This window comes from Pelmatolapia mariae, linkage group LG2 (assembly GCF_036321145.2).
Source record: "Pelmatolapia mariae isolate MD_Pm_ZW linkage group LG2, Pm_UMD_F_2, whole genome shotgun sequence".
Taxonomy (NCBI): domain Eukaryota; kingdom Metazoa; phylum Chordata; class Actinopteri; order Cichliformes; family Cichlidae; genus Pelmatolapia; species Pelmatolapia mariae.
The window spans coordinates 8,461,354-8,533,442 of NC_086228.1; positions in this window are offsets into that span (position 1 = coordinate 8,461,354).

The window sequence follows — 72,089 nt, forward strand, 5'->3', positions numbered from 1 at the left end:
GCTCCACGCTTCCATAATTTGGTAATCAAAATATGTAACTTAATTAATTATATTGTGACTTTTGCCTTTTCTTATTATTCTACCTTCTCAGAAAGGGAAAAAATTACAAATAAAACTGTTTACACTTGTTACATACAATAACTATCAAAACCTATTCACATTTAATTTGGCTTTCACAGAAATCCCACCTCTCCTTCTGGCTACAGAGTACTTACCAAGGTTAGAAACAAAGCACAGTTATGCTTTATGTTCGCTAATTTATGTTCGCTAATTACAATGTTCCACATTTCCTTGCTTTTTAAGTCATTTTTAGGCTTTTTAGAGTTTTTGTTTTTTGTTTTTTGTTTAGCAGTAATGTTTCTGCCTATTTATTTCAGCCCATGAAATCGAATGCAGATCTTCCTGATGTGAGATTTACATAAATGTAAGTAATTTTGTTTGTCATTGTCATTAATGTTGTTGCTGTTGTTGTTTTTGTGCAGTTTGCAATCATATAAACCTAGCAAGCATCAGTCAGCACAGTGACTAATCTAAACAGATTCTTGCTTTATTCACATATATTATATGTAATTATATATACTTGTACATTGTACCTGGGGTTGCAGCCACTTGGCCCCACCCCATTGTTGTGACAGCCCTGATTGTACTTATACACTGCATCTGCCACATTAATGTATTTTTAAGTGACTTGTTTGTAATACATGAATTTGTTTCTTACAGATGTCAAAGTCTCAACCTCATGCTGCCCTCCCCCATCCTCCTAAAGTAAGTATTTGTTGTTGTAGTTTTTATTCAGTAAGCTACAGAGTACTTACCAAGGTTAGAAACAAAGCACATGCCGTGTTACATGCTAATCATAATTATTGAAATAACTGTTTTCTAACAGATTTTCCAAAACACTAGTTATGTTTGTTGTCATTCAGAACAATACTACTGCTTAGACATTGCTTAGTGGTCATGCATGTTTGACAAGCTTGTTATGATACCAAAACAGTAGGCCTATCACAATAATCGATATATCGACTTAACACACAATACATGTACATGACCTCAATAATTGTTGATGATGCAATTTATCTGCCATTATATTTACAAAAATAAAATATAATAATAACAACACAATAACATTAAATAACATTGTTCTCTATTTGTTAGAAAAAATACTATTTATTCAAGTTTTTATGGTATCTAATATTTTGATACCTAATTTCCAGATCTAAATATTTTAAGAATTAGATGTTGGTTTGTCAATTGAAAGTGTGTAGATCTTGCATTATTATGGTGTTATATTATGATTATACATTCAAAGACATAAAATGGTCTTAAAATGACAATGACATAACTTGTCGCAATTGTTTATGGGGCAATATACCGACCAACAAAAAGTTGTTATTGTAACAGCCCTTCAAAACAGACGGTTTTATGATTGATAAATTCAAAAAATAAATACATTTAATTTCTCTGAGATTCTCTAATATTCAGTTACAGTTCACAACACAGCTACCTGTACATGCAGTATTATACTGTAAATATAAATCTCTGCATTTAGCATCCGACTAGAAGAGTCACAGTAACTGCCTCTTTTTTTCTTTCTTTTTTACAAATACCTGTACTATTACTAACACATTTACTGTTTTACTTTTAGCCTGTGGATACAAATGCAGATTTCCTTAATGTAAGTTGTGCATTTTAATTACATCATGTTATTTTTATTATTATTTATTTATTTATTTTATTTTACATTCAAATATGATTGCTAGTAGGTAAAGAATAGTTCACCTATAATTGATATTCCCAATTAATTTCTCACCTCTGATTGACTGCCTTTGTTTGTTTGCCTTTTTTGACTATAACAAAACATTTTTGCAGGATATATATGGTGAATTTATATGCATAGATACAGTCGTAGTGCTTGACACATGCACAGAGCAGTAGATGTACTAAAAAGGAAATAATTACAATCATGATGTTGATTGCTGATGTCAGTATATATATTTTAGAGGAATGTTTTGTTTTTCACCCAAAATGAACTATATTGCTTCAGAAGAGATTTATTACCCTGCCTGACTCTTATATATTGTTCTGTTTTTTGTTTGTTTTTGTTATTTTCAGGTTCAATGGTACGTGTTCTTCTAATGGCCGCCTTCCCACTGGAGGTTTTGATCCATAGCAATTTAAAAGGTAAACAGCTTTGAAAGTCAGTTCAAATGGTTAGCTAATAGTATTCTAAAAAGCCTACAACTCTGTCACCAGTTTCTTTACCAAAAAGTACCCATAAAAGTATCTCTCAATAGCATATCTTTGTAGTTCAAATGTTTAGTTGTACAAATATCAGATTTTTGGAAATCTAAAACTAGTCAAACACTCAAATATTCATGCTTTTTATAGGAGGACAAAGCAAAACGGACATCGGCGCAGAGTGAAGAACTGCCCTTCATAAGGACACTATGACAGCCATATATAGTAAGTGAAGACTTTCTGTGTATCTAAAATTGCATACAGCACAAGAAACTTACTTTGCAACCATTAAAATAGGTTGCAAAGTAAGTTACCAATACAAATAGGTGATGATGCATTGTAGTGGTTGGTCTCAGACAAAGAAGGTCAACCGATTTATGAATGCTGGAGGGTAAGGAGAGACGACCAAAAGGGGTGTTAGCATTACTGTAATGTGAACTGGATAGACTTTCCATCTAGGATAAAAAAGAGGTAAAATTATGCATAAAATATATCTGTATTAATATCTGTATCTATATAAACAGAAATATATGTTTGCTAAATGAAGCTAGCTAACATAAATCATATTTTTATTTTAACTCTGATAAAAGTAATAGAACTGTGACTTTTGTTTGTTACAGTGGCGGTAAGGAAGAGGTTTCCCAATGTGTCCAGAAGGGCTTTGAGGATTGCAGTGAAAGCTGGGGGAACTGAGACTGCTGGAAAAGGAAAAGAAATTACATTTTAAGTATGTTAACTTATGTTCATACAATCACACACACATATACACACACATATATATATATATATATATATATGTATTAGGGGTGCAACGATACTCGTATCGATATTGAACCGTTCGATACAGTGCTTTCGGTTCGGTACGCATGTGTATCGAACAATACAAAATTTTTAATTTATTTTATCAACTTTTCTTCTGAAGATGCTGTCTGTGTTGAGAGCTCAGTGGATCTGCGTTCGACTACTCCGACTAGGCTGCACTGTCGAGCGCAGATCCACTGAGCGCAGCGCAAGCTAGCAAGACAGAAGCTAAGCTCGTTGCAACAAAGCAAATTGAACCTCCCCCACCCTCATTCAGATCTGGCCTTTGGAACTATTTTGGTCTTCATGTGAAGCATGACCCTGAAGGTAAGCGCGTCATGGACAAAAGTAAAACAGTATGTCGGATGTGCCACGCAATGCTCAATTACATGGGTGGGAACTACTGCGTTAGCGCAGTTTGCTCGTTAACGTGTTGACGCTGTCCAGCCCCACGCACGGGGCGATCCGCGGTAGCTCGTTAACGGAGATTTGCCGTGTTGTGGCGTTAACGTCATTTTAACGAGATTAATGCTGACAGCAGTAGTGGGAACACAATGAATATGACTGCACATTTACTCCAACGTCATCCTAGTGCAAAGACAAGTGGAAGCAGACAAAAGCAACAAGCACGCATGCTACAGACTTTACCCGAGTCATTTAGACAGCTGTTAGCACATGATTCTCCTTATGGGGACCTGATATGTTTAATATGCTGCTGAGAGTATACCCCAGAAGAAGCGTATAGTATAGCTTTTATTTTGGAAAGAGTCATTTCTCTGTAATAAACTCTCTTTTCCAAAGATGAGGGATTTCTCCATGAGATATTTATTTTTTTTATTACTTTGTCGTTTCAGCAACATTAAATTTAAAAACTGTACTTTTGAGTTAAAATATATATTTATAATTTTAATAAATGACAAATTAAAAAAGCATGAACATTTTTTTGTATCGAAAAAATATCGAACCGTGACACCAAAGTATCGAACCGAACCGTGAATTTTGTGTATCGTTGCACCCCTAATATATATATATATATATATATATATATATATATACACACACACACATATATGTGTATGTGTGTTTCTTTTAGAATGTTTAAGTATGTAATGAGAATAAAATTATAAAATGAATATTCCTTGCTTGATTTATATGCTATATGTATGTTTTAAACATCAAATAAAGATTTATTTCAGCTGTTACATGTGAATGTGGTTTCTTAGAAATATATGAAGGGTTAAATTTATATGTTTTTGAATGATTTTAAATAAGTTTAAATTGTATTTTGAAATATATTTTATAAATATATTTCAAAATATAAAAAAACAGTCAAAAAATATATGTGTTAAAACACATTTCAAAATATATTATAAATATATTTTTAAAATATATTTTAAAATACATTTTGAAATATATTTCAAAATATACAAAAAATGGCCAAAAAATATATGTGCTAAAATATATTTCAAAATATATAAATATATTTTAAAATATATTTTAGCACATATATTTTTTGGCCATTTTTTGTATATTTTGAAATATATTTCAAAATGTATTTTAAAATGTATTTTTTTACCGTATGGGAAAGCCGATCAGCTGATCATTAAGCAGTTTCACGATTGAAGTAGCAGCAAGAGAGGGAGAGAGAGAGAAGAGGCTCCATATATCGGTTGTTAAGCTTAACGTAGGTATGCTTTACAAACATTCAGAGATGAACTTACACACTTGCTTTACTTCTCTCTGGGATAACTTCCTCGGAGATGAAATGCTGGATTGCTAGCGAGGCTACAAATAAACACAGCCGCTCTATCACGTGAGCACACTGCTTCGAAGTGCTACGGTTACAAGCCGAGTTACGTCGTGTCGCAAGTTTTGTGAGATGCTTTTTTGATATTTAATGGATCGGATTACATTTTTTAATTTCTCGCCGATATCCGATCCAGTAATTTAGGTCAGTATCGGACCGATACCGATACTTAATATCGGATCGGTCCATCTCTAATATTAAGTAATCCAAAGTATTCAGAATACGTTACCCTCATTGAGTAACGTAACGGAATACGTTACAGAATACATTTTGGGGCATGTATTCGGTATTCTGTAATGGAATACATTTTAAAAGTAACCTTCCCAACACTGGATATTTAGAATCCCCATATATCAGTATCAGTTCCTGAATGTTGCCAATACAGAGAAAGGCAGGGAAATTTTAATAGTTAAATATAAAATAGACTTTATGAAAGTTTAACCTTATATAACATCTACTCCTATGTATATATATATATATATATATATATATATATATATACATATATATATATATATATATATATAGTCAAACCAAACAGTTAGAAACATATTTTTAAATGGCTCTATATAGCATTATTATCACTATGACCTTAAGATCGGTCTATTTGTTTTGAAGGACAGATCAGAGTTCAAATGTGACATGATGTTTTGAATCACTATATGGTACTAGCTATATGTGGACAATATACATCACACTTGTAAGAATCATAGTTTCTAAGTTATAAGGCTTTTTGTCACTTGTCAACCAATTAGGCTGACCATGAAGACTTGGTGGATATAAGCCAAATTTCTACACCTATAGAATTCATTCAACACTTTTTGAGCTGTCATGTTTACAGACAAAGTGATGACATGCAATCAAAAACATACCCTCCTTGAGAAAGGTAACTATTGAGAGTCACCTTTGGCTTTCCCCAAAAGTTTTAAAGTTAATGATTTTGGCCTACAATAAAAGTCATGATTGGCTACCTACTGTATTCTGAGTCTTTGAGTGCATTAAACTCTTACAACTATCAATGATTAATATCATTTGCTTGAGTATGTAATAAAACAGCTGCTAATTTTATTGGAGAATTATAATTGTTATGTTTACTGAAAAATAGAGAAGGAAAAGATTTAAATAATGTCTGTTTTCAGTTGATTGCCAGGAAAAATTAATTAGTTTATTATTGATAAAGGGGGGAAATTAATGTCTAGACGTGTAGTTCACTGGCTATGATAAATACGTGCACACTGTTCCACATAGATGAAGATGAACCATTTAATCCACAATGTACTTTTCTGTAGGGTTCTATTAAATGAACATATCACCACTATGGCATGTCAGTTTACTTGATCAAGGAGCAGTTAAATACATACAGTGCCAGGAAGTGTCCCAAAAAATAAGCCATTGATGACCTTCTTGCCCCTATTAGCCCTGCCTTAAAATCAATATGTGAAGTTGAGGGAATAAGGGGATTACTGCCATTGTTATAGGGCCTGTGAGGAGCTGCAACCAGAGAAAAGTTGAGCTAAAGTTTCTACAAATTGCTTTGGGATTATTAAAAGGATCTGGTGGGGGGCCTTCTGAGAACAATATTTCTGAGAAGGGGAAACAAGAGAGGAAAGTGAGAGGGAAAAGAAGAGTGAGAATGAAAGAAAGACTGTGATAACATATCTTTGGATCTGCTGATAAGAGCACCCATGCCTTGCTCCCTTTATTCTGCTTAGACACTTAATTAAAGGACCTCAAAATAGAGGTGACCACACCTGGCCTGATTAGAAAGTAAGGTTATTAATCTAGGTTTCACATCAGTTAAAGAGCAGGGGAGTTGCGGAAAGTCTCCAGCATGCTATCTTCTGTCCTTTTTTTTAATAGTATTTTTAAATGACTGGTTTAATACAGCACCACGCTGATTCTGTAATTACAAATTCAGAAAAACAAGGCTCGCCAGCCTGTATAAAATATCACAATGTTTAATGGCTGACACATCCATTATATGGTGATTAGTATTCGAAAAGTGCATTCCCCCCCCCCACACACACACAAGTAACCTGTGGTGTTACTTTCCCCTTGTTCAGTGCCATCCATCACAGAAAACAACGCTCCATCTCCTGCATTTACAATCTTGCAACCGCAGCAATCCAAGCATGTTTTGCAGAAAGGGCTGAACAAGCAAATTATACATCTACATTAAAGTGTGATCACTGCCAGCAATATTGGGGTCAATTCTCTTAAGTTCAGCAGGCATGTGCAGGGTAATTAATGTGTCTCAGAGATAAAACTGTAAATGAAGCACCTGACTAACAGAAGCTGACAGCTGTTACCAGTGGCGGTCCTAGCCTGTTTGGCGCCCTGGGCGAACACTCCCTCTGCCCCCCCCCCCCCCCCCCACACACACACACACACATAAAACATATTATGGATTGTACATTAACATAAAACTTGTTGGAACCATACTGAATTTCACCAGAGAAACACACACATACATGAAGAGAGAGAGAGTATGCATACTATGCAAACGGCTACCAAACAGCCATCATAATTCGCCATACAATGAGAACAGGACAAATCAAGAATTGACAATGACTAATTAATATTGTGCTGAACACATTCTCTTTTCTACTCTGGAATATTCTCATCAATTTTCTTGATATTTATTTATAATCACCTTTGTTAATCCTTGATATTTATAACTGAGTGATCTGTATATATTAGTGCTATTTCTTAAATGTGTAAAATCTGTAACATAAGGTATTGTTTGGAGTTTAGTCTGTTACTGTTACTATTTTTACTATTTTTACTATTTTTACCATTTCTTTTTACCATTTCTTCTTGGACCACCTGTAACCCACATGATTTCCTTAGGGATTAATAAAGTATTCTGAATATGATCCTGATTGTTTCAGGATGACCTGCCATTATCCAATGACACATCTTTCTTTCAGAAAGAAAGATGGCGCCAGCAGTATGCACGGCGACACGTCAGTCAACTCTGCTAGCTTTGCTTTGGCTTTCGCTAGCCTTATCCTTTTCTATTTTATCCCAAAATGCCCTCGCTCTGCGTGTGTACAATCGCCAGTTACTCTTAGAAATCAAAGCATCGTATGACCTGGCTCTTAAACAAACGGAGACAGGAGATGATTATGGGCCTCCTCCACCACTTTTTGAGCCCTATATTCCGGTTTATCTGTGCCAACACTCCTACACCACTTCCTGGAAGAAGCGCCCAAGGAAACGAGGAAAGCGGGCAGGTACACTCATCAAAGTCCGAGCTCTTCTCTGTGCTTCTCGTGGAACTACTGGACCAGCAGAGTGCATCTTTAGATGGATCCTGCCTGTTGTCCCTGGAGCTCCCACGACACTTGATCCCCCGCTCTCAGCTTTCTATTTCCCTAAGCGGCCTCGGACCCGTGGATGCGGTGTGGACCACAGAAATCTTCGCACACTTAACCGAGCTGGAACATCTGATGTTAGGATCTACGCTCTCCAAATGGCTTTACTAAATGTAAGATCATTAGCAAACAAGACGTTTGTATTAAATGACTTCCTAAAGTCACAACAGTTGGACTTTCTGTTTCTGACAGAAACATGGCTTCAACCCGGTGAGTCTGTAGCTTTTTCGGAACTGGTTCCTCCTAATTTCTCATTCTTCAGTCTCCCTCGGCCCTCTGGTAGGGGGGGAGGCTTAGCCACCGTGTTCAACGCTCGATTTCATTGCCATCAAACATTACAGCACGACTCATTTTCTAGTTTTGAACTCCAGCTGTTTGAGCTACACCTAAACTCTGCTGCGCCTTTGCTGTGTGCCCTCATATACCGTCCTCCCAAGTTTAATAAGGATTTTATCAAAGAGTTTTCAGGTTTTATGGCTGGAATTGTTCTTAATTTCGACAGTTTTTTAATCCTTGGCGATTTTAACATCCATGTCTGCTGTGACTCTAAACCTTTGGTCAAGGACTTTTTAAATATTATTGACTCTTTTAACTTGACCCAGTGGGTTACCGGTCCCACGCATGAAAGAGGTCACACACTGGACTTGGTGCTCTCCCACGGGCTGGATGTGTGCATCACGGAAATATCCGAGTTGCGCATCTCCGATCATCTTCCTGTGTTGTTCACTCTAACGCTGCGCTGCTCGGTAGATAAGCCGTACGCTCCAGCGCGCAAAAAGCGAGCACTTAACGCTCTAACAGCGCCCGCTTTTTCTGCTGCCTTTATGGATTCTGGAATAATTAACTCCAACTGTAAAAGTGTTTCGGACATTCTTCATTCTACCTGCACTGATATCTTGGACTCTATTGCTCCGCTCAGGACTGTGCGCGCTAAACATTTATCAGAGCCATGGTTGAACGAACATACGCGCTCCCTCAGACGTGACTACAGACGCGCCGAAAGGAGATGGAAAAAGGACAGATTGCACGTTTCCCTACAGATTTTAAGGACTCGTCTTTCTGCTTACCAAGAAGCTGTAAAAACTGCGAAGACAAAGTTTGTCTCAAATTTAGTGTCAGTAAACAGTCACAGGCCTCAGGTACTTTTTAATGTCCTTAACCGCTTTCTTAGTTCACGTGATAATGCTGGAGTCATTTCTTCACCAAGTATGTGCGATGATTTTTTAGCATTTTTTAATGACAAGATTCTATCGATTAGGGCTCTTGTCTTGTCGTCTGCTGCTTCAGATCCGAGTCTTTTTCCTGTGTGCTCAGCTGTCTTAGAGCAGTTTGATCCCGTCTCCCTTAATGACTTGACTGCGGTAGTTAGTAACCTTAGATCATCACACTGCCCTTCTGATTGTCTCCCTCCAAGCTTGCTTAAAAGCACTTTTAATACTGTTGGGCCTTTTATCCGGAGATTAATTAATATGTCCCTTGCTACAGGCTGCGTCCCATCATGCTTTAAACAAGCTATAGTTCAGCCTCTTCTTAAAAAACAAAACCTGGACCCAACTGTTCTGTCCAACTACAGGCCAATCTCAAAGCTTCCATTTCTATCTAAAGTCTTGGAGAAAGTGGTCTACCTACAGTTGCAGGCCCACCTTGATTTTAATATGATTTCTGAAAAATTTCAATCTGGTTTTAAATCACTACATAGCACTGAGACGGCACTTTTAAGGATTTTTAATTATATTCTTTTAACTCTGAACTCTGGCAGCCCTGCTGCCCTTTTATTGTTGGACTTGTCAGCAGCTTTTGACACGGTCGACCATGACATCCTGTTATCACGGCTAGAATTTCATGCTGGCCTAAAAGGATCTGCCCTACAGTGGTTTCGGTCCTATTTGTCAGAAAGGTCTTTTCATGTCAATATGGGCCCCCACAACTCCAAAACAGCCCCTCTTAAATACGGTGTACCTCAAGGCTCTATTTTGGGTCCTGCCCTGTTCGCACTCTATTTGTTGCCATTGGGCTCCATCTTCTCGCGGTACAGCATTTCATTTCACTGTTTTGCTGATGATTTGCAGATTTATCTACCTTTAAAAGCAGGGTAAGACCATCCCCAGCTCTTATTACGCTGCCTTGACGATGTCAAACAATGGTTGTCATTAAATTTTTTAAAGCTAAATGAAAATAAAACTGAGGTTGTCATTTTTGGCAACTTTAATCATATCGACAGCACTCTGGGCGCCCTTTCCTCGTATTGTAAAACACATGTAAAAAACCTCGGTGTCTACATTGATGGTTCTTTTAAATTGAATAAGCAGGTGAGTGCAGTAGTTCAGTCCTGCTTTTTTCAGCTAAGACAGCTAGCCAAGGTAAAGCCATACCTCCCGGCTAACGTCTTTGAGCGTGTTATTCACCTTTTCCTTACTTGCAGATTAGACTACTGCAATTCATTGTATTATGGTCTAGATCAGGCCACCATCCATCGTCTTCAGACGGTTCAAAATGCAGCTGCTCGCCTGCTAACTGGTACCAAACGGAGAGAGCATATAACCCCAGTTTTAGCTTCTTTACACTGGCTTCCTGTCTCCTACAGGATCCAATTTAAAGTTTTACTTTTTGTTTTTAAGTCACTTAATGCCCGAGCCCCTCCTTACCTGTCTGAGCTCCTCTCTGCCTATGCTCCAGGAAAGACCATGAGGTCTAGCTCAAAATTAATGCTGTCCATCCCACGGACTTATCTCAAATCCCGTGGTGATACTTCCTTCTCTGTGGCAGGTCCCAGACTCTGGAATAGTCTCCCCTTAAATATTAGATCTGCACAAACACTTGAGCAATTTAAATCTTTACTAAAGACACATTTTTATGCCCTGGCTTTTAACACACTATGATCCAAGCATTTTGGTCTTATTTGAATCAGTTTTAGTTATTGTTTTAATTCTTTTATTGTCCTATTATTGTTTTTTATTGTTATTATTGTATTACATTGTTGCTTTTTAATGCCATTTTTATATTGTTAAGCACTTTGTGCAGCATTGGCTGTTTGAAATGTGCTATATAAATAAATTTGACCTTGACCTTGACATCTGCTTACCTGTATCTTTTGCTCGTTTCTCCTCCTCTTCTTTTCTCTTTTTTCTAAACTGAGCACCTGATGGCTTTGAACTTTTCTTGTCCATCTTGGTTTTCATTTTGCACTCCAGTATGAACACAAATCCCCCAACTCGAGGATCGCCGCAACATAACCGAATAGACCTTCACCTTAGTTCACAGATTAGCTTTGTCTAGGGTTTATTTCTGGGATATCGCACAACCCAGGATTCAAATCATGAATACATAATGGGCTTAGATTTACAACATTATGAATGAAATGTGCTCTATTTGGAAGAAGCCGGCCCCCTTTCGACGGGTTGTGTGTGAGACTTTAAATCATCAAACTGTAAATTATAAATTTTAAATTGTTATTGATCCCTTTACCCCTGGTCCTAAAGCGTATATTTATTTTCTTACTCTTCTGATATTTATTGTTCGTTTACTTGCACTGCTGTAACTGGAGCCTCGTCGTCTCGTCTCTCTATATACTGGACTGTATGTAGCGGAGATGACAATAAAGTTTACTTTGACTTCAGCAGCAAGCAGGCGCACCGAGGGCTCTCGCACTCACTTTTCGCGTATAGAATTTCGAAAAAACATCGGTGCAAATTATAAGTCTGTATCATAAAGTCTGGTGTTTTCGTGTTTGTTGGTTTGTTTTTATTTTGATTATTAGATGCTGCTCCAGCCAGCCAGAGAATCCCCCGCCGCCCCGCCCTCTCCTCCCTGTGCCGCAAGCAGCAAGTGCACCTCGCAAACGGAGGGCGCCCTTACTCCCAGCAAATGGGCGATAGAAAACCAGTCGGTGCCTACGACATTCCCGATATGGGCTGGCATGATGTCGGGGCAGCATGAGTACGAGCAATTTTTTTTTTTTTTTCTTTTTGCCGATGCCCGTGATGCCACCCCCCACCATGATGCCGCCCCGGGCAACCGCCCGTGTCGCCCGTATCTAAAACCGCTACTGGCTGTTACTGCTGAGCGAAGGCTCCGATGTAAAATGAAAAATTTCACAAAAAAGGATTATGATTGGCTCAGATAAGACTTTTTTTCTTTTTGTTTCACACATGATGACAACTAAGAAGGACGTGGTAGCACTTTAATGACATCATATTGGGTAATAGATGTACCTCTTTAAGATCTAGGTGATTTTGTTATTACCTCTGCCAAAGAGGTTATGTGTTTGGTAATGTTTCCAGGCGTGCGTGTGTGTCATTCTGTATGTAAACATGATTGCTCAAAATTTTGAATGAGACTTTGTGGGGTCATGTTAACAACACATTAAAATTTGGCTTACATTCACCGAGGTCTTCAAGGTCAACTAAGTTATTTACTGGTCAAAAATTTATGCATTTTCAATATAATGAATCAAAATATCATCTCACATTTGACCTCTTCAAGGTGAATACATTGATCTGAAGGTCAAAGTGATAATAATGCTGTATAATGCTACTTAAAACTATAGGTTTTTTTTGCCAATGTCTGTATTGACAACATGTAAGGACACAGGGAATGATATACGCAGATTCTAAATATTATTATTATTAATAAAATATTACTATAATATTATAATCTATTATTTTATTCTGGCTTTGTTATGTGGATTACAGTCATTGTTTAAAAACATAACAATCTGAATATGTGTACAATGTTCCCGAATAAGTATACATTTTTTTGAAAAACAAAATAAACTTGTGACCAAAAACTTTTTTACTATTGATTATTTATTCAGATAAATCATTATGTCAAGTATATTAACATGGGTTTCAACTAGGCAAATGACAAAAGCCTGCACTTTGTTCTTTTTAAAAGTACTTTAAGAAGTTTGTAATGGAGCAAAAATCCAAAATGAATACATAGAAAAGACAATGCTATTCCCTTAAAAGTAAATACTCCTCTGGAGGAGGTTCTGAATGCTTCTTGTTTATTTCTTTGCAACCCAGGTGTCACAAAGGACTCTCTGTCAGATGTATCATTATGAACAAGATGTAATATGGCAGCACCGCCTGTGTGTTGTGATATATGCCATTTTAGAGTCCTGTCCATGTTGATTAGAGAGGTGGAAATCAGGTGTTTGTAAATACTGACCACTTATTAGCAGTCAAAAGAGTGCTTTAGGTGCTTGGCTGGGGGCATTTCATTTGTTTGCCTTTTGCTTTATTGTTGGGGAAAAGTATGTTTTATTAATATGCTTTTGTTTGTTGATCTGGGTGTCTCTCAGCTCTGAAGATATTAAAGTGCTGCTGAACCTTGATTACTGTTGTGCAACTGGATGTTCTTGGGAGTAAGAAAAGCCGAGGAGTCACACAAAGCAATAAAATCAACTGCTTTGGCAGTGCTTCCCCCACTTGTCCCATGATCGAATGCACTCCAACATTAAGACAAGTGAGGGAGTCACACAGTAAGTCCTGTATAGTTTCCCCAGACTGGGGAATTAAGATCTTTGTTTATCTCCTGTAAAAAGACAACGAAGGTTCACTTAGGTTTAGGTTTTTAAAACTACTTCTTTCCAAAAGGGTTTGTGTTCAAACACTCCACAACAGCAACCAAGAACAATAAAAAATGGTGAGATGAGAGTGATCGAGTCATCTCACTAGTGCAACAGCTCAAAGAAAAAATATGCAGAAATTACAACATAACATCAGTAAAGTTGCTTTATTTTTATAAAATTGGTGTGAACAGCAATATTAATTTGAATTTAAATTTAAAGATAAAAGCTGGACTGCTTAACATAAAACATCACATCACACATTTGATGGTAGCTGATGGTATGAGTGGGAAGGATAGAGCAGCATATAGACAGATATTTTGTAAGGTCCTGAATGAGAACATAACATATATCCCACCTCTATTTTTCTCAACAGTAAAAAAAAAAAGAGATGGAAGTTTTCTGTGCTTTATAACCTTTTATTACTTGCCACCTGCTTTCAAAGGTCATTCAAGGAGGTTCTCTGGAATTAGTGCCACTCTAAACCAGGTGCCATTAATTTGAATTAAAAAGTACTTTATTGTTCTTCTAAATCCTGTAAAGGAAAAAAAAAAGCATATCATAGCTGCTCCATTCACAGAGTTGAAAATCCTCCACTTCTTGGCATAAAAAACAGAGAATACTGTCCTAAGGCTATAGTGTCTCACATTGTTCTGTCCTGATGTGACAACAGTGAGCAGGGAATAACAATATCTGCTTGGGGATGGAGACGTCCCGATGTCACTGTGGAAAGTTGCATGTCCTATTTTTCCTGTATTTTCAGCTTGAAAACAAACACACTGAAGCCTTCAGTAGGGTCTTCCTTTGCTCTTGAGCACTCTCAGTCCTTGGTGGAGTGGGTTACTTTGACATTTTGCTCCATTTAGACATCTTTGCATCATATTCTGTCTGCAGATTTCTCAGCTGCCAATCCTACCTTCTGCCATATCCAAAAGATGTATTTACTGAATTTGGATCTTATGACTGAAGAGGCCACTGAAGTCTGATAGGTTCGTAGCTTGAACCCATTCGCTGGAACGTTGAAGGCAATGTAATTACACAGCAAGCAAGACACGAGTAGGCAAGTTCTTTATGTTTCACGTGCACGGGAGAGAACTGGACATGCGCCGTTCCTTCGCTTGACCCCAGTTGCTCTCGTCCGCTCCCCCGTAACACTGCTCTTTTATTGTGGTTCCATGAATATACATAGGGTCATTAACATATGACATCTTATATAGGTATACATGTGAACAAAGAATACCCTGTGTGTGTGTGTGTGTGTGTGTGTGTGTGTGTGTGTGTGTGTGTGTGTGTGTGTGTGTGTGTGTGTGTGTAATGTGACTCCCCAAAGCTGGTGCCAGGAGTCTAGCTGTCCATCTAAACAAAAGGCTCTTATACTTAACCAGATATACGTGTGTTTGCTATACCATATATCAGCAAGAGAAGATACCCCTCTCCTAGGAGGAGTGTGATCTATACCAGAACACTCTAAAGAGGAGTGGACGCACTCCCCTCTTCATGCTACACAGAGTTGTTACAGACCTCCTAGGATGAGACATTCTTTCACTCTACAAATGATTATATACTTCTAAGCATATATGAGTAAATATTTCTAAGCATAAATGGCAATAAACAATACAAATCTAACATTTCCCCCCTTTTGACAATTATGCTAGAAAAGTACCCAGTTATAAATACGTCGTGTCTGACAGTGTCAATGCAAACATTTTTATACTCAGCATATGTCAATGTACACAGTTTGGCAAATGTATTAGCAGTTATCCAATTTTTCATTGATCTCATTCAATGGTAAACTGCATCCTACAGGTGAACAAATGAATTGTTAATGCTCAAAAGAGAAATTAACATTTTCAAAAACACTCCAGCCTGGTGGTGCTCCTCTACAAGACATGTAAGTCACACGTCTCTCCACAGGGTGGTTTTGTAGCGCGTCATAAATGTCTCTTCCAATTGTTTCCAATGATCTTAAACTATAACTTTATTCCGACTGCTGCATGTGGAAAATCGATCCAGGTCTGCTTTTCATCTGAAAGTGACAAAACTAAGACATTTTCATTATTATCATCACTGCTTAACCGACACACAGAACTCTCTCTCTGTCTTTCGTGAACTCTCCTTTCTTAAAAGCAGAAAATGAGATTGTAGTTGTTCTTGGCTGATAAACACATAGCCTTTTTCCTATGATTATTTTTTTTCATCTACAATGTAAATTTTGTCTGGTCCTTACTCTACACTTTTTTTTTTTTTTTTTGCATAGTGACCTGCAGAATCACTAATTGGAGGCTTAAAAGTTACTTTTACACAGCGTGCACACACACTGCGACGTCAGACACATTCACACTCACTTTTTTCATCTGCATAAATAAAACATACGGCTGATGACATGTGCCATGGTGAGCCATAAGTATGATCACAAGTTTATTTAATTATTTTTCAACCCAACAAAGCAAATAAACAAAAACATGATGCTGATGCTATGAACACTCTACACACATGAATCAAGATCCAGGAAAACTGCTGCGCATCTGAAAGAAGAAGCTGAACTCAAGGATACGCTACATACTCGAGTTATCATAGTTCTCTTCCCCTCTAGTTGATGAGTTCTCAGCCAGCTCCTGATCTGATAATGTGTAGCTTGCTCATCAGCTCAGAAGAGACAGCAACGCAACCTCACACAGTGGTTGCGTGCTTTGCCCACAGTGGCAAAGACTTACACATATTAATTTCAGTTTCTCCATCATGTAGTTTTAGCCGTTTTATACAGGGTTCAGCATATTAGTTGTTTTCATAGGTGTGCTCTATATCTCAACAATGGCTCATATTAGAATGACAGTCTTTCACACAGGTCAAGTGCCTCTATGCACGTCATTAGTTTAAATATTTACCTGTTTTACTTCATCTCATATGGCATTGTACTGAATTTGAGCAACCTTAAACTTAATGCAGATTACTATTAACAACTGGTTAAAGTAATGGTCTGGAGCACAGGCTGTTGTTGATCAGGGCAATCTAAAGAATCATCTAAACATTTTGTGTCAGCACGGGGTGGGTGAAAGCCATTCACCAGAGCATATCTTAACTGCTGCTGATGTGGGCTGGCCTTCTCCACACGCTCTTCAAGGCTGCTGTATTTTCTGAAAACTTCCAACATTTGAGATTCTCCCGCAACCAATTTACGCTCATGACAGTTATGAGAATATAAATACCTCGCACTGTTGGGAGTAAATTCTTGCAAAAATGTGTTGTCTTCCTGTGAGGCAGTCTTACTTGCTCGGGAACCCATGATAACAACAACAACCACGCCTGCTCCGCAGCATTCATACAAACACAACAAATATCCTCTCTCACAAACAACAAAAATTAGGCCTATTTTCTCAACGCAGTCTCACACAGTGGCTGCGTGCTTTGCCGCACTCAGTGGCAAAGACTTTCAACGCAACCGCACACAGTGGATGCGTGCTTTGCCGCACTCAGTGGCAAAGACTTGAAACTTACTCGGCTTTGCTTAGGGTGTAATATCAGCCTCGGATCCCGCCGATCGTCATTCATCAAAGAGAGAAAACAGACAGCTAATCCACCGGCCCGATGACAAATTCTCACGTTTCGCTGACGTCAGGGTTCTCTCCTTGGTGAATGCCAACTCCAGGGATCCGGCTCGAAGGACCAATTAATGATAGGTTCGTAGCTTGAACCCATTCGCTGGAACGTTGAAGGCAATGTAATTACACAGCAAGCAAGACACGAGTAGGCAAGTTCTTTATGTTTCACGTGCACGGGAGAGAACTGGACATGCGCCGTTCCTTCGCTTGACCCCAGTTGCTCTCGTCCGCTCCCCCGTAACACTGCTCTTTTATTGTGGTTCCATGAATATACATAGGGTCATTAACATATGACATCTTATATAGGTATACATGTGAACAAAGAATACCCTGTGTGTGTGTGTGTGTGTGTGTGTGTGTGTGTGTGTGTGTGTAATGTGACTCCCCAAAGCTGGTGCCAGGAGTCTGCTGTAACTGGAGCCTCGTCGTCTCGTCTCTCTATATACTGGACTGTATGTAGCGGAGATGACAATAAAGTTTACTTTGACTTCAGCAGCAAGCAGGCGCACCGAGGGCTCTCGCACTCACTTTTCGCGTATAGAATTTCGAAAAAACATCGGTGCAAATTATAAGTCTGTATCATAAAGTCTGGTGTTTTCGTGTTTGTTGGTTTGTTTTTATTTTGATTATTAGATGCTGCTCCAGCCAGCCAGAGAATCCCCCGCCGCCCCGCCCTCTCCTCCCTGTGCCGCAAGCAGCAAGTGCACCTCGCAAACGGAGGGCGCCCTTACTCCCAGCAAATGGGCGATAGAAAACCAGTCGGTGCCTACGACATTCCCGATATGGGCTGGCATGATGTCGGGGCAGCATGAGTACGAGCAATTTTTTTTTTTTTTTTTCTTTTTGCCGATGCCCGTGATGCCACCCCCCACCATGATGCCGCCCCGGGCAACCGCCCGTGTCGCCCGTATCTAAAACCGCTACTGGCTGTTACTGCTGAGCGAAGGCTCCGATGTAAAATGAAAAATTTCACAAAAAAGGATTATGATTGGCTCAGATAAGACTTTTTTTCTTTTTGTTTCACACATGATGACAACTAAGAAGGACGTGGTAGCACTTTAATGACATCATATTGGGTAATAGATGTACCTCTTTAAGATCTAGGTGATTTTGTTATTACCTCTGCCAAAGAGGTTATGTGTTTGGTAATGTTTCCAGGCGTGCGTGTGTGTCATTCTGTATGTAAACATGATTGCTCAAAATTTTGAATGAGACTTTGTGGGGTCATGTTAACAACACATTAAAATTTGGCTTACATTCAGCCCAAAGTCCACTGAACTGCTGTTCATGAGCTGAGAGAACAGTTGGTTTGTGACATGGTGCAATATTCTGCTGCATTAGAAAATGGTTCACTTATGGCCATAAAGGGAAGAGATCCCCACATATTTGGATTCCACTTGCTGGAGTGGCAGTATTTATTTAAGCATGAACCTGCTGAATAGCACCATTTATAAGATGCATATCTGCAATTATTTGCTCAACACTCTGTGACAAATAACAGAGCAATACAATCAATTGCCTTTCCAATGATTCCCTTGTCCCATGATTAAATACACTCTTGGCCTGGTAGTCTTTGTTCTGCTATGTTGCCTTGGTGAGTTTGGCATAACAGCCCATGAACCAGTTCTCTAACTGATGCAGGTTTGGGGGAAACTTCTACTTATAATTGATGTTGAGTGGATTCGAAGGCTCACCACTGGAAGCTGCTGTTTAAGACAGTGGAGTGTGATTCTGTCAAGCCACAGGATGAGAAACAAACTGCTGATGACAAACTGTTAGATCACCAGCCGAAGCAGACTGGATTGTTGGCATAATGTTTGACTCCTTGGATTCATGCTAACACAAATGTTGACATAATCATATTTCATCTTTCTGTCTAATCAGATCAAACTGTTTCCTCAGACTTTAACTATCCTTTTATCTTCAGTAAAGCTGTAAATAGTATTTACCGCTCTGGCAGCTCCAATCAATCTGGTCATGTTCCTCTGACCATTCCAGGTGATGAATAGAGCTCCTGGGATTTCAGAGCTACTCATAATCAGCCAAGTGACATAGATGTTTTTTTTTGTTTTGTTTTGTTTGTTTTTTTTTTTGTTTTTTTGCAGATGTAGGTTTCCTCACCTACATCTGCAAAACTGTCTGTTCATACTTTCACATGATTGGCTGATTTAAACACAAGTAGGGAGGTATACAAGTGTTTCCATCAAAGTGCTCAATTAACATGAATTCCCCTCAAATAACGCCATTGCACTTAAAGACTAAAGTTTGATCTTTTATAAAGTTGTTCAGCTTTAATAATAGCTTTAATAATTATTTCCTATCATTTCTCTGAAGAGTAGACTTTAGCCAGCATACAGACAAAACCCAAACTTCATCCATTGCTAAGCTACACTTTAGTTTCCTCAAAGCAGACTTTTGATGATTACATAACAGAGGCTATTGCCAGTGCTTTTCATATATGTGTGTTTGCAGCTGTACACAATGAAAATAAAGTACCTTACTGTACCTTTAGAGGTACAGAATCTCACAGGTAAAAGATACCAGACACAGATAACAGACCCATTTCTGTAATATATCTATATACCTATATTATTGCTAATATATATTTTGTAATACATCTATATCATTGCTAAAGCACTTCTGGATGGATGCAAACTGCATTTCGTTGCCTTGTACTTGTGACATGTGCAATGACAATAAAGTTGAATTCTATTCTATTCTATTCTATACCAGGAGGACACAGATCCAGCCTCAGGGGGGTCACAAGCACAATGTAGTCCTCTTGCCAGTCCCAAGGCTAGATGAATGGGAGGTTTGCGTCAGGAAGGGCATCTGATATAAAATCTGTGCCAGATTAATATCCTGTGGTGACCCTTGGGGAAAAAAGACTGCAGCTGAAAGTACCCATCTCATAAACTCCTCACATCCACCAGATCACCACTGATCCCGCTAAGGTTAAGGGTAGGTTAGCTTTTGTTTCAACCACATACTAAAGTCTTATGAATTACGGTACACACAATTAACTCAAGGTACCATAATTAGCCTTAGGGGGGACATTCATGAACATTACACTTATAGGGACAAAAATTGACTTTTATTGTATCCCTACATTAAGTACACTAAGTGTACATGCATGTCAAAAGAAAGTGGGAAAACACAGAGCTTTTAAACTCTTTGACTCTAAACTGCTTTGACTTCCTTAAGGCAGGGATTGTCAGTTTATATAGGACTGTGAGTATATAGATATTCTGGCAGGCCTGGGTGGATTAAGACAGCAAAGCAGAAGATTTGATGAGAGGAGAAAGTTGAAGTGAGTACATTAGAAATGCCGAGTGATGAACAAAACACATTTGCCTTCCACCAGTACCCCTGCTGCTCATTTCTGTTAAAACTGTACTTCCTTCTTTTGGACCACTTTTCTTTTTCCCTTTTCATCAGATTTCTGTTGCTTGCTACAGTTCCGCTTACTATCCTCTACCGTTACTCTAAGGCATTAGCTTTAGAGGATGGATGAATGGATGGGAGGGCAGATTCTTTCTGTTCATGCTGAGGCCACTGTTAGACTCTTGCTCTCACTGCAGTGCTGTTTCGCAGCAGGAAAGGAATGTAATGTTCTTTGATCTCCTTTTTCCATTTCTCACCCTCTCTTATTGATACTCTCTAAGTATAGATTGGCTATGTAAAAAAATAATCCTAGGGTTTGCCCTTCAACCTCAGTCTATCTGCTTTATAAACTTTCTTCCCATGCGATCTCTTCATCCATCACAATCTCCATCTAATATGATTCCCCCTCTTTTCTTTATCTCTTCTTACAACTGCAGCACATCACCACAGACTGGGATGCACACTTTAAAAGACCCAAGGAAGACTTTTATTTCCAATATTGACCGAACACCATCATTTTCCCTCTCTTCCTCTACAACCATCCACCCCTTAATAGTCCTAACCTTTGGACTTGTAAAGGTCAGCATCCATATTGCAGGCGCTGCTGATGCTATCAGGGGGTTCCTGGTGCTGCAGCATCAGTGGTGTGTGTTTGTGTAAATTCTTAAATGATTTCTAGGATATACTTGTGATGACTTGTGCAGATGATTTATTCCAAGCTCAGTGGCTAACATTAAATTCATCATACAAAGGGGTAGGCTGCTTTAAAATGGCATACTACATAATTTGCACTAAAGCAAGATGAACTATAAATGTGTTGTATAGCATGTACATTGTCATTAACAAATTTGTCAATTTCTCCCCACCACCACATTTAGTTCATAACAATATTTTTTGAAATTATACTATTAATATAAACAACTTATTATACATGTAGTACATGTATGCCCTGGATGGATGGATGGATGGATGTAGTGTTTAAATAAACTCTAACTCTATTTTCTCACTCTAAAACATGGCATGCTGTTGTCCATGTATACCGCCTTCACCTCCCAAGCTCGTGCATTAAACAGTTTAGCTAATCAAATGATATTCTTTTCTTTTTTTTTTCAAAGTCAGAGTGCAGCTGTGATAGCTCATGTATAGTGTCAAAGGAGGTCTAGCAGTGCTGGGTTTTGTTAATGCCCTGGAACAGCATCCTTCACTCTTCTTTTCATTCATGCGCTACACTGAGGCCAGGCTGGAAGCTGATCCTGTGGAGAACATCTGCCATATGTAGTTCAGTTCACCTGGCAGAATTCAGGCCTCAAGAGGAGACTAGAGTACTAAGCTACTGACAAGACGATCTGCTTTATGGTGAAGATATTACATTTGGTTGAAACTGAAGAAATGAGCATTTGTATCATAGCAACTAATTATAATGGCATTTTGTCAATGTATTCTCGTTAATATATATATATATATATATATATATATATATATATATATATATATATATATATATATATATATATATATATAGATATATATATATAGATATATATATGTACATATATAGATATATATATATACATATATAAAACCCTTTTCTTTTTACATCCCCAGACAAAAATGGAAATATGTCTTTGGAAGACATCCTCATGTTTGCAACTCGACTGAGGGGAAAATCTTTAAAAGATAACAACTGGTGATTCTAACAAAGTCCAGCCATCTTTTTGAGTGATACCTAATTTTTGCCTGCAGTGGTCCAGTTGACTGGTTGAGAGATCTCACTCTGTCTTCCCAAGTTTGTTAAATGAACCTCAAGATTGTCATCCCCACATCAACTGTGCTGGGCTCTCAGTGTGTCATCAAACTGGTGCAGGACTTACTCAGACACTTGGAATCCACACTCTGTTCCACCATACTGTAGTCATATCTATGGCCTTCTGAGAAATATCGCTAGCTTTGTGTTAGTCTGCTGTCTGTGCAGATGCTTGCAAAGAGCCAAAGTAGTGTCCTCCCAAGACACACACTAAAATCAGCTGACTGCAGTGTGCAGAAAGAAAAAGGCATGTTTGTTTATTTGTTTTTCCATTTCATACACCTGTTTTGCATATAACTCAAGTGTTCAGCTATGACTGAATGACTGAATTCTTCAGTGATACATGTAGATATCACTGGTAAATCTAAAGGTTGTATGAAATTTGTGGTCGGGGCCACTGGATATAATCCATGAGTTTGAGTGGTCAGCCATCCATATGAAAGGTGGTTATGATAGGTAAATCTGGTTGAACTGTTAAAAAAGCCCTTCATTTCTCTCACTGTTGGACTGTTTCCATCATTTGGATTCAGAGATGACAAGAACATGGTGTTGATAGGTAGAATCATTAAATGTGAAGGTGCAAGTTCAGAGCCTATTATTACTATGAAACTTTCAGGGCTTTAAAGACCTTTGCAAGCTCCTCTGCCGCTCATGCATTGGCGTCAGGCATAAACAATATCTTTGCTCTTGAGATCTGTTGCTGTATCTGTCAGTAAAAGCAGATTTATGTTTCATTATCGTGTAACTTGAATGCCAGTCAATGACAATGCTGTGAATGAGTGAATATTTATTGAACATTCATCTGCTTGGTTTTTTTTTAGAATATATTCAGCAAACCCAGATACTTTGTGATTCTTCTGAGGATTTGGGAACCTGGCTGGCTCATCTTGTTATGCAAAGCATACTATTTTTGGACAGAGTCCAGCTCCATGGACTTTTTTGGCATTATCGGGTAACAGTAATATTGTTTTTGTTTTTTCTTTCTTTTTTGGCTTCTCTAATTTCTTTCTTGTGAGAGTTTGTGGGACACCATTAAGAAACCCTCTGTAGCCCTCGATAATTGCCCATGTGTTAAGCTGATGCAGTTGCTATTTCCGAAACAAGTGCATGTTACAGGTATTTGTACCAAAAATGCATAGCAAAAATAAAGACAGGCAGTCTGTAGCAGGCCTATAATAAATAATCATGTGTTCAGTGAAAAAAAAATCTATATAACTCATTGCAATTACAAGAAAATGTCCTGAAAGTAGCTGAAGTGACTAAACTAAATGAGTCAAATAAAACTATTGCAGCTGATTGATGATTTATTGAGGGAAACTATTCAAAAGTCGGTGCAAAACTTTGAAAACAGCCTTTTTTTAATTAAACAGTTTTTGATTAGAAATGTTTTGATTAAAAAGTCTCACAGAGAACCCCAGACCTCGGGGTTCCCCCAGGTACCTCCTCTAGCTTATCCAGGGGAACCCTGGGGTCTTCTCAGGGCAGCCAAAATATATATTCTCTCCAGTGTGTCCTGGGTCTACCCCTGGGTCACATCCTGGTGGGACATGCCCAGTCACTACAAAAAGCTTGCGACCATAGGTGAGGGTGGGGTCGTAGATCAACAGGCAAATCGACAGCTTCACTTTTCTGCTATTTTCTCTCTTCACCATGATGGACTGGCCCAGCGTCCACATCACCTGAGCCCCGATCCATCTGTCAATCTCCTGCTCCCCTCTCACCCTCATAATGGGTGTCAGAGAACAGTTGTGATAGCTCATGCAACATCTACTAACATATGAAGAAAAGCAACAGGCTAAATCCACAAAGAGCTGTAAACCTCTGAAAAATGAAAAATGTATTGGTGCTAAAAAATACACATCATAAAATATACAAATTGAATCAAGTTCTTCTGAGGCAAATACATTTTCTTCTGCTGCTCAACTGCACAAGATCTCAGTGTCGCCCCACCTGCCAAATGCCACTTTCGAACACCTTTAAAATTTAGATGTACCAGTACACAAGGAACAGTACTTTTTCTTTGGTATTTTTCCACTGCTGTGCAGACCCACAGGCACAAAAAAGTAAGTATGATGGAAGACATCCTGTATAATGTGTGTGATATGTGTTTGCGCTGAAATAACCAATCATATATCCTATTTAGCTTCTCTTTACCAGGAGTGCGCTCTGTGCAAAGGCACTCAGCCAATTAGGCAACAAATGCTGCACAGTGCAGAACTTAATCCATTTTCCAGGGAGGTTTGCAGACATAATAACATCATAAAAGCACACACAGCAAAAGCCCATTAAAACAAAAGCTTGCTGTCATTAAAAAAAAGTCCTTTATGGAAGAAAGTGGCATGCAACAATTTGGTCTTTGCTGCCATCATTCATGTCTATTTACAGTACTGTTCAGTAAGTGTAGGAAGCCTAATCATATATTCAGGAAAGAGGGAAAAGATGAATGTTACTGCTAAATGTCAAAATTCTGTTTATTTTTAACATCATATGATTTACATTTGATTGATTTTTTCATTTAGTCATATTAAGAATATATAGGTCTTCCTGTCTTCCTCTTTAGTGAGAGAGGAAGATGAAAATGAGAATAAGAAGAAAAACTGAATGGTGGCAAAAAGACATGACATCCATTAATACTGTTCAGTGAGGAAGGCAGATTTTTAAAAGAAGGGAAAGAGGCATCTTGGGATACTTGAAAATCATATAGTCTAAAAACTGATACAGTCCATTAAAAGAGAGTGGGAAAGCCCATTATTATTCTTATGGCACAGTGGAAGAGTTTCAACCCCTGCTATGGCCAATCCAGGGGAAGAGCTTTACAGAAATAAAACTCTGCAGGGAGCTGTAGAGTCACAGCTCTGTGAAATAATCTTCAGGGTAAACCATTCAACAATGCAGAGATTCTGAAAACATGTGAAATCAGCTTTTTAAATGCAAATAAGAAAGAAAAATATTCATTAAAAAGTAACAAATACTAATCCCGTAGGGACATTGATCTTTTATAGATTTGAAAGGATACATTACAGAGGTGTATTTATATCAATAAAAAAAAAACATAATATAAGACAATCTTTTCACCAAATTGTGACTTTTTCACATGACAGGTGATTCTGTTGAGCAGGACTGTTCAATGAGTTTAACTAAAAAACAAATGTGTGTAGTCTTATGTAGTGAAATACTTTATTGTATTATGTGCTCTTACACGGTGACCTTGTAACCTGTCCATGGTGTAGTCTAGCTGGGACTGGTTCAGCTGCTTGAATATGTGTTGTGTTCCTTTTTGTAATAATTTTCTAAAGCTAAACAACTGTGGTGATGCTTCAGCCTAACTAGGCCTAAAAAATGGTATTATAACATGATAAAACAGCTTGATTTTCAGTGGTATTTTTAAACACTTTTTAGAAGGCATAGCCAAATGATGTCCTACTGATGGTGGCATATGATCAAAATATATTTCATCTGGGAGAGCATGGACAGGTACCAAATTTTAATGGACTCGGAGATTTGTCTAATGCACATTGACCCATTAATTGTTGAAACACACACTTACACACTGTGTATTACCTACCTTCTTTCTATCTCTTCCTCTTGTGGCTGAGATTGGGCTTGTATGGGCTTAGCCAGTCTCTTTCAGTGGTGGGTGTGGCCTATGGAAATCCTGGGCTAGCACACATCTGCAATCACATCTGCAGTCAACATAGCATTTAAGCTGGGTTCTCAGCTTCAGTTGTTGCCAGAGTGTGCATTTTTTCTCTTGGTGATATGGAAGTGAAACGGACAGGTATAAATTCAAAGAGACAATCCCAATCCCTGCTCCGAAAACAAAAGAGACTTTGCTTGGTGACTTACCCAGGGTTCCATGTGTCAGCTAGTTTCCAGACAGTGATTTACAAAAAGACAGTTCAGAGTCTCTCTTTAAGGTAAAGCTTTGTTTAAGTGCCTCATTGCCAATTCCAGATTTCTGTTTATTAAATCTTCTGAGCCTTTCACTGTCCTCTACTTGAGTCCTCAGTGGAGAGTGTATATAGTTTTGTTTTTTGAACATGAGTTTGGAAAGGCTTCTATTGTTTCATTGTTAATGGTTCAATGCATCTTTACTTTTCCTTTTCTGCATTTAATTTAAATTAAATGTAGTTTCTTAACTGGTGCTGGAGTTAAGGGGTTATCAGTCTGACCAATACAGTGTCCAACCAATTTTCGTTTTTAAAAATGTGTCCTTATTTCCATGGTCTGACGTCATAGAATTAGCCTGTTAATAGGTGCTCTGAATCTCTTATTTTCGCTGTAAATATAGATGTCAGTGGCCTGTGTTCTTTGCATCCAAATACCTTGTTAACCGGGCTTTCAGAAAAAGCTGGCCCTTAGCTGTTGTTGTAGTTTGTGTACTTTTGTTTACTAATGCTACTGCATTTTGCTGTGTCATGCCCAGTATGCCCCAATAAAAACCACAGGAATGCCTCATCATTTGCACTTGCTGATATGCTGTAGCTGTTGTTGTAAACAGCCACAGCTACAGTGCTAATTTGAGACACTATCTTTCTCCTTATGCTCTATACATTTTACAAAGATGTTATTTGGGCAGAACAAAGAGATGCATTCTGTTCTTACATGAGTAATGAAATCTACTGCTTTGGTGTGTCTTATGGGAACTAGTTAGTGATCTTTTCTGCTTTTGTCTGCATTGTTTACAAGCTTAAGAAAACTTTAGAAGTTCAGAGCAAATCCTCAAAAGAGCAGAACAGAACAGAATTTAATGCAACTAAACAAACTAGTTGTATAATGTTAGTAGTTCGATATAAATTATATACCTATAATGCCATCAACTATAATAATTAAACAGTCTTTATAACAAAAAGTAATCTAACTCCAAGACAAATTTAGAAGCCAATATATAAACCAACTTGATCTGGTCTCATTTGTGTTCATTAAAACAGATGACTATTTTTCCTGACCAACATTAATAATTTGATCTAATTCTCAATTACCTGTGCATAATATCGATTCTGTGTAACAAATACAGCTCCCTTTAGTGCTATTATTACAGATGAGGTCGTCGTGTATCATCAGGGTATGGTTGGGCTGGCAAAATAGTGTAACTTAACAGAGCACATATGGCTGTAAAAATTATTTAAAAAGGTCCTCTATTAAATCTAAAAAATTATTAACAAAGGTCCTCAATTAAGTCCTGGGCAAGCAAAAGCAGAAGTGTCAAAGAGAAGCAAATATAATCATTTCTTAAAACTGTTAAACTAACATTCACACTGGTTGGCCAGCTGTGGTAAGCTGAGAAAGAAGGCAGGGCTTGACTGTCTCTCCATATTTCTTTAATGTGTGCGTCCAAGTTCTAGAATAACGATGTCTTGTAGGAAGGATTGTGGGGAAAGATCCACCGATATCCGCATAATCTAATATCATCCCCTCTACAGGTTAGCCAGCTTTTCTATCTGCCATCCAGTATGACTGTTGGGAGGTCTTGGTTTCTAGTAGAGTAGGTAAATTAAGTTGGGCGACTTGATTGGTTTGTTATTGGACGCTGCTCAACTTTTTCACTACAGGCAGTCTTGCCAGGCTGCTGTTAGAAAAGTTTTCAATATCAGTTAGCAGTCTCGAAGATGTTGTCCTGAAGGGACAGGGGTGGCTGTAGCTCAGGAGGTAGTGCAGGTCATCATAGTGCAGGTATTGATCGGAAGGTTGGTGGTTCGATCCCTGGCTCTCCCTAGTCTGCATCCCAAATATCCTTGGGCAAGATATTAACCCCAAGCTGCTCTCCGATGCATCCATCGGAGTATGAATGTGTGTGAATGGTAGTAGTAAACATAGAAGACATTGTGCGTGGGTGAATGTGGCATGTTGTATAAAGCGCTTTGAGTACTCCGGGAGAGTAGAAAAGCACTATATAAGAATCAGTTCAAGGTTGGCAATCATCAGTGCATTAGCTTGAACTGTGGCTGGTGATGGTAGTTCTTGTCTTGGTCCGGGGATCCTCTCCGACCCTAACCTGCACCAAGTTAGGTCGGAGAGGATCAGTGCAGCTACAATGAGCTCACCTGTTATTGATGGCAACAGGTCTAATCCTAAAACTGTAGGAACCGCCATCATCAGCTGGAATTCAACTAAGGAATTGCAGCTGATGATGTTCCATGAGGAACTTTTATTTATTAATTGATAAAAAAAAAATATAATCTGGTGTACCTTGAATGTTTCTTCTCCCTACCTCAGTATCAAAACAAATACAGTGAAATTTGGTAGGAAACACAGAGAGGTGTCAGGCATCATGCATGTTTTATTGACAAATGAAGTTACAGAAGTTGTAAAGTGTCCAGGCTTAGGTCCAAATGCAAACTTGTCAAAATTTCTGAAACTTTTTACCTGTCAAATGAGGTCTCATAGGCTTTTTTATTATTATTATTTAATGGGTGTTCCAAATAGACAAAGCATCTACAAAGAGGCGTGGACATCAACCAAACCTCAATATTGCCCCAAACCATAGTTGCTTGCAGCTGATGGTTAACATGTTAAAGGCAGCTGAACCAACAAAGTCAAGTTGTTCTTGAGAGGTCCAAACAAAAAACTTCCAAAATCCCATTCCTTACAGGTCGGATGACATCAGCACCCCACAAACAATAAATCACAGACAAAACAATAATTACCACTTCCTCACAAATCAGCACGAATAGATAACCTTAAATCTCAGCTCATTACTCCTTATCTCACCTGCCAACCTACAGGATTAGCAGCAAACACTTTGAAGTGCATTTGTGCAGGACAATCATTAGATTTACAATTAGTTTTATTGATGGTAACAAGTCTGTCTGCCCACTGGCTGCTCATGTCCACTCCCCACCTTTTCTGAGTTCACTTTGTGCTAAATTGGGTAGCAATAAGAAGATAACAGCAGTGTACACGTGTGTGTGTGTGTGTGTGTGTGTGTGTATGTGTGTGTGTGTGTGTGTGTGTGTGTGTGTGTGTGTGTGTGTGTGAAGATTCTCAGTTATATAACAGGAAAACTAGCATACATAACTAAGCTTGAGAGCAACAAAGGTGTGTGTGTGTGTGTGTTAAAGACACTCATTCATTAAATGACATTATGAAACTAGCTTTTGAGTGTGAGTGGCCCCAGGGTCACTCAACCCTGAACCTATCCTTGCAGTGCCATACGTCACCCATAAATTAGTATCAAACAAAATGCCTTCCCATCCCCATGTATGTGTGAAAACGCTGCCAACATCTGAATAAAATGTCACCCTAGTTCCAGTTGCTCATTTAAAAAAAAATGCACTGTTTTGCATTAAAATCATGCTTGGGCATTTTCACTTCGCATTCCTTTTAAATAGAACTGTCTTGTAGCATTTGTGTGATCATTCATTTATGTACCAAACGCACAGCTATTGAGTTGTCACAGTGTTTACTGGAGGATGAGGAAAATTACAGCACGCCACAAAAAAATGCAGGAGTATAATGCTGCCTAAAACAACAGAAAATAGCCTGGTTTAGAACGGTAGGACAATGAACATCATCACTGTGCTTACAGCTTCTCCGTCATACTGTTGCATCTCCACTCAGCTGTGCTATGATAACAAAATAAACCTGTCTCGGTTTTAGGCCAGCAGCTTCTTCAAAAACAGAAATGAATATAAACAAAAGAAAAAAAACGATTAATATATAATTGGAGAACTTGCCTTCCCCTAGTATCTACATTTACTACAGCCGTACTTAGTTGTAATAGAAAACAACCAAAACCGAGTCGAGTCGAGCCAACTAGCAGCTAGTGGAAAAGAGGGATGTGTGAGCTCTAGTCTCAGTTTTCTGTTCTTAGCTGACAGGATTGGTACCCCGGTATCCTCCTCTCCTCTTCACATTCTGGTTGCAATAACTGGTTATTTAGATTAGTATTGTCTCCCTTGCAGCTTGAGGCAGGTTAGCAAATCACATGTGACCTCTGGCAAAAATCACGAGGTGGACAGCTGGGGACACCAAAAATAGACATCCAAACAGCATATTCATCCACCTTTTTGTGTCATGTGCAAAGTTACTTAAAACACCCTCTTTCCCATTCTGATGCTCAGTTTGAACCTCAGCAGATCACATCAATATTTGCAGTGTTGGGGAGTAACGGAATACATGTACCGCCGTTACGTATTTAAAATACAAAATATGAGTAACTGTATTCCGTTACAGTTACCGTTTAAAAAGGTGGTATTTAGAATACAGTTACTTTGTTGAAATAAATGGATTACACGGCGGTATTTTCCTGTTTCATATTGTCGCGGGTCAGGACTGTTTGGGTTTTGTTTGACAGCTATGTTCTGTTGTTCCAGGCGGCAGCATTACGGTTGCCATGATTACAGGGTCACGCACTCTCTCTGTGACTGTGTGTTTCCTGTGTGAGAGTGCGCCTTTTTGTTGTTGTTGTTGTGCTAAGCTATGCCGAGCAGTTGGGTTAGCGGCGGTGTGTTTCTGTTGGAAAATAAACGGCTGTGCTCCCTGGCAATTTGGGGAAGCAAGACCAAACGACACCTCTGTCTCCTCCTTGTCTGAGCTCGCCATAATATGTTAGGCTATGCACTCTCTATTTTTGGTAATTCCCCGCCGGTGGAAACCCAAACAAAACACGCATTAAGAGGCCCTAATGCCTGTGCCTCAATCTCGCGTCTCATAATGACGCGAAGAAATATTTTTAAAAATGATTTAATATGAAGGCAATAGGCAGAATGCTACAGGCATAGCCCTAAAGAATGTAGCCTCATGGGCAGTGTAGTCCGTGCTGCAGGGAGAATGGACTGACATACCCGTTATGTGTCTGTGAGCGCGAGAAGGGAGAAAAAGCAGAGTGGAAAAGTACGAGCCCAGTTGTAAATACGCTATTAAGACTCGACTGTACACTGTGTTCGTGTTTTCCTCCGAAACAATAAGTTCCGTTGGAGCAGCCTTTCAACGCCTCTCTCTGTCTCTCGCAAGCAAAGTTGACCCAGACAACAAAGTAAAGCTAGTTTTCGGCTACGAGCCCGACACGGAGCCCGACGTATTAGCCAGAAGTCCCTTTACTACGGTTTGGAGCCGCAGACCTTCAGTAATAGTAATAAATAACACAGCAATAGTACATTCATGTAGTTGTAAACAGCATGATAATATATTAAGTAATCCAAAGTATTCAGAATACGTTACTGTCATTGAGTAACGTAACGGAATACGTTACAAAATACATTTTGGGGCATGTATTCGGTAATCTGTAGTGGAATACATTTTAAAAGTAACCTTCCCAACACTGAATATTTGTGTGATTTTATGTACTGTTACAACTATGGATGCTCGTATTAAAGAAGTTTAATACGAGTCTTTTGTCCCAAAAAAAAATGCCGGGCTTTAAGCTGCTCTAAATGCTCAATTGGTTGCTTAAAAAAGGAAAAAAAAACGGGGTGGGGAGGGGAAGAAGTATATATATACAAGGACCCTGTATTTGAACTATACAAGCTCATTGGTACAGTTCATACTCCAAAATAATTCACATGAAATAGTTGCTAATACTTCTCAAAATTGATGCATCATCCCTACAGCTCAGGCATTTCAAATGCTTTACCAGTGCCAGCAGGTGGTCAGGGACCAGTTACTATGCCTGCGTAACTGGGGCTTTAGGAAATGATTTCACAGCAGCTGCCAGCTACCTACAACAACCACTCACCAACCAGTCAGGGAATACTCATGTTTCCCCCACAACCAGTGATCACTACATGCTCACTGTAGTTCAGTCATTTAGTTATTTTCAACAAAAAAAAATATCTTTATTCACATTTGGATCTTTGATTTAATTTTCATATCTTTTTATAATTTTTTGATGTTTAGTTCATAAATTTAGAAATGGAGTTGGAAATAAGCATAAAAGCTCCTTGTCTCCAGTTGAAGAATGTGATTAATTAGACTGGGGAATATATACTGTACATCCCACTTTGTGGAGGCTTTTTGAAGCACAACACAGCTATAAAACAGTTTTACAAAGCTCCCGCCACCAAATTATCCAGATACACAACTGGATAAATAATATAATGCTAAAGGTCAAAGAAAAACCTGTCATATGGGGAAAACACCTTCTTATATCCCAGTTAACCTTCACTGAGAATGCATAATAGTAGCAGCTTGGGAAAAATGCACATTGTTTAGCCAAGGTTAGCACTGCTTGCGGCAGTCAGGGCAAGGCACCGCCCCTTTGCTGAAAGTAAAATACAACACAATAACAGCAACATCCCCATGTTTTGAGGATAAATAGGATCAAGTATAAAGATTGCTGAATGAATATTAAACATGTTTATTGAAATTATACAAAAGACCGGAGGCTCCCAAGAAAGGGAGCCCCTGTGGATTTTACTACTTCTAGTCACTGGCTCTGTTGGCACACCAGCTACATTTTCATTCAAAGCTTTTAAAATTCTTTCTCTTACCTAAATGCACACAAATCCACGCATACACAGCTGTGATTTACATTTCAAAGGCTCTTGTGTTGCAAAACTACCTGACTACATGCTGCACAGCTGGGGACAGCGAAACAGAGACACAAAGAGCAAAGGCTTTAAACACCAGATCAAAAAGGAAGACACGGCATCCAACAAAGCTTAAGGCCCCAGTGGCAACGGTAGCAACACTGCTGCCTGCTCAGAGTCTGACAACTGGGACAAATACCTCTGGAGATCTGAGATATCTTTTCGACCTCTTGATTGGCCATTTTTATGGTGTTATATTTTTCTTATGTCCTATCATCTTTTTTTCTTGTTGACATAACTTAATCATCCGTAGATCTATTAATTTTATAAACCTGTGAAGCGTGAAATGACTAATGTAAAGCTAAAAAACACTTCAATTCTGCCATCAATGTTGTGAATCCATTCTGTCACCTCCCAGACTGCAGATGCTTTGATGTGCCCAAATTTGTTAAAGTCTCTCACACATTATGACTTATAATCAACTTTCAAGATTACAGCATTTCACTGGGTGTAAACATTTAAAGACCTCATAACACTGACAACAAGAATGAGTTTCATCCCATTTCCTAAACCCAAATTTGAACCATGTGGTAAGATGCAGAATGTTTGGAGGAAAATATAACCTCATATTTTGTTTTCCTTGTTTCCTTGTGCTACAGTTGCCGCTCTTATGATGATGCAATAGATCCACTAGAAATTAGAGTAATGGCAGACTGGTTCGGAAGCTGGCACCCTGCTTCCATGGTAGTTAGTGAGATTTAAAGACATTGGACAGAGCAGACCATGACCATGTCTTGATCATGTTATTCCTTAGGGGACATATATTACATTGATAGCAATTATCTAACACTGAAAAACATCTACAACCTGTGGTATGCGCTGAATAATAGCTGACTCCAATTGTTCATATTGTAAGTACATAGATCCCAACTCATTTGAATGAAGAAATACAAAAGCACATAGATTGCATTGCTGAAGCTTAAAGAAGACAAAGACACAGACCCTCATATATACAATGTTTGGGTCATTACTGAAAAAAATCACTACACACTGAAGAAATAATTAGTTATACTGCTTGTTGCATTACTTTACCCAATTTAAAATCTTTTGTTACACTCTGACACAGTGATATTCAACCCTATTCTAATGAGGACACACAAGAGCTTTCTTTGACTTTTTAAGTATTAACATAAAACCAACAGCAAAGTTAAAAACAAGCCTAAAGAGCACTTCACAGAGTCACAGAGATTCTTCTGTAGAAATAGGTAGGGGTAAGAATGGAAGCTACAATTCTACAAGCCTGACTGCTCATCATTGTCTTAGACCTGTTGAAGATCAGGCCCTGGCTGCTAGGTTGAGTCAGCATATACTCGTTTTTTTTTATTGTCACTCAGTATTAGCATATTGTCTGCGCACAGGTTTGCAAAGAGGAGTGAAAGAAGTCGACTGTGAACTACCATCTTTGAACAGAGGCGGTGGCTTACAACGCCAACTGTCTGCCATCTATAATCCAGTTTTGAGATCCCTTCCCAGATGCTTAACGCCCACTCACATCCTTGGCCATTTGATCTCAGGAAATCACATGATAGGGTGGGGATAGGTTTCACAATGAGTTCACCCGAAACCTTGGCTGATTGTGGCCTACACCAGTTTTCACACCTTGGCTCATGTGATTCGGTAGCAGATCAATAGGGGGTCCATGACCTTCTTGGGGACACTTCCATAGGGCTTAAAAATTTAGGACTCTCCACCATTTGCTCTTAGAACTGAAAAACCTTCTCGGATGAGAGGTGAAACGTCTTCAAGAAAACTTAAAGAAGTCCAGACACTTTTCTTTCCGAGCTCCTTAGACTATTCTCCAAAAGTTGATTCTGTTCATCTGGATGTAGCGTTTTCAGTCCTGATGAACAGAATCAACTTTTGGAGATTTACTTACCTGGATGATTGAGAATGCATCAAGACTCCTTAGACTATGATGACGTGGATGACTGTGAACCTTCACAGACAGTGTTATTATCACGAAAGGACTAAATCTAAATTTCTTTATATTATTCTGAATCTTGAACTTTATGTTCATCTTGAAGTAATTTTTTCACTGAACTCCAAAGGAGCATTTTCACAAGTTTTTATTTTTGCATGACATTGTGAATTTTGGTGTTCTGATAGAAGCAAACAATGAAAACGTTGCGTGTGGATGAAAATTTGGATGACTGTGAAACATGGATGTTGTAAATCTCAAACTATTCAATCAAACTTTAGTATAAATGTCAACTTTTCATTTTCCTTTTTTTGTTTTCACCGTTAGCAGAAGCATTTCAAGGGCTTTTTTAAAATGGGGTCCCACAGATCAAAAAACAAGTCAAGAAAATCAAGAAAAATCCCATCAATAATAAAAAATACAAATAACTTGAAATTAGGTTTTAATGTGGATTCTGAACTGTGTACAAGCTTTTGCCTTCATAAAAACTAATTATGAGACACTACTCATATGGCACATATAAGTCATTTTGAAGCCCAAAACCCAACCAAAAAGCTATTGGGCCAACAAACTGATCCAGTTACATCAGTAAAACGGTTTTATTTTACCGAGTGCAGGAACTAAAGAACAATGTCTCATGCATCTTTTGTTTCAAGTTCACCTTTTCAAAGTTAAGGCATTTGGAAATGGTAAGCAGTGAACCAAAGCAGAGCTCAAACTTGGGCTGAAACTGAGCTATTATGATGTGTTTAATTAAAGTCTCTCCACATTGCCATCACACTTTCAGAATGGCGCACTCAATATATGTTCTCTATCTAAAACCGTTATGTATTACAGTTTTTACTGAATGCTTAAACCCTAACTGTGATTCTTATAGCACAATTTCTAAAACTATTAATACTTATAGCAAAACCACTCACTGAGTTTGCAAAAATAGAAGCACAAACACTGCTTTGCACTCAGTTTGCCATTTTGTAACACACACTTTGCAAAACTGTAGGCACAATTCACTGCACAACACTCAATTACCAAATTTCCAACACACTCCTAGCAAAATTATACACATGTATGGCTATCATTAACACTATTTTGCCAACTTTCTGGCACACTTTCACATGTGAAAACTGTCTTAGATAATCAGTCCACTTTGCAATCAGCCTAAGCACTATAAACAGGCCACAGGTAAGCTGTCTATGTGGAGTACAATGGAAGGAGCAGCAAGAGTGGGAAGAGTGAGAATCCGAGGAGGCCGAGGGAGAGGACGTGTAGGTGAAGAAGTTGGAGAAAGAGGATGTGGAGGTGAAGAAGTTGGAGGAAGAGGACGTGGACATGTTCACTCCAGAGCAAGAGACCCATATAGTGAACATGGTGATTGCCAATAATGCAATAAGACTGCACAAAATACAGCAGCGCATAATTGATAATGACACCATCTTTCAAAATGTACATAGTGCAAGCATTTCTGCACTGAGTCGTGTACTTGCGCGCCACAGAATAAGAATGAAGCAAATTTACAGAGTTCCTTTCGAGAGAAACACAGAACGTGTAAAGGAACTGCGATATGACTATGTGCAGGTAAGCTAGTGTCATTGGTTCTGAATTTGGAAGTGCATACTGTAGTGCTGTGCATGGGCCTGATGTGTTGCATTTGTTTTGTCTTGTCCAGAGAGTGATGGAACTAGAAGCAGATGCAATGGGACATGAGCTACTTTTTGTGGATGAGGCCGGTTTTAACCTCAGTAAAACCAGGAGACGTGGCAGGAACATTATTGGACACCGTGCCATCATCAATGTCCCAGGACAACGTGGTGGTAACATAACCATGTGTGCAGCTATAAGCCAAAATGGTGTTGTTCACCATCATGCAACCATAGGCCCATACAACACTGCACACATTATTGCATTCCTGGACACCTTGCATGACATGCTCACTGTTCAGAGACCAGAGCAGACCCGATATGTCATCATATGGGACAATATTAGTTTCCATAGGGCTGCTTTGGTCCGCAACTGGTTTACAGACCACCCATCCTTCATGGCACTCAACCTCCCTCCATGGCACTCAACCTCCCTCCATACTCTCCATTCTTAAATCCCATTGAGGAGTTCTTCTCTGCCTGGTGCTGGAAAGTGTACGACCGTCATCCTCATCAACAGGTAGCCCTTTTACAGGCAATGGAGGAGGCATGTGGAGATATTGACCAGGCATCATGTCAGGCCTGGATACGGCATTCAAGGCGAAATTTTCCCCGGTGCCTTGGACTGGAGGATATCGCATGCGATGTGGACGAAATTTTGTGGCTGGACCCAGAAAGACGACATGATGTAGGCTGATTGTCTTTTTTTTCTTTTACCTTTTTTTTGTGAAATTCCTATTTTGTGTACTGACTTTGTCTTAGTTTTGATGAGTGTGAATAAACACCAATACTTGAAGTTTGGATCCTTGACACTATGACAAAAGTGTGACCTCAAATTGACATCTGTACACAGAGAAAGCAAAAGCCAGATGTGTTTTGTATTCATACCATCAGTGTGCAGGTGACGCATTGTGTGCTTAGTAGATGATGGCTTGTGTGTTCTGTTTGATACGAAAACACCATTTTTACGAAGGTGTGAAGAGTTAATCTAGCTGTGTTCGCTTTTGCAAGAGAACTACAATGTTTTGATAATTGGGTGACAGGTTTTCTTATTTGTGTGTAGAGTTTTGCAAAAATAGCCAATAGTTACAAAAAATGTGCTTAAGCAATCAGAAAAAACTGTAAATGCCAACTTTCATTGTCTCTTGTCATTCAAATCAATTTACTAAACACATCCACATCGTTTGGGTTAATAACAGCTTACCCCACTGTGATGACAAACCACTGGAGGAAAGTCTGAAATGACACCAAGAGGCTGGATCCTCTAACACTGGCCATAATTTAGTTTCAATTTTCTGAGCAAAAAGATAGTGGAGAAAATCAAAGAGTGGAAGGGGAAGAGCCAATGCCTGATTGCAGTCATGAAATATGGCTTAAATGCTTTTGTTAATCTCCCAGCAGAGCGCAAGAAAGGACACTGTTCTCATTGGGTGCCAGAGTTAGAGACATAATGGGAGGGGGTGAAAGAAATAAATAGATATCACACAGAGAAAGGCCATCTTTAGTTAAATACAGGCTAAAAGAGTATGATTCTTTCAGCTGTGACTCTAATATATCAAATAAAGAGAGGATTAATTACCAGTCAAAGGGGAGAAGAGAACATGATATCTGAAGTGATTGAAAACTAGCACTCTTGTATGATGTCAGACTGAGCACACAGTGCCACATATTCAGAAACAGTACTCTGACAAAACACTGAAGCTTGAAAGTTCTTTAGCTTTCTTCCAAATCATTTAAAGATACAGTTTTACATTGTGGGCTTTCTTAATTAGATGTGAAGATTGTCCCTGGCATATACATATGTACCTGGCATTCAGTTAGCCTTGCTTAGCTTTAAGTATGGGAAACAGGGCAGCGGCCAGCAAAACTCTATCGAAATGTAACTAAATCTCTCTACCATATGACGATAACCCATTTCGGGTGCTTGTTTTCCAGGACTCCTTGTTGTCTGTCTCTGTTTTTAAATGTTTGTATTTGTTAGTTTCTTGCTTTCTTATTGTATTTTTGTATATAGTCACCAACATGTTTCATATTTGAGAAGGTAGGACTAGAAAACTTAGGGCACTTTTGCTTAAAATCACTTTGGTGGATCATGGAAACCAGTTTTGGCAACCAAGAACTGGACTGCCAAGTCCCGTTTGACCGCAACAAATCACACAAAAATACATACCGTACCTCTACAGACCCCGATGCAGGTGGTAGGAATAGATGGGCTGGGCTCCATGAGCTGGCCCCCAGACGTGGCCAAAGCTTTTTGACTCCTTTTTCTTTTATGGTTGCCCCAGTGTTGTTCTTCTGGGGCCAGAATTGAGCATCTTTAGACGAAGCAGTTGACTATCAATCTGTCAGCTTGCTAAGCTATCAGCTTAGCAATCAGTATGTTTGAATTCTAAAAGTTATTCTAAATGTTTAAACTTTTGTATTCTGTAGTTTGTACACCACCATTTTTGTGACAGTTTACAAAGCATTTATCCTAACACTTGGCAAAAAGTAAACGGAGAGTGTGCACTGTGATGAACCACCTATCTAAAGAAAGTTAGAAGTCCTAGTAACTTTTTCTGCATAAACTGAAAGACTGCCTGGAGTGTACATCTACAACCTGTGGTATGCGCTGAATAATAGCTGACTCCAATGCATTCATAATTTCCTGTAAATGGGTTTAAGCATTCAAACTCACCACTAGTGTCTGTTAATGGCCCTGAGCAAATGCACATAAAAGTGACATTACTAAGCTGATGGATATGCTGACTGCAGTGCTCTTGTTGACTTTGAGTGACAAGGCTTTAACATGACACTTGAAGAGCTGGAAAATCTGTTCTCACTGAAGATTAACAGAACATGACAATGACCTCATTAATGTTAAGTGGCTCTACAGAAAGAAAAAGCTTCTCAGTCTCGATTTATGAGTCATCATCTGTGTTAGTGGTAAATGTGAAAGAGTTTGTGTGCTTTCATCAGTGTTTTGAACAAACCATCATTTCTGTCACCTGTCTGTAAGTAAATGAAGTACTTTATCATTTACCTTCTGCTATTCCACATCTGCTTATCTACAACTAGGTCGATCTTATAAACTTTGTTCTTGGTGTCCTTTACTTTACTTACATTGCATTTTCTGCTTCAAAGCACCCTATATGCATTTCCTGGTCTGAATCTGTTGCAGTTATTTACATTTTGCACAATGTCCCAACTTTTTTAGAGTAGGGCTTGTATGTGTCCTGGTGGCAATCCTGTGTTCTGTGCTCTTTGATCCTGTGGGTCATGATTTCTGGTGACTCAGTGCTGACAGTGTATGTGGAAGGATTGTCGGAGGCATGATGAATTAGCACAAAGATATGCAATGCCATCACATGAGAGAGGAGATGTCACCCTCTACCCATATGAGAGAGGAGATTAGATGAGTTGAGGGAGTGGCAACACCCCTAGCTGGAGCGAGAGAGAAAACTGAAGTGACACCAAAGAAAAATGTCTCCCCACAGCCAGAGGAAGAGAGAAGGGAGTCAAAGAGAGTAGCTAAGAGACAGCAAAAGGCAGAGGGGAAGTTGCCCACAGCTAGTGGGGAAGCGGAGCTTTGAGAAGGCAGCAAAAGGTCAGAGTGACTTCATCAATCAAAGCAGTGACTGTTCAGCTAGGAATTTGGGGCACTCTCTGATCACTTCTGTTACAGCACTGCATTGTTTTGCTCTTGTGTAGCACCATAGGCAGTTCCTGTGCTCAGGCTGGTGATCAGTCAAGCTGCTTTTGCACAGCAGAGCTTCTGTTTTAGAGTTGCCAGTGAGTATTACAGGTAAAATGGATTTATCATTTCATAAAATAATTAAGTAATATAAGTAATATAAGAAATGTGTAATACATTGCTTTTTGTGAGTAATGACCCCAATTGTGGTCTCTACTGATGGTTCATCTGTTTGTCTGTTTGAGAAATGTCTAATTCTTTAACAAGAATCGTTATTTAATCCCAGACATCCTTGTTGACTTGATTTTTTTAGCGTTGTAGTTCCAGCTCCCTTTACTCTCTTATGAGGGCTGTTGATTTGTGTAAAAATTCTGGCGAGCATTTAAATTTCCCTTAAATGTATTATGGTATTGCAAAAGTTGTCCCATGTGAATATGATTCCTACAAGAATAAAAAATATTGATTAGTGACTGATAAGTGGGCACTTTGAAACACAGTAACCTTTTGAGAGATTTATATTTCTTCAGTTGAGCACTGTCAGATTATGAAGGCAAACTGACAGCTTCCCTGAAAAGTTTTCACACAGTCTTTGTTCTTAGAGAAAACACCTTGTTAATCACTTATTATACAGATTCATAAAGTTCTTATACTCTTGAAACATACAAACGTAAATGCCAAGTGGAGGTTGGTTTTAGGTTTACATTTAATAACTGTGACATTTTCAAATCCACACATCCCCAGGCACTCTGGTTTAACAGCTTGGAGTGCAAGTGCTAAAAGCTGCCTCACCTGAGATTGCCTTTGTCTTGTAGAGCTAAAAGCCAAAAGGACCTGAGGAGACTTTTCACATTTGTATATTAAAAGCACTTGGGCTGGTCGTGAATGTTAAATCAATGCCAAAACCAGGTGAGATGTGACCCCTTCCTTTTGGTCTTTGTCAGGAAAGTTCGAAAATTCAATTATAACTTTTTTTGAGGGGTTGATAATAAAGAGACATTGCAGTCGTTATGCTTTCTGTGTAACCATGCTATTGCTATCATTATTAATTATCTCTAGGTGGCATCGAGCATGTGATCTCCTTGACTTGACCCGCTGTAAATTCTCACTGGCTGATAAATGAGTGCACAACACTTGGGCTCTCACACACACCTAAAAGCAATCTGTTCATCCTTTAAACCTCTCCCCCTCTCTCCACCTCTTTGTTTATATCACAGTCTCTGTCTCTCAGTCTCTTCCCTCTCCCTCCTCCCTTGCTGTCATTGTGCTTCTTTCTCAATTTGCGTCTGCCTTTCTTGACCTCAGGGTGACTCTTACTTTGACTGAGAATCATTTTCATTCATCTTCCCCCCAAAGCCAGCAACAGGAGTGTACTTGGTTAGGGGTCGTTAAAAGAAAAGTGTTAAAATATCAGATTCTCAACTTTCATTGGTCAGATTAAGTTTGACATTTTGATTTACTGGCGTAGGATTAAGTTAAGTTAAAACATAGCAACCCTGTTTCCAGTTTCCATTTTTGCCACCATGCCCTTGTGAGTCATGAAAAGGACCTACTGCTTTTAGTCTCCTGCATATTGTATTACACATAAAGATTGCTAAGAAAAAGCTAGAGCGACACAGGAAGCCAAAGAACAGCACATTTCTTTATGTGTAGCACATCTCAAAGCTCAATTTTTAAAACCTTACAGGTATTTAAAACCTTGCTGGTATTTATTTTTGTCTTTGTTTAAACAGAAAACTGTAACAGTGCTATATTTTTTTAATAACCACTCCAGTCAGAACATGGTTAAATACCTTTATATATGAACTATAGCTAACAAACTGCTAACCTCTAACTATGCTAAATCTCATGTTGTCATTTACATGCCTGACTTTAACACTGATTAATTCATTCATGCTTAAATAATTTGAATTATCTGGGCTGATTTTATTCTCTCGGTGGTGCCTTAAAGTTTCTTTCCTTTTGAGAAGTGAAAGAGGATTTGGACCTGGATATGATGTAAGACACAAAAAGCGTAGTGTGTTGTAAAGTAAACCTTTACTCTGAGAGCTAAACAATATTTTCTGCATCTCTTTTTTTTTTTTTACAACTTTATTTATAGTTTTCAACAAAACAGTTCAGCATTTCTTACAAAAGTTGTGAACCCCACCCCCCACCCCCATCCAGGTGGCATCCCCACAAATAAGAAAACACAATACAAAAAAGAAAAAACAACAAAGAAACAAACAAAACACAAAACACAAAAAACCCCCCCAAAAAAACCAAAAAACAATCTGTATCAATCATTATAGCACCAGCATCCGGACCTCTGGCACATGAGAGAAGTAACAAAAAAATAAATAAATCCCAACAGTCAAAGTACGGACATTGAGGAGACTAGGGACGGCAGTCAGAGAAGAGAGCGAGAGCATAAATTACCAACAAATAAAGAACAACAAGTCAGGCAAAAGGCAGACTCTTGATATGAGTTATGAACCGTGACCAGGTTCTGTCATATTTACCCTCCAAGCCGTGCACTGTATACCTAATTTTTTCCAGAGCTAATCCCAACATCACCTCTCTAATCCAATGGACATAGGAAGGAGGATTCGTCGCCTTCCAGTTCAACAGTATCAGACGGCGGGCATGCAACGAGGCAAAGGCTATTGCATTTTTATGGAGGTGGGAGAGCTTTAGCTCATCACGAGCTACACCGAAGATAGCTATCAAAGGGTCAGGCCGCAGTGTTTCGCCAGATATAGCTGACAGTGATTGAAAAATTGATGACCAGAAACCATACAAAGAGGGACATGACCAAAACATGTGCCCCAAAGAAACAGGAGAATAATCACATCTAGGACAGTTTGGTGCAACATTAGGGTATAATTTAGACAGTCTGTCATTAGAATAATGCAACCTGTGGACAACCTTAAATTGAATCAATGTCTAATACAGAGAGAAGATGTGTGTATACGCTGTATGGCATTTTTCCAGGTGTCTTCTGGTATAATTTCTCCGACCTCCCCTTCCCATGCTGCCTTAATTTTGTCCCATGTATGAGGGCAGCTATCAAGAATTAATGCATAGATCTTTGATATTGCTCTTTTAGTGGGTTGACTCACATTAAGAAGTAAATACAGTAGGTCTTTAGAGGGTGGAGATGGGTACCCTGAGAGAAATTTAGAGGCAAAACTCCGAGCCTGAAGGTATCTGAAGTAGTGAGACTTAGGTAAATTATGGTCTTCACATAAAGATTTAAATGAAACAAAGACATCCTCAGTGAAGAGATCTCGAAAGAAGACCAAGCCACTTCTGTGCCAAGCTGCAAATGAATGATCTATTTGAGATGGTGCAAAAAGATGATTAAACATTATTGGAGAGAAGCTACATGTATTTGTCAAATTAAAATGTTTCCTGAATTGACCCCAGATCTTAATCGAATTTTGAACCACCAAATTTGAGTTCAGCTCAGGTGCTTTGATATTTTAGTGGGAGAGGGGCAGTTAAGATCGAAATCGGAGAGACTGGGAGTGTAGCTCTCAGTTCCATATCAGTCCAGACTGGACCCTCCTTATCTGCAAACATGGTTATCCAATATGTCAGCTTGACAATATTAGCTGCCCAATAGTAAAATAAGAAATTGGGTAAACCCAAACCACCATCAGATTTAGCTCTCTCCAGGCTTGCTTTCCTTATACGTGCAGGTTTTTTGTTCCATATGAACAAAGAGATAAAGCAATCCAGCTGAGCAAAATAGGATTTGGGGAGAAAAATGGGAATCATTTGGAATAAATAAAGAAACCTGGGCATTACGGTCATCTTCACTGCATTTATCCGTCCTGCCAGTGAGAATGGAATTTTTGACCACCTATCCAGATCAGTTTTGGTACGATCTAAGATAGACCTGTAGTTATACTGGAAAATAGCCTTAATTGAGCCAGCTATTTCTATTCCCAGATATGTAAATTTGTCATTTTCAATTTTAAAAGGCAAATTTTCATAAGTGATCTGTTTTGCCAGATTATTTAATGGAAACAATAAAGATTTTGACAAATTAACTTTATACCCCGATATGTTACTAAACTCTTGTAACCAGTGGAGAAGGTAGGGCATACTCTCAATTGGGTCTGATATCAGCATAAAGCAAAGTTTTATGGTTTATTTCACCCCTGGATATACCTTTAATCCTCCCATCAGATCTGATAGCAATTGCCAGTGGTTCGATTGCAATGTCAAACAGGAAGGGCGACAGGCAGCAACCCTGCCTCGTTCCCCTGTAGAGCGAAAAATATTCCGAAATCAGACCATTTGTCCTGACTGCAGCCATAGGTGTTGAATATAGGACTTTGATCCACCTACAAAAAGTAGGCCCCATGCCGAATTTTTCTAAAACTGCGAAAACATAGGACCATTCGATTCTATCAAACGCCTTTTCAGCGTCAAGGCTCAGAATAACTTCCGGATGCATTGTTGAATGGGGGGAAAATATCACATTAAATAGTCTTCTCACATTAAAAAATGACTGCCGTCCAGGAATGAAGCCTGTTTGGTCCTCATTGATAATGGTGGAAATAATAGGGTCTAACCGTTGTGCAAGAGTTTTGGTTAAAATCTTATAGTCACAGCACAGAAGACTTATTGGCCTGTATGAACTACACTGTACAGGATCCTTATCTTTCTTTAGTAAGAGTCAACACCACTAACCAAATGAATAGTTTTCATTTAGGATTAGTAGCTACTTCAACAAGAGCAATGCAGCAAGTTTGCACATGGAAGATAGTGTGAAAGGGTTTTTTGGTTCAAATGGTTTTAACCTGGTACAAATATTTGACACAATCGTAGTGTTAAATGTTAAGTTTAACATCAAGATACATGGATTGGAGGTTCAACATTCCCTCCTGAGCCATGGTCTTTGGCTCTGACTCAGAACATTAGGAACACAACAAAGAGAGAGAGACAGATTCTTACAGGCACACATCAGACAGGCGCACACATTCATTCTGTTTTTAATGCACAGATACTCCTTTGCATATCTTTAAATAACATTTTTTTTAATATTTTAATTATCAAATTATTATTATATTGCTGTTGTCATTAGTTTCATTTGAGAAATTATTATAAAATATTTGAAATGTAATCATTTTAGACCAAGTTAACTGATTTATCTATTTCTTCTTCTGTATGGTGACTTTCCTGACTTTATTCATTGGTAAAAATACAATATATCTATAAAAAAGTTCTTTATCACAATTTCAATTACATTATGTTCAATATATATATTCTTCCACATTCTCATTTTAATGTAAATATGCAAATGTGCATGCTTTCTAACATGAGGATGATTATGTTAGTCATTATTGTTATCTGAAATCTTAAATGTATGGAGATTCTAAGCCAAGTTAGAAAGTGTTCAGTTCCTGCCTGATAACCCTATTGCACATTATATCATACTTTTGAAAAAGCTCTTTTAATGTCAGAATAGGTTTGAAAGATTGATGATAACCATAAGCATCATAAAATGTTAGGAAGCACTGCTTAAGCTATGAATAAGCTAATGAATGACTGAATGGATGGACATATTTGTTGGTAGTCAACAATTTGACTTAAGCCATAGAGGTGGACTTAAAAATATCTACAATATCTACTTCACATCATGAAGAAATAGAAAAAAAATCTAGATCCAGGACCTGAGAGATGCTGGCCCTTCAGTTAATCCGGCAACTTTTCTATCAAGCCTCATCACAAAAGCTCTCAGTGGAAGTGTGGCTGCCAAGAAGCCATTCATAGTAAATGGAAACAGGCAGAAAAGACTGAGATATGCCAAACTTCATAGGAACTGGACTGAAAATCAGTGGTAACAGGCCTTATGGAGTGATGAATCTGAGCAGCAGCTTGAGCGAGGAGGTAAGTGAGGTTTGGTTCAAGAAGTACGCACTGTGAACAGTGGCCAGGCAGGTGTAAGTCCTGAGAGTACAGAGTTTCATGAAGACGAGCAAAGCTGTGGTAAGTGCAGGGATTACAACAAGCAGAGAGATGAAAGTTAAACAGGATCTGGTTTTCTACACAGTGGCCAAGAAGCAGGACACACAGCTGAACAAGGTAACCAAAGACAAAGAAGGCAGCCAAATTATCACCGTAGTGGATAGTACAGAATTACAGGCACACCTGATCCATACAGTTATATAATAATAATAATAGTAACATTTGGACAGAGATATTTTTTTCTAATTTTAGTTCTGTACATTACCACACTGAATTTTAAATGAAACAACTCAGATGCAGTTGAAATCTTGACTTTTAATTTTAATTCAATGGGTTGAACAAAAAGATTGTATAAAAATGTGAGGAACATTTTTAACACAGTCCCTTCATTTCAGTGTTTCAAAAGCAATTGGACAAATTAAATAACTGAAAATAAAATGTTCATTTCTAATACTTTGTTGAAAACTCTTTGATGATGCCCATGAGTTCAAGATTTAAGGCTGTCATTGCCAGCAGATGTTGGGTTTTCTCCTTTTTAATTCTCTGCCAGGCCTTTACTGCAGCAGCTTTCAGATGCTGTTTGTTTGTGGCCTTTCTGTCCGAAGTTTAGTCTTCAACAAATGAAGTGCATGCTCAACTGGGTTAAGATCAGGTGACTGACTTGGCCATTCAAGAATACTCCACTTCATTGCTTTAATGAACTCCTGGGTTAGGCATTAAGCTGGATTTGAGCAGACAGTATATCTCTGAACACCTCAAATTCATGCTTCGTCCTGTGTCACATCAAAACAATAGTGTCCCAGTGCTGCTGGGAGACATGCACACCCAAGCCATTACTGCCTCTGCCACCTTTTACAGATGATGTCGTATGGTTTGGTTCATGAGCTGTTCCACGCCTTGTCCATACTTGTTTCTTGCCATCATCCTGGTAGGGGTTGATCTTGGTTTCATCTGTCCAATGAATGTGTTTTGTGTTTTTAGAAGTTTTTCAGTAAGCAATCTAGCCTTTCTATTCTTGAGGCTTATGAGTTGCTTGTACCTTGCAGTGAACCCTCTGTATTCACTTTCATGCAGTTTTCTTTGTGTGGTAGACATGGATACTGATGTGCCTACCTCCTGGAGAGTATTGTTCACTTGGTTGGCTGTTGTGAAGGGGCTTCACTTCACCATAGAAATGATTCTGTAATCATCCACCACTGTTGTGTTTCGTTGACGTTCAGGTCTTTTTCCATTGCTGGGTTACTGGTTACTGCTTTCTTTCTCAGGATGTACCAAACTTTAGATTTTGCAAATCCTAATACTGAAGCAGTTTCTCAGGTGGGTTTTTCTGTTTTCGCAGCTTAAGGATGGTTTGATTCACCTGGAGAGCTCCTTTTACTGCATGTTGTCTGTTCACAGCAAAATCTTCCAAATACAAGCACCACACATCAAATCATCTCCAGGCCTTTTATCTGCTTAATTGACAATGACATCATGAAGAAATTGCCCAACACCTGCGCATGAAACAGCCTTTGAGTCCAATTACTTTTGGTCCCTTCAAAAAGAAGCTTAAACTCTTAATCTCCTTCATCCAATTTGAATGTGGATACCCTTAAATGAAAACTGAAAGTCTACACATTATGTCCATTATTATATAACTATAAATGGAATATGTTTCAGTAGTCAGATAAAACTTATGTCTTGATGCATTCTCAATCATCCAGGAAAGTAAATCTCCAAAAGTTGAATCTGTTCATCTGGACGTAGCGTTTTGTGGGAGAAACGTGCTGTGATTGCAGCCATTCCCCAACTCTCTGTGAATGGTACTCATGGCCATTGATCAGTGTTCTTTGATCAGTGGGTTTTGGTCAATTGTTGTTGATCAATGGTCATGGGAATTTGCATAATTATGATTAAGGAACTGACCTCACAGCCCATTGTTCCTTCAGTAGGCTGGTTCAGTCATTATGCAAATGTACTGTTTATAAGATTGAAACCTGCAGTCAGCTGAGACTGAAGAAGTCACTTGGATGAGTGACGAAACGTTTCTCCCACAAAACGCTACGTCCAGATGAACAGATTCAACTTTTGGAGAAACAAAACTTATGTAATTGTCCAAATATACATTGACTTAACTGTCCATAGACTTCTGAGAAATAATGACTAGCAGTACTGTTGGAGACTAAAAACAGAAGATTTCTTACCTTCAGATTAAAAAAGTGGTGGTGAGGCTGTCCACACACCTTCATTTAGACCCTTGTGGTTTTATTAAGGACTTTAATTGGAAGTTCTCTGAAAAGGTCAGCAGTGACTGCAACAAAGAGGTCAGCCATCTTGAACCACAATCCAAAGTAAAACACAGCAAGTCTACAGCAAGTTGAAACATTTCTGTAGTTCAAATTGAAGACACTTTGATTTAAGCCCTGCACTCCTAAAGCCACAGGCAGGAATTGCTTTATAAGGTCAAATCAATCTTTCTTTTTTATTTAACCATATTTAATACCTGGAAAACAGTCTTTAATTTCTGTTCATCCTCATGTTTGTGATCTCCTAGAAAACACAGCCCCATCAAGTTTCATCATTCAGAGTTAAAAAAAACTGACCACATACTGGTCTGACTTATTAGCCAGTACAAATTACCAGTGACCAGTACTAGTTAGAAGACATTCATTTTGTCACAAAGCCATTCACATCATCATTTCACCATGGGCAGAGAGCTATGCTTCTGGTTTCATAAAGACGTCAGATTTTTTAGAAGTCTCTGTGAAAAGAACCTATTGCAGTTAAAGCTACATCACATATTTCCAAAGTACAGAGATACGTACTATTCGAGGAGTTAACATGTTATTATTATTATTATCACCTTGATGTTACGTAATGTTTCATTCGGTAAAGGTATGCATTTCATTTCACACAGCTATATGGCATGAAGTGGAGACTCCAAATTTTTACCCAGTGTGATGTCTTGCCGTAATGACTCTTTGATAAATTGCAGTTGTTAAATCAGAATATTGCTCACTGTTTCATTCAACAGTGTATCGTATTACTCAACAAGTGAGCTCTGCATCAAGTCAAAACCACAGATGTACACTAAATCACAAGCCGCCTGAGATGTCATTGCTGTAATACTCATTGCCCAACAGTAACATGATCAAAGAGCTCATTTGCTGAAGAGTCATTTGCTGAAATTACTTGGTGCTTCTGGGGCATTTGTTCAAGCAGGCAGAGGGGAGTCATGTGTTTTGATCCTTGTTGCGATGAGACCTATTCATGGACTTAATAATCAGCTTTCATCAAGTGTTAGTTTCAAACTTGCCGGGAGAGGTTCAGGCATGAAAGAGCATTGTTGTTGGTGTTTGCAGATACTGGATGCACGTACAGTTTTCAAAGTTATTAGAACAACAATTTTTGTTCTGTAAGTGTTTGAATACAGTTGAAGCACTGAAGCAGGTAGGAGGTAATATTTTACATTCCCAGAAGGAACTTGGGTAAATATTAGGTAACCTGTACCTTCTATTTTTGGATGGAAATCTCTTGATGAGAAAAGCCAAGCAAAACACACTGTAACATATGTTTTCAGGCCAAATGGGATAAGACCTTTTTATGACTTTGAGCGTAGACTCATTATCAAATTAGCCGGAGGTGCTTGGAAGCAGGAAAATCTTTCTAAAAGGGCATCACCAACAAAACACCTTGAACTATATGTTTTTATTGTACAACCCCCAGGTGAATTTAATTAACTCATAAATATTCCAAGGTTGCATTTAGGATATGGACAGGAGACTTGCACTTTGAAGAAGATACCCGATACAGTATAAACAGAACAAAGTACACAGGAATTTGCATTTTGCAAAAGCTCATAACCAAGTAAATGTAAAAAGAATATTCTGAACTACGTCATTCAGGATCCTGTCTTTACTACTTATCTACTGATGTCATGCAAGTAAAAAAGGTACTTTATCTTTTGCAAACTATATATCTTTAAAAATGAAGAAAAAAAAATCTATGTTTTAATTGAACTTGGTGATGCAAAAATTACTTGTCAAGTTCAAAGCTTTTACACTTAAGACTAGGTATAAAAGACTAGGTATTAACCAAGTAGGTATGGAACTGAAGTTAAAATCCTTTTTCTTGACACACAATACAACCCTCAGTGCTTTAGACCCATCATATCTTAAAGACATCATAGTGTCACTTTATCCCATTTGCCTTCAGGTGAGCTAAGCTGTCCTTTAGTTATGCTGTTATAGGCTCAAGTGGCTGGGGCATTTGTTACTGAGAAATTCTCTTTCGACTAGTCTTTTCATTCCCCATGCATTTATATGTTACTGCTGCATGTACCTATCTACTATCTTCTGAAATTTATGGTTTGATCTCTGTGTTGTTCTTGATCTCTGTGTGCTCGTCCCTCAGCCTGGGTTGGATGGAGGTACTTTTTCTGTTAAAAGGGAGTGTGTTCCCCTCTACCACTGGCAAGAGTTTGTTACACTGAGCCTCATTGTCAGATTTATCTTTCTAACACTGTAGACTTCTTCATTTACAATATAAATCATCTGACCTGGTGATAGGGTACAGGATATCTCTTCCTTCCAGATATTCCAGCTATTCAGATTTTTCAGGTTGTTTACTTTGGTTTCACAGCTGTGAAATATCTACAAATATCTGCAAACATCTACTACTTTGCCTCGCTTTGAGGTGATGATGAGTTGTTGTTGCTCATCAACAAAAACAACAGAAAGAATCATCTTAAGTCATTTCAGTTGATGTCAAGAGTTTGCTATCTTACCTTCTCAACTAAAAACACATGGAAATATTGAAAATACTCCGCTCCCAAAATAAAAGTGATTGTGACACAAGAATAAAACTCTCAACAGATCAGTTTTGAAATCCTGTGGCGTTTGACAGAAAGCCAGCAATAACATATATCACTATTTAAACAGTATTCCTAACAAGATAAAGACTTAAAAAGACGGTAGTTGGGTAGTTAGTGACATGTACAGTATCTATAATCAGGCAGTGGTTTATATTTTTCCTGCTTTCAATAAGAGGATATAATTAGCTTGTAAAGTTGGCATGAGTGCCAAAGTGCAACTTTTATCTACACAATGATAGATCCCACTGTGATAATTTTATGTTCTACATACCAAACAACAGTTATTATACATGACAACAAAACACACAGTGTCATTTGACTGTCAAACTCATTTGAATCTGGGTCCATTCCTACCTGCAGAGTCTTAGGGCTCAATCACTCTCTCAGCATCTGTCGCTTTGGAGGACCCTAAATGAGTCATTAGTGGGCTATTAATGCTGGGAACAGCTTTATCCATTCTTTTCTAATGGTGTCAGGACCTAAGGAAAGAATCAGTGATTCTCTCTAGGACATAAATCCCTCTTGGCATTTCAAGAAATGTTAGTACAGTTTTTTATAGGAGAGGGCCTTCTAATGGTCATTTTACTGACTCACTGATTCATCTGGCTTTTGAGAAGAAAATGGCTAAAACATTTTTTGAATCATGGGTTTTTTCTATTAAATGAACCAAGTTTTGCTGAATCAACCTTGAATGAATTTTTCCTTTAATTTTGCACTCTGCTGTATTTTTAAGATCCTTATTTATCTTATAGCCTAGCCTTCTGTTCATCCACTGTCTGACACAAACTCTTCTGATTGACTGACGATTAAAAGTCTGAACAGCAGGTGGGTGAGACTTCTGTGCTAATCTGAGTACCAGTGCTTGTGGTTGATGGGAACATAGGGACATTTGCTATCACTGACATAATCCTTTTTTATGGTCTATGTTCACTCACCGACCTGTTATGTACAGCTTGCAAAAACTAGGTTAGATCCCCCTTTGCCTTGAAACCTCCCTTAATTCTTAGTGTTATAGATTAAGCAAGGTTCTGGAAACAGTCTTTTGGGCTACAGTAAAATGATAGCATCACTCAGTTGCAGTAGATTTGTCAGTTGCACATCCCTGATGCAAATCTCCCAGTCCACCATATTCCTAAGGTGCTCTATTGGATGGAGAACTGGTGACCACAGTAACAAAGTAACTGTGGACTCATTGTCATGTTCAAGAATGGATCAATTCTTAAACGTGACAATAAAATAATGGGTGCATTATCTGGCTTGATACAACAGGATAATGCATAAAAGCCAGCCATAAAAAATGGGAAAACTGTGTTCATAAAGGAATGTATAAAGTCAGGAACAAGACCCAGGCAGATTGTGACACTCAAATGATGCAGGGGCCTGAAGTGTCCAAAAAAGAAAAATTCCCTACACCTATACAAGCCAGAATTGATCCACGGTTTCATGTTGTTTACTCCAAATTCTGGCCCCTGAGTCTCGATTTCTGGTGCTGAAGGTTCCATCACTTTTTCTTTTTCAGACAATTTTGGGTAAACCGTAGAAATGATTGTGTGGGAAAAAACCCAGTAGAGCAGCAGTTTCCGAAATAATCAGACTAGCCTGATTCCAATAAATATGGCACATTCAAATTCACTTAAATCCGCTTTCTTCCCCATTCTGAAGCTCAGTTTGAATTTGAAGCTGTCTTGACAGCATCTACATGCCTGAAGTTTAGTTTCCTCCTTCATAAGAACTAGTGAAGGAATATTTTTATAACACACCTGTTTGGCTATTTGGAGTCCCTGAACTAGTTCTATCCACCTAGTTTGTAGTGTTTGTACTACCCAGTGGATTTAAGTTTCAATTTTGACAAGAGGAATTCAAATATTTCGTTAGTGTGTTAATATACTGTGTTACTTTGTGACTGTGGTTTGTACCTGTAACTGTGATGAATGTAGCTTACTAACCAAGACTGCTAGCATTAATAATGAATAATGAAATAATATTCACTTATATTTTATTAAGAAGGACTCAGTACTGAGGACTGCATTTGGCCACAGGTATAGAAGATAGGAAATATTATTCCTTTTTGAAGAATTCAGTTCTGCTGCTTTCAGATGTAAATCGCCGTCTGATAAATGTGTTACTAGTATTACGCAAGGTAAACTGGAAAAAGTAGTATTTGAATAACCTGCATCCTTAAAACTTTGCTTATTCGACCCATACAGCACTGAAGCAAAGGCCAGATGGCAAAATTGGCTAGAGAGGCAAAGACGAACTATAAATATAGCTCCTGACATGGTCAAACCAAAGAATGCCAAACCACTAAAGCCTTATGCCACCCTTGGAAGTAAGAACTGCAATCAAATATGTGCCATAACTAGAGTCTTTTAAATGGCTGTGGAAGACGTTGGGCTCACGCTTTCCAGAATTGTTTTGATTCACTCACATGGTTTCAGCCAGTAGCGGTTTTAGATACGGGCGACACGGGCGGTTGCCCGGGGCGGCATCGTGGTGGGGGGCGGCATCACGGGCATCGGCAAAAAAAAATTGCTCGTACTCATGCTGCCCCGACATCATGCCAGCGCATATTGGGAATGGCATAGGCACCAATCGGTTTTCTATCGCCCATTAGCTGGGAGTAACGGCGCCCTCCGTTTGCGAGGTGCACCTGCTGCTTGCGGCACAGGGAGGAGAGGGCGGGGCGGCTGGAGCAGCAAAATTTACCAACTCGCAAAATAAAACAAAATAAAAACAAACCAACAACCACGAAAACAGCAGACATTATGATACAGACATAATTTGCACCGATGTTTTTTAAAAATTCTATACGTGAAAAGTGAGCGCGAGAGCCCTCGGTGCGCCTGCTTGCTGCTGAAGTCAAAGTAAACTTTATTGTCATCTGCTACATACAGTACAGTATATAGAGAGACGAGACGACGAGGCTCCAGTTACAGCAGAGCAAGTAAACGAACAATAAACATAAGAAGAGTAAGAAAAGGGGGTGTTCGCCCAGGGCGCCAAACAGGCTAGGACCGCCACTGGTTTCAGCCACGGTTTTCCGAGAATGATCAGCTTGTTTAAGATTGTGCCAGACCCCCGGTCTTCTCACACCCCCGGTCTCTGCGGCCTGCTGGAGCTGGGGGGCTAGGAGGAGGAGTTGGCCGTCCGACTGGGGTCTGGAATGTGGGGCCTCCCTGCTGCTGCAGAGTCGGGGCAGTCTGCATCTCCCCACTGCAGGGAAAAGGGTAACACCACCTGGGTCTGGATGCAATTTCCCCCTCCAGGGGCAAGGGTACCTAGACTCGGTTCTTAGAGTATGCTTGGGGAGTGTGATTGTGTGTACAGTGTCTCTTTATGTCTGTCTCCACGTTGGGTGAGTGTTGAGTAAATGCATATGAGAGCATGAGGGTGGGAATGGATATTTGTATTTGAGTGTGCCTGTATGTCTGTGTCCATATGTCAGGTTGGGTATCAGACGCCACCTCTCTGGGGACATCTCAGGCCTTCCAAGGTATGGAGGCCTATCTCCCCCCACCACTTCCCCTGCCGGTGGCGGACGCCCTCAGACATCGGTGTGTTGGTGGTTCTTTGTGTCCAGGGATGGGCGTCCAGGTACGCACCGGCTCACTCCTTGCTGGCTGCTTGTCGGGGCCTGGAGCCTGGGGCTCGCTCGGGCCACTTCGGGGATGGGGTGCCCTCGGCCTCTCAGCCTGGGGCTCGGTCACTCAGGTACAGCTGGCTGCCGGCGGAGCTCACGGGCACGTCACTGCAACCCCCCCTGGCTTCTGCTCCGCGGCTGCTGAGTGATCCCTCATCTGGGGCTCTCCTCAGCTCTTTCTGGGATAGTGGCGCGGCTGCCCCTCTGTTGGTCTTCCTTGGTCTCTTGTGTTCTGGGGGCCTCTGGATGTCTGGAGTTTTGATCTCCTCCATACCCGCTTCATGCCCTGGAGGACGGGGCAGTGGCCCCCCACACCCTCTAGCAGATCATTACATGAAGGAACCTTTTAATAACAAGCGCGCTCATGCTCACAGGTGTACACACGGGTGATCACACACACAAACTACACCCTTTTTGGCTCCTACCTCAAAGCACACTGTGCGCTGTCGATCTTACGTGCTGCACAATAATGTTTAATATTTAGTATTTACTGTCATATTCCCATATATCCTTGTGATGTTGTTTATTGTATTACTCTCGTTTTCTTCTGCTTGTTTTCTTTTTTCTTTCTCAACAGGTGAGAAAAAAATAGGAAAAAAAAAAAAAGATTGTGCCAGAGTGCATTTTAGCCTGGAATTTGATTAGGCCACTCTAAAATGGGTGGACTTGCTAGTGTGTTTTTGATCATTGTCCTGCTGCATAACACAAGTGTGGTTGAACTTCAGGGCACAACATGATGTTTGGATATTTTCTTTCAGGATTTTTATGTAGAGAGCAGAACTTATGGTTGCATCAATTATGAAAGTTGTCCAAGTCCTGAAGTAGCAAAGCAGCTTCAGACCACCTGGTGTGAGGCTTGTATAATGTTGGTATAATGTCCTTTTTTTATAAAATGCTGTTATTTTTTTGCCAGATGTAACAGAATTTAAATTTGTGTCATCGCTCTACAGAATATTACGTCTTTGGTGGCATCAGGATGGGGGGTTTTTTCTGTCTTTTTTTTGTCAACTTTGAGATGAACGTTTGTGTTCTTTTTGGCCAGCAGTGGGTGGAACTCTCCCATGGATTCCATTTTTGCCCAGTCTCCTTCTTATTGTTGAATTAGGAACTCTGACCTTAACTGAGACAAGTGAGCCCTGCAGTTCTTTAGATGCTGTTCTGTGTGGGGTTTTTTTGGTTTTTTTTGTTTTGTTTTTGTGACCTCCTGGATGAGTTATCAATGCACTCTTGGAGTAATTTTGTTAGGTCAGGCACTCCTGCCAAGTATCAGCATTCTTCAAAGTTTTCTCCATTTGTGGATAATGGCTCTCACTGTGTTTCACTGGAGGGATGTATTATACACACAGATAGAAGCTTTAGAAAAGTATTACAACCAAAGTAATTTGAATAACAAGTATTAAGATTATTTTTCTAATCAACAGTGTAAAATATCTTTAATATTTTAGCTAATGTTGAAGTTTCTTAACCACTGATGTAATACAGCAAGTGTGGCATATAATGCACACATAAACACACAAACAGCCCCATCTGCTAAAGATATCACTGTGTTTACTCATAGTGTGAATCATCCTATCTACCACATCCATCAAGCTTTCTATTGGATTTTTGTGTGCTGGAGCCCTCATGAAACCATTTTCAAATGACTTTCCCTTTTTGACATGGTTCATTATCCTGGTAGAAGAAGAAATTATAAGACTGTAATCTGTGGTGGCCATAAACAGATAAACATGGTCAGTACACTTATGCTGTGGTATGCAAATGATTATTCACTGGTGTTAAGAAGCCTAAAGTCACTTTATTTTGGTAGTAAATCACCAGGATAAGTCTCTGTTTTCACCCCAAACAGTCTGCGTATGCTGTTGATGGCAATCTCAGACCCATAGCAGCAACAGAAATGGTTCAGACCAGGATATTATTTACCAGTCTTCAGCTGCTCAGTACTGGAAAGCCTGTGCTCGCTGCAGCCTCAGACTTTTGTTCTTGGCTGACATGACTGAAGGACTGATATGGATTTTCTCTGGTGTCCATCTGCCTCATGGTTGGCTGCATTGTTAATTCTGAGCTGTTTCTCTGCTCAGCACAGTTGCACAAATGTGTTATCTGGGTTACCTTGTGCCTACCTCTCAGGTCTGATCATCATAGGTAAATTATCCAAAGTTAAAGTTGTTAAGATGAAAGCAGCAGTTATTGGTAAAGCAGCACGTCTTGCACAAAGATTAATGCACAATCATACAAACTGACAGATCACCTTTTGCCCATTGTGTTTATTATGAACATGACCAGATTTCATAATATGTTACTGCACAACTTTATGCGTAAAAGTCCTGTGCAGGTGTTTTACAAAGTAACTGTGCATGTCTCATGCTTTATCATCTGCATGGATTATGTGTACGCTCTTTAATAAACATTAAGAAGCGTACCCATCAGTGAGCTCTCGTATTCTATTACCTCTTGCTGCCCGTGATATTGCACCTTAAAATTCAGAAGAAACTGTCAGGGGCTGGGTCTGTGACCCAGCGATTTGAATTATTTTGTACTGTTAATTTCTTATGTGAATATTATGTTAAAGTCATGTGCTATTCTTAAGTTGACGGTAGAGTTAAATTATTTGGGTCATGAAGAGGGACAAGCTTGCGTGTCGTTCATGTCTCTCCGTGTTTCCTGCTTTATTTTGAAAGTCTTGTTTCTATTTTCATTGCATTTAGTAAATGAAAAGTCTCGGCTTGTTTCGTCTTGCCTTCTTTTTCTGTTTAGGATTCCAGCTAATAGACGGCTCACTTTTGGTAAAAAAAATTCAGTTCATCTCCCTAGTGTCTTTGGGTCCATTCACACGGCGTACCCTTCCATGACAGAAACTGTGCAAATATGGTCCTTTCATTGCTACATATATCTACCTATTTGGCTCCCACACGATTTCTTCAAGTCCAGTTCTTAGCCCCAAGGCATAAATTCATGTTGATTGCACCTGTAGGTACAGAAGCTAATTTCTACACTACCCCTATTTGTGAGAATTTAACATGATCCATATACGCAACTCTAACTCATACAAGGTGGTAATTTATTTATTTTTTTCCAGACTGCAACTTACTATCACCCAGCAAAGCAATCCAAACATGTTCTAATAATATATTTACTTTGCAGGATGTTGTTGGTGAAACCGTATAAGACAGCAGTGACTTACAGGCCACCAGACTCTTCGTCAGTAATCAAACATCCAAATTCAGAAGACAGACCAAAGTGCCAAAGATAGCATGGAATAAAGCACAAATCCCTTCAGACAACTGCATTCTTTCCTTCATCAAACAGCAACTACTGTTGGTTCTTTCTGAAAGACCAAACTAAATCCACATATTCTCTGTTTGTGTTTTAGATGAGTAAAGGCCTTTGGCTGTTTATTATGTACTAAACCTACAGTATGAATAGCAGAAGGTTGTGACGCACCACCTGTTTGATAATTTTCAGGTGGTGTTAAATTATTTGAAGAGGAATTTTTCTACTTCACTTCATATAGTTGTTTGCTTCTTTACATCCTTGAGGTGTACTTCTCTTTCTTTGATAGAGGTTCTAAGCTGTGGTCTTTATGTGGTTCTGAACTGATGATTTGAATTGATTCACTGTGACACTTTTGACATTTCCAAGCTACTGATCCTCTCTGAACCATGCTGATCTGTTGTCAATGAAAAAGCAGATGGGAGAGCAGTGAGTCTGGTAATTCTCGGCGTGAAAATACCAGTTTCTCTCTGAAGTCAGCCCTTGGCAAAATCGATCTCTTTCTCAGCATGGATGGCACTGCAGCAGTGTTTCCCCAATCTCATATTCATTATTTAATTTAACCTGACTTAAAGACATTCCCTGACATTTTGCTCTGATCCATGTCATTATCTGTCTTTTTTCACATGCTGGTTAAAAAAAAAGGTCATTAGAATTCAGTGTATAATTTCAGTGTTGAGTCTCACCACTGAAGAAATAATATATGACATTACAGGTTTTACTGAAGGTTACAATTTATGAGCTGATACAGTTTATCAGTGCCCTCAAGATTTGAAGATACCAGTCTAATTTCCTGTGCCTCTGCTGGCTAATTATATTATATAATTATATCCTACTTTTGCATCGCTATCTAGGGAAATTAAAGCAGTTATGTACATAAAGTTTAAATTGCTCATGCAAACTCTAAAGTTAAACTTTACTCTGTCATATTATCAGAACACAGGGAAGGCAAGATGACACCCAGAGGGGCAGGGATAGCTCAGTAGGTAGAGTGGTTGCCGCATGATCAGAAAGTTGGGGGTTCGACTCCACTGAACGGCTACCCTGAGGTACCCCTGAGCAAGGTACCATCCCTACACAATGCTACCCGGGTGCTGCATTGGTGGCTGCCCTCTGCTTCACTGGGTGAATGGGTTAAATGCAGAGGAGTAATTTCCCTACGGGGACTAGCGCACACACACATTATTATTATTAAGAGTCTTCTTTTTTGTAACAACTTTTACATACTTACACATCTTCCATAACTACCAGTACTCAGGGTTCTATTTACTGACCCACTTCATCAAAGTGAAAGCCTGTTTGACCTGATTATTCTGAAAGTAATCTGGACAGAGCTTTGTTTTGCTTCCACCAAGTGGACAACCCAACATGTTCTCATTGCAGGCTGTCAAACAATGGAGTTTTGCTAAAGCCACTGGATGTAAGTTTTCAGTCCCTAAGCCTGACCAACTCATTTTTTTAGGCTGAATGGTAAATAGACTAATGCTTAGTGTTCTACACTGGAGCACTCAAAGCGCTTTATACAGCTTTGAGTCATTTTCTTAGCCTAAGTGCTTGTCTGTCAGTCTGTCAGTCAGTCAGTCAGGGCTCAAAAGAACTCTGTTGCACAGACCTAGAGACAAAAATGTGTGTTCACTAGTTGGTTGCTGGTTTGCCTGTGCAGTGGTTTGCTGGCTGTCGCTTAGCGACAGCAAGCAACGTCCTGCAACCACTTACGAACCAGCACGGGAATACACATTCTTCTCTAGAGACCAGTGGTTACCATGGGCTTAGCAACTGATTTAACAGAGACTGCCAGCAGTCTATATCAATCAGGTATCTAAATGGTAAATGGCCTGTATTTATATAGCGCTTTACTAGTCCCTAAGGACCCCAAAGCGCTTTACATATCCAGTCATTCACCCATTCACACACTGGTGATGGCAAGCTACATTGTAGCCACAGCCACCCTCGGGCGCACTGACAGAAGCGAGGCTGCCGGACACTGGCGCCACCGGGCCCTCTGACCACCACCAGTAGGCAACGGGTGAAGTGTCTTGCCCAAGGACACAACGACCGAGACTGTCTGAGCCGGGGCTCGAACCGGCAACCTTCCGATTACAAAGCGAACTCCCAACTCTTGAGCCACGATCGCCCCTATCTAGCAGATGATAGGTTCAGAAAACTAACTTTTCCCACCCTAACCAAGTATGTTTTAGTGCTTAAAAATAACCAGAACCTTTTAGTGCCTAAACCTAACCAGGTGAATTTCCATGCTTAAACCGAACCAGAGAGTTAAAGTGAATCAAAAATCTAGTAAAAAACTGCAGTGCAGGTGGTTAAAAAAACAAAAAACAAACCAAGTGTAGCACATGTTCAAATGGGACAAGAACCAATGTCTTCCAGCTGGTAACCTTTCATGACTGCCCTGTCTGTGACTACTTAAAGAGGAATCTGTAGGTCTCAAAACCAGGATTGTTAATCTCTCGGTTCCATGTCCAGTTTTGCCGTCAATAATGTTTTCAATGTGAGAACAGGTGAGTGTCAGCACCAGTCAATCTGGGCATTTTTATTTTTGTTTTTCTCATGTAGTCCAGACATGCCATGTGTCATAGCCTTCACAGCAAAAGGTGGAAGTGTGAGAGCAGTTTCTGTCCAGCTTATAAACAGGAGAGCACCAAGAAACTGAGTGATGCTCTTTCTCTCTCAGCCACTGTTTAATAGTACTTGAAACTGCTCAGTGACCAGTTGGGAGGCTCCCAGCTGCAACTGAGCTGCTGCAAATCTACAAATGTCAAGCACAGCATGGCTCACCCACATGCCAAAAACAAGTAAATAAAATAAAATAAACCCTGCCTTTAACACTGAAGTTTAAATGAGCATTTTAGGGAAGCAGTTTACTGTGCAAAAATGTTTAAAATTGTTAAAATTTCTACTTCAGGAAGTGAAAAAATATGTTTAGAGCCTGTTACAAAAATCATTTTTCATAACTTCATTTTGAAGTTTATTGAAACTGTCTGAAAAATGGTTTGCTGTCTGATATAAACCACTGCATAGGTTTATGCTTCAGTTATTTTGGGTGAAATTCAAAGCATGTTATTAGTCTGATGCTCAGGATTAACTCAACTGTGTCTGTCTCAGGTTATAAATGCAGCTTGCTAATCAACTTTGCTGTCTGATAATTGAGCATGTGCTCATCCAAATATGGTTGCTTTAGTCTCAAAAACATCAACATAGTGGTGGCCAAAACAACAGTGGGGAGGCGTCAAAACTCATGGCTGACCTTACTGTGACTACATCCATCTTTCATACACTGTATAATATATGCTTAGTATTTAATACACAGTTACCTGTTTAATAAGAAAAGATCACTTGGGAGAACTGAACATGATTTATTAAGATAAAGAAATTAATGTATTTGGCAATTAGACTCTGATGACCCATCATGGTAGAACAGTATGATTAGATTTAGAACAGTGTCCTGAGTCTAGATGCTGGTGGTGGTAAAGATGAAGACTGGGGTGTCTGAGAGTTGGAGATAGGGAGAAGGAAGGTTACACGAATGAGAGTGTGAAAGGGAGAATGATGGAGAGCACAGATTTAAACTACAGAAAGTGGAAGCTGATTGGCTCAAAGACGGAGGGAAAGGAGATGATTGGACTAGAGTAATGGAGTCAGTATTGAGACTGACAGTGTGGGAAAGCAGTAGTGATGTAAAGAACAGGCAAACAGTCTAACACCCAGGAAAGCATGCAGACAGATGACTACAGATCTTCCTTACTGAACTTACACATAAGCTTCATATCTTTGCTGTTTATATTCAACAAGGTGCTGGAAACATTTCTTAGACATTTTAGTCCACTAACATGATAAATGCATGCATCTGCTTCAACTTGCTCTTGCACTTGCAACCTGTTTAAGAAAACTCTGAGATGATTTGCGATTTGTGACATGGTGCATTTTCCAGCTGGAAGGAAAAATATACATAATGTGTACCATGAAACTGGCTGATTTGATATTGGTCCCTAAAGAAGTGGCAGATGAGTGTATATATTTAATACAAAAATAGTGAATATACGTATTGTCCATCTAAATTGTCTTCCTAAATTGGATAAGCCTTTATGAAATGGACTGATACACAAATGTGCAAAATATGCTGATGTGCAAAACTAAGTACACCCCATGAATCATTAGTAGACTGAGGTTTGGACCATTTGTAGTACAAATCTCTGGGCACCTTGCAGAATCAAAGTAAGTTCAGTAAACCCAGGCAATCACTTACTCTAACATCAACATCTAACAGCAGGATAAGCGGTCAAACAAAGCTGGTTATCAGCTCCCTAAGTTAATCAAGGGTTTCCTGTTAGGTGTTGTATTGTGATTGTCATTTATGCTTAGAAATATTTAACCATATATGCTTAGAGGTGTATAATCGATTGTGTAGTGATAGGATGTGTGATCTTTAGTAGGCTGTAAGAGGCTTTGTGTGCATTCCAGGGTGTTCTGGTATTCAAACCCACATTTTGGGAGCATGGGAGAGGTCGTACCTTGTCTTATTGTTAGGATAAACGTATCTATGTCTGTTTTAGGCTAAGTGCATTTTGTTTAGATGAACTGCTGGACTTCCAGGCCAGCAGGGTTAGGAAGTCATTTTATGGACACACACATACACACACACACACACACACACACACACACACACACACACACACACACACACACACACACGCACACGTGCAGGGTATTCTTTGTTCACATGCATACCTATGTAAGCTCTTATATGTTAATGACCCTGTAACCACAATAAAAGAGCAGTGTTACGGGGGAGCGGACGAGAGCAACTGGGGTCAAGCGAAGGAACGGCGCTTGTCCGGTTCTCTCCCGTGCACGTGAAACATGAAGAATGTTGCCTACTCGTGTCTTGCTTGCTGTGTAATTACATTGTCTTCAACGTTCCAGCGAATGGGTTCAAGCTACGAACCTATCATTTCCAGTAAAGGCAGCAGAGTGGCTGATTTTACAAAGGGAGATAAAACTATAATATGGGAAACATATGAGGAGGTTACTTGGTCAGTAAGGCTGAACAAGATCTATTAATAAAGTTCAACCTATCTGAAGCCAGGAAAGAAGCTGGTAAAAATCCCAGCTGTGTAAGTTAATAGACCTATTGCAGCTTGATCCATTTAATGAATGCGTTTATTGAGCATTTTCCACATTTGTTAGATGGCATAGTGAAGGCTATACAGGAAAGCAGGGAGAGAGAGTGGGGTCAGACACACAACAAAGAGCCTGAGGTCAGACTCAAACCCAGGCCACTACATGTAATCTTGTGGCATATTGCCTACTGTGTGTCAGTGAGCTAAAAGTGCAACATGCCCTGAGTTAATGTTGAAAAGATGCTTTAAGTTATTATTTTTCTAGCTTGAGCCCTGGTGCTGTTTAAGAGTCTCAGAGCAAGTAATGAATAAATATAAAAACAGAATAATCTATATGCAAATTTAAAATAAGGTCAGCAAGTACAAATAGGTGTGCTGCTTTAGTCTCGTATATGCATGCTCCTAGAACAGTAAAACTGTTGTAAAAGTGTTTGCACCATACAGGAAAAAAATTAAAGGAATAAAGTTGCATCTAATTCAATATGTTTCAGGTTTATTTATAGAGAAACAAATTACAACAGCAGTACCCTCAAAGCTTTAAATGCTTTATACCCCTATAAGTGGTATATAAACACATGGGGAGTCAAAAGTGAATCACTATCGCATGAAGCCCCGAAGCACCCTGAATCTATAGCAGTATAACTAAGGGCCACCGTAGGATGGTTCATGGTAACCTGTTGCAGCCCCAACTATAAGCTTTATCATTAAGGAACGTTAAGAGGCCGTGTCTGTCTCCCAAATCCAAACTGAAAGCTAAAAGCTATGCCTCCAATTCTACTTTTAGAAGTGCAACCATAAGTAAGGAACCATAAGTAAGCCTGCAGTCTGTGCGTGAAGTCCTCTTGAAGTGCCTTGACACAACTTTGTTTTGAATAAAATGGAATTGTTTCAAATTGAACTGAACTATTGTGATCATATAATCACTTGAGGTCCATGCATCCATTTTCTTCCATGGATCTAATTCAGGGTGGGGAGGAACTAGCTCAGCTGCCAAAGAGCAAGATAAAGGGTACACCTTGGAAAGGTCACCAGTCTGTCACAGGGCTAACATAGAGATACAGACAACCATTCACCCCTATGGCCAATTTGGAATCACCAGTTAACCTAATTCCGCTATTTGCATGTTCTCTGTAGGTACTCCAGCTTTATTCCAAACTCCACACAGAAAGTCCCAATGACGGATCCTTGCTGTGAGGCAACAGTGCTAACCATGTGTCAGTGCACTGCCTGATATGAGGTCTATGTGGTTTTGTAGGATAAGAATCTATATTTCTTACTGATCCTGATCCAGGACACGCCTAAACACTTAAGATGCTATTAAGAGACTTTGTCTCTAATGTCTGCACACAGAGGTCTGCAGGATCTTCCATGAATGGTGATGTTATTCTCTGTAGAATTGATTGATCTGTAGGTGCTGACTTTATACCTAATCCAGAACATGCTCAGGAACAGGTTAGGTTTCAGGTTACCATGGTGATGTAAGAAATGAACTACCTTTGTAATATAGAAAACCTCGTTAAACCTGAACTCACTGTACTTGGATAAGATGGAATCCTTGCTCTGGCCCTGTGGCTGCTAAACAAGCTCAAATCATCACCTCACACAGTTAGTATGAGATGTTTGTGCTAATATGCCATATTTAGTTTCCACAAAATCTGCCCTTGTGCATTATAGGCTAACATCTCCACTTTGGTATCATCTGTGCAAAGGACAAGTTTTATGATATGCTGAGATGCATGCGAAACCATACTGACATGTTTCTTTTTAGTAAGAAGAGTCTTTCATCTAGCAACTTAATTTTTGTTCAGTCTTTTTTTTTATTTTATTGTCATGGATTTTAACATTTAACTTGATGAGGCCTGTAGAGTCTGAAATGTAGCTGTTGGGAAAACAAAAGTGACGTTATACATGATATAGTAAATCTGGAGTCAGCTGCATGTGTTTCTGTGTCTTAAATCAACAAAATATTGTCTTTTGCTCTCTTTGCATCACCTGAAGGCTTGAATGAATAATTGAAATCACCCACAACAGGACCAGTCAATGGACAGTGTTGGTGCTAAGCAGTATTTAGGCTCTGTAAGACTAGATTTCAAGCATCTCTTTCACTCAGCTCTGCAACATCATATTTCTTTTTAAACCAACATCACAATAAGAGTACCATGTTAGTGCAGTTTTGCAAGCAAAACATGTCAGGGAAGGCAGGGTGCTTTACACACACAGAGCTAATTAGGAATGAAGCTGAAGAATGTCTGTAAGCACTCAAGCTGAACTAAAGTAAATATGTCTAGTTGTGCCCCAGTTCTATACTAGATAATGATAATGAATGATGATGATGGGATATGAGTGCGGGGTGCACCAAGATGTTGGCATGTGCACTTAATTTGCATGATTTTTGAGTGAACTTTTGATGGATACATTGGTTACATAGTGTGAATCGAGGAGCTGCTCACAGCCAGAAAACATTTAAATTAATTTTGGATGGTGTCCAGTAGGTCCCAGAGTGATCTCAGAAAATAAGGTACTAAATGTGTTGTAAATGTATGCAATGGAATAAGTCCTTAAACTCACATCGATGCATCTTTCAGAAGGCTCTGTAATTTCCTAAATAAAGTTATTTTTATACAGCTGTGAAGAGCAGGAGACATCACTCAAATCATTCATGAGGAGATGATCATTTTTCACTAGTGGATTAATCAATATTTGGTAGTAGCATTTATTGAAGGAGTGTCATGTACGTGAATCTGGGTCAAAACAACAGTTTCATGAAAGAAAAAGTAATTTAATGCATCCCTGTGGCTTATTGTCATGTTTTTAATTTTTTTAGCCAATAATGGAGTTTTGTGGCTCAGAGAAATTACATTTTCAGCCTTTGTGTATTGTGTTTTCCTCATCTTTAATCATGGCAGATTGTATATCTTTGGATATTGGATGGAAAAAATGACTTGATTGTGTGAAAAATATAATGAAAATATATCAGTCCTGTATTTATGTTTTTAATTTTAATATATTTACAATAATTACACCCATAGGTGTGTTAGGTTTTTAGGCATATTTGGAAAAGTTGTGCCGTCAATTCAATATCAAGTGTGAAAATATAAGAGATCCTTTTTTTTTTAACATTAAATATTGGTGCATTTAGCAGTAAGTTATAAATATTTTCATCCCTATATTTTGCACCTTGAAGAGGAACTTCAAGAAATGCAACAGGGTCCATTGCAAAGGCCTTTGTAAATGCAGACAGTACTTTTTGTGCTAATGCAAAAATGTTACCCTTTCTAAAAATGAATTCCCACTCGATACATTCCACAGTGTATAGTCCTTAACTGTTTTACAAAGGTGACTTTAAAACAAAGGATTAGTTAGACATTGGTTAAAACTAGAGAAGAAGTAAAGAACAGAGTGCATGTTATTATATTCTTTACCTCATGATTGTGCTTCAATATTGTGAGGGGACAACTACACAGCAAATCCAGCATGTCCAAATACACTGTCAGATTTGATTTCAACTCTTTTAAAGTGTCTATATGGGTCCACACCAGAGAGAGTTAATTTAACTCTTATTGGAGAGTTGGTACGTTAACTCTGATTTAGTGTTAAGTACCAAATCTGTCTGGAGTTGATAATTTAACACTTATTAATCCTAACTAGGTGTTAAGAGTTTATATACTAACTCTCACAGAGTATTCTAGTTTAACTACATAAGAGTTATCTTCTAATTAATTCTAAAAAGTTTGAATTGTACTCTTCTGAACTTCTAGAAATTCATTTGGAAATAAACATTTATTACAAAGAGGCAATGGTTTTTGAAAAACATTTATTTTGAACTGTGCACTACAATTTCAAAACATTTTCTGAAACATGTAACAATATGGAGCAATGTACATGTTCTCACTTTCATTAGAATATTGTTTATCAAACGGTCTGACATAGGTAAATGCAACAGCATGCTCATTGTTCTTTTCTTCAATACAATATGCATGTCCTCCATTCATCACTTCTGCTCTCCCCCATATTCCACCTTCACAAGCATATCCTGTGTGGAGATTCAATAAAAAATAGTTGTGCACTAATTAATTGCACAAATAATCTGGTAATCAATTGCAGCACAGTAAAAAAAAAAGAAAAGAAAAAAAAAGAATCATTTTTGAGCTATAATTTGTATTTCCCCAAAAGATTCCAGATATGAATCCAATGCCCATATTTAAAGGCAATATTCTACCCGAACATGTTTGTTAAAATGGTGCTCTCTCAAACAACTGAAGAACACAGACAACAGTTAATGTTGAACTAAATTTAAAAACTCAATCTTTTTCATTTTTACCTAAACCGTGTGTACAAAACTCTGGAGGGATCTAAACGTACAACCCAGTCAGGACATCTGCTACTGCTGTTTGCTCGTTCTTTTTGTGGGAGATCGTTTTCAGGCTTGAAGTAGCACCATTATACCAACATTTCACAATCTAGACATTGTTTTAGGTGCATTTAAGTTAACCAAAAACTTGACTGAAAATTCGTATGCAAGCTTTTTTTCAAGGCTGTACTATTTGCCCGCAGACAATACATTTCAGCTAGCTACAACAGATTATTATGCTATCACAGAGCAACGTGGCTAATGCCTCTCACACAGCTTTGTCTCAACTCCAAAAAGCCACAGAAGTAAAAGCTAATAATAATAATTGAAACAATGTCACAAAAAATGACTTACCAAGCATGGCAAACAACTCAAATATGTAGAGCAAAATGTTCTGAAACGGCTTCACTTCAGCTTGGATCGGAATCTGTGGTGCTGGTGGTGGGGTCTGTGAATTTACTCTATTAGTGTCATAGCCCCTCTAGGAGTTCGGAGTTAAGAGGTCAAGAGTTAATGTTTCCATTGTAACACCTCCAGATTTGACATAGAAACACTAATTTTTAACACTCGATTTTAACTACTATCATTTTACACCTCAGAGTTACATTAAAAGAATGTGACTCTACTTAGAGTAAAATTAACTCTACTTTTGCAAGAAGTCTACTAACACCAAAACATTTGACACTTTTGAATTTGCTGTGTACATATCAAAGGAAAAGGTACTCACCCACTTTAACAGTTTAGTATATATTTATATACCCAATATATCTTAGACCTCACAAATTAAGAGAGTAAAGGTTAGGGACGAGAGACAAGACAACACAGCTGACTTTCCGATGTGAAGCAAAAGTGACAAAAATAATATTATTACAATAAAAGTATTGTATGCAGAGGGAACACAGATCTTCCTTAATGAACTTATGGAAGTGTCATTTTAATTAGAAGTTTTGAGCTAGTCTGACAGGTCCAATATTTGACGAGTCACTGTCTTCAAAGCCAGTGAGTCTTATTTGTTTGAACACCAAAACGCTAATCTTTTTCCCTTTGTCCTTTCCTCACAGTCTCTTCACTTTTTTCTTGCTCTCTTGCTCCACTCCTTCTTTTTGTCCTTTGCTTCCTCCTTTTCTTCCTATGTCGCAATGAGTGGTGTTTTACTCACAGTAAACACACAACTCTCTGCGTATGTGTGTGTGTTTGTGTGTCATTTACAGTATGTTACCGCAACATGTCTGGGCTGCAGAAAAGCCTCAGGGCTGTTTTGAGTGGCACATGAAAAGGGAAAACTGTCAACCCCTCTGTTACCTGCTACTGCTTTGAAGGTGGAAATCCTGGGAGATGAAAAAACTCTTACAAACACACACACAAGTGCCCATATAACACAACCACTGTAGTAAAAGATCTTGTGTTGAACAAGATTTGAACATGCAGCTGTCATATGCAATTAATTGGCATTCACAAAAATATACAAGAATCTAATGTGTTCAAACAGATATATAAAAGCATGCAGTCACTCACTCATATGACATGCATGCAAAATAAGAGATCAGTAATCAAATACATCTGCACCATTGGGTTTGACTTGATTTCTCAAATGCCATTCCCATTTTTTCCATAGCTTGTAACAGTACTGGATTTCTTAGTTTCAATTTTGTCCTGAATCATCTTGTACAGTTTGTTGATTGGGTTCAGCAATTTTATTATCAGTTTTATTATTTCAATGTTATCAGCTTCAAGGAAGTGGTTTAACCTATTTTGCAGGATGGCCACGTGCATGGTCTTGCATAGAAATTGCTGGCTGATTGGAAGCTGATGACGGGGAATAAATGTGCATTGGTGAAGGAGCTTTTGATGAACATTAGTATTCACCTTGGCATGTAACTGTATTAGGGGTCGTGCTTCAGAAGAGATTCCTAATAGCAATAGCCATTCCCTGACTTGAAACATAATTTTTTGAGAAATCTAAATGAAACTTGCGCCCAACACTTAAAGTAAAATTTGGACCATTTGTCGTCTGTCCACATACATATCTGAACAGATTAAAGTCTAGCCTTTTGGTCTCTTCTGTTGATAATATGCTTACAGTATGCCAACAAAGAACTTCAAAAATTCAATTGTTAATCCATTCATACTGTTTAGATTTCTGTTTTCCTTTGCATTTGTTTTATATGGGTTAGTAGTGTTCTGAGGGGTACTTGAAATAGTATCACTGTGAATCTTAAGTATTCTAAGAATTACATATTTTAACCACCCAACTTGAGACAGCCAATATCAACAGCAAGTTTACTGCATTGTGAAATGTTCGTTGCCGGTAAGATTTAAAGGTGCCAGATAAACACTAACAACTGTGGAATATTTAGTATTCTCTAATCTTGATCACAGTTCACTTTCTTTTTGCTATATTATTATAGGTATGAAGTACACATCCGCTCCACCCCCTTTTACATTATAATCACATTATATTGGAAGAAGTACTGATTTGAAATTTCTACCACTTATCCTCTACCACTTCTTCTTATCAGGGCTCAGACCAGCTGGAGTCTATCCCAGTTACCAAAGAACAAGAGGTGTGGTACACACCGGACAGGCCACCAATCTAAAAGTGAATTTGATCTCTACTGTAAATTTCGATAAGTATACTTGCTGGGAATACAGCTACAATTCCGGCAGAAACACAGCGCCACACACATTTAGTTTCATACCTGAGCACAGCATCTGTTAAGTCACCGAGGGGAAAATGTTCATAAATAAATTAAGACAGTTGTTGGTATCTCCACCCTGATTGCAATGATATGAGGCATACATACAGCTCTTGTGACTGTGTGATTGTAAAGGAAACAGACAAATAAAGTGAAGTTAGTTAATTAGTTAGAAGTGTAGTGCCTTCACTACAGCACTGCACTCAAGGAAACACTTTCAGCCCTTTAAGACAGTGATAGTGGGAGATATTCAAAGACTCAAATTCACGTTTGATATTTCAATTTGCAAGCTGTCTTTAAATGACTTTGTTTTAAGATGCTTTCATTAGTGGATGATAAATGAAAAGCACTTCTGTAACAATTATGTTTAGAAGTTATTTCAGTCAGAGCTTTAATAAATTAATGCATGTAAATGCTACAAGTGCACTTTCATACAGAAGACCTTTTTACTGATGATGCTCTTTGTGTAGAAATATGACTAAACGCCCAGAGACACTACATAGCCATCATCTCACTGTCAAAAGTAACTCCACTGCCTATAAAACAACACTTCGTATGGTTCTGGTATTGGGATTCTTCTCCTTCCTCCATTCCTCGGCTTGTTTCATTTAAATTTTTGTTTCTAGTATCATGCCAGGAGCAGAATTATTTAAGGCTTAATTCTAAACATGCAGTTTAAAAACTCAGTGAAGTTTAGATACTACAGTCACAGCTTTCAACCATCTACCTGCACCTATTCCAAATAGATGAACCCCCCTACTGGCAACTATCACAATATAAGATTAGCTCTGTCAAATTTAGTACTATTTTCAGTAAATTGTGTCTCTGTCATGTCTGTGTGTTTAATTTAAATACTCGCAATTTTTTGCTCTTTGAAAGGCCTGCTACAAAAAGGATTTCTTTCAGTTTAATAGTTATTAAGACGAGTTCGTAGTCTTTAGTAAATACCAACAGTGGGTTTTGAACATAAAAAATGGTTTTGCAGTGATGCAGAATGTTAGCAAAGCTTTAGTAGTCAGATTTACTGATGTTTAAAGTCCTCAGTATGTATGTCAGTAAGTTATGTCTGAAGATCTCACGGTACTGGCTCTGGGGACCCAGGGTTCGTGTTTTCTGGTTTTTGAATGTTCTTTGATTTAGTGTTATTCATGCCTTAGTCTTTGTATTTCTTGTTTCTTGGTTCTGTAGTTTCTAGGATTTAGGTTTTGTGCCTATGCCTCCCCTGTGTTCCACATTTCATGTCTAGTCTCCCTTGTCTTCATGTTCATGTGTCTCCTGTGTCTGCTTTCTGTGTTTCCTTTCTTCCTCCAGTCACCTGTTCTCATGTCTGCTTCTTTTCCCAGTCACAGTGTCAAGTCCACTTCTTAGTATGTGCCTCACGTTTCCTGTTTTACTTTGACAGTCTTGCGTCCCATGTTAGCGTATTCAGTTTTTCTTTCTCCCTGTCTCATTTCTCTGATTGTCTCCAGCTGTTTTTCCATCCTGTTTCCCATTCCCATTCTCCTGCAGTCCTGTTGCACCGCCATATTGCTCTGTTTCCTGTTACTCCTAGTTCTTGGTTCAAGTCTTAGTTTCCCAGTTTCTTAAATTTAGTTTCTAGTTTTTGGTTTCGTTTCCTGGAATTTAGTGTTTGTGTTTTTGTTCAGCCAATAAAGCTGCCTCCACACAGCGCTACATGACAGAAAACTTTAAAGGCAAGTTTAAGTCAATGGCAAGATCATTATAGTAAAGGTCCAAGTCACAACTCAAGTCTTAGCTCAGGAGGTAGAGCAGGTCATCTGCTGATTGGAAGGTTAGTGGTTTGATCGTTGGCTCCCACAGTCTGCATGCTAAATATCCTTGGGCAAGATA